This window comes from Aquila chrysaetos, chromosome 4 (assembly GCF_900496995.4).
Source record: "Aquila chrysaetos chrysaetos chromosome 4, bAquChr1.4, whole genome shotgun sequence".
Classification (NCBI taxonomy): Eukaryota; Metazoa; Chordata; class Aves; order Accipitriformes; family Accipitridae; genus Aquila; species Aquila chrysaetos.
Genome location: NC_044007.1, coordinates 19,935,936 through 19,996,883, shown reverse-complemented (window position 1 = coordinate 19,996,883; position 60,948 = coordinate 19,935,936). Strand labels below are relative to the sequence as shown.

The following is a 60,948-nucleotide window of genomic DNA, read 5'->3' as shown; positions in this document are numbered from 1 at the left end:
TTTTTTCATTTTCATTTGGTAGTATGTAGAACTAGCTGTGCTACCTACAAAAAGCTTGTGGTGAGTTTTCTGCACTTTTAAATAGTCCCCTCAAAACACCTTGCATTTACCATTATTATGTGAGATTTGGATCACTACCTTTCCAGTTGGTTCCTGCAGAAGTGGCACAAGAGCAGAACATGACAGATCCAGAAAAGAAATTTCACGACTATTCCCTTTTTAGAGCATTTTAAGCTTTATTAGCAAAACACTTTAACATTTGAATTAAGTGATGGAGCTCCTTGGCATTAGAAAACAGCTTTCAAAACCACTGTTTTGTTTCCAAGAAGAAAAAGCTTAATAACAAAAACATTTCTGTTTCCAACTATAACAGTATCTGGCATAATGGGATATTGTAACAATAATTCCTGTCTCTTGGTGTGTGTGGATGGCTTCCTCCTCCACAGTAAGAGCACAGGAAAGAAGTAGAAGGGTCAGTTTTGAGCTCGGCAGAACACGGCGTATGTGGTTTTAGGCAAGTCGTTCAAGACTGCATCCAAAAAAGGCAGCAGGCAACACTCAACAGTGCGTAACTTCAGGATCCAGTCTCCTCTTACAGTGCAGGTGGAGGGCTGCATGTCTTAGGAAGCAATCCAGCATAACCAGGGAGCTGTCTAAATCTAGCTAGGAGAGAGATCAGAGTTATCACTGTGAATGGAACTAGACTGAGCACCTGTGAGGTACCATCTCCCGCCTCCTGCTGAGACAGAAAGTTGTGGGCAGGTGCAGAAGCACAGAGGTAGATGTCCAGGGAACTTAAAAGTCCGAACCCCTCCCAAACACTTCAAACATACATTTCTCAAATTTCAGTTCCTTCAGCATTAGGTGGCAGCTGACAGGGCTTTTAAAAGGATCAAAATTTTGGATTTATATGCTTAAAAGTTCCGTCTGCGTCCCACATTAGGCATTACACCTAGCTCAGCAATCCAGCAGCACTGAACTCGGCAAGCTAATTTCGCCTTTTACCTCAGCTGTGTCAGTGTTACCCAGTAATGTGCAGAGCAGGTCTGTGCTAAATCCTTTATGGATCTGGCACACAACCATTCTGCATTCATTCCCTTACTTGTAAAACAGGAGTATTGCTCCTGTAATAGGACTTACTGTCTAAAAGTAAGGGACTAAAAGGGGACTTACTGTCCCCTACTCATAGGAATACTACAAGAATAAATAAATAAATGTTTTTGGAAGTGTTCAGATAATACAGACACTGGTATTGTAAAATTAGCTGGAAGTACAGTTGTGCTATACAAGGTCTAAACAATTCAGTGACTCAGAAGATCAAAAACCGCTTTCAAGGGAAGAAAAATTAGGCATACACAGTCTTTCTAGACCACTATTTGAATTCCAGTTGAGGCCTTTTAGCTAAGTCATTACATGTAATTACGCTGTAGATTGTATTAAGAATTAGTAGTTTATTCTAATACAGAGGAAGCAACACAATAAATGCAGACACAGTTTTCTCGATACTAGGGTACCATTTGTTGATGGATCTAGGGGATTAATTTTGAGTATGGAGCCTGAGGTGTTTCCCGGAAGAGGACTTGTCAGAGTTGAACGTCAGGCAGGTAAGTTTCTAGTGATATTTTCTGAAAACCATTTCCGTTAGCATACACGAAGTTAAAGATCCATCGCCATTTTTCTAACATCTTCAGCGGAGATACATGTATTTCTTAACAACTACACAGTATTGACATCGGGAGCCTTCTTTACTGAGAAACCCTTCATCTCCGTGACTGGTGGTCTGCAGAAGCCACGGTGTCGGAAAGTAAGTGGTGGAGAGCAGACAGAGGTGGGCACGGCCGGCAGCGGGCCCCTGGCCCTGCTCCGGGCTGTAGGCCCCCTCAGGGCTTCTCCAACTCGTAGCCAGAAATTTGTCACCGGTGGTTCGCTGCACCTGGGGCGGCCGGAGCAAAAGCAGAGGAACGGGTGGTTCATCCGTGCTGGTTCATCCCCGCCTCCAGGCGCCCGGGGGCACGAAACGCACTGGCAGTTTGCAAGCTGAAAGCAAACCAACGCGGGGGCCTCCTCACGCGGCGCGCATTCAAGGCCTAGGGCTCTGCGCCACGCGAACTGGGCACGGGGAGTTTACGTGGACGATAACACGGGAGAAATTAACCTGCAGCCCGTAGTGCCACCTCCGGTTCAGGCTCTGCGCGTTTTAATGCGGCAGCTAAGCCAGGCCTCTCCGGCGGCTTTAGGCCGTCTCCCGCCGGCGGGCCGGGAGGCGGCGGGAGCCCCGCGGCGGCCCCGGCGGGATCGCGCAGGCGGGCGGCGCGTCAGGCGGGCCCCGCCGCGGGGCGCCGCCCGCCCTGCCCGCCAATGACGGCCGGGGCCGTCACGGCGGCGCGTCACGCGGGCGGCCGCCAAGATGGCGAAGGTGTCGGAGATGTACGACGTGACTTGGGAAGGTAACGTCGCGGCCAGCCGGCGGCCTCCCGGCCGGGCCCGAGCCCGGGCCCGGACCGGCCGAACGACCGACCGACCCCTGGGCGCGGGGTAGGGACGGCGGTGGCCGCACCCGCGCGGTGCCCCCGGAGCCCCGCTGCGCGGCGGGCCCGGGGCGGGCCAGCGCCTGTGCCCCGGCAGCCGCTGCTGGGCGGTGGCGGCGCCGGCACCGGTACCGGTTCCCGGGCGGGGCCGGGGGGCGGCGGCTCTGGCAGCTGCCGGGCTCCTCGGCCGGCCGGCCGGCGCAAGCGGGGCGGCGTCGCCGGAGAAGCGGCGTCGGCGAGCGGTGCTCAGCCCCTCGGTGCCCACCGGTCCGCCGGCTGCGTAAGGTGTACATCGCCCAGCGAGGGCCCCGTGCCTGTCCCCGGTGCGCGGCGGGGTGAGCTTTCCTGCTGGGGCGCTCTCCCCCAGCGCCGGTGCGGGCGGGGCCCCTCCAGCCGCCGCCTCCGCTTTGTGGGGACGGACCCCCGTTTCCCCCGAGGACGCGGCGGGGGGTTCCTCCTACCCCTGCTTCCCGACACCCCCCCCCCCCCAAAGTGCTGACACAGCGCTTACAAGAAAAAAAGGCCTCTTGGTTGGGCCGGCAGCTTGTGTCATAGTTCACCTTTTGGAGCACCCGAAAATTACCTGATGCTTTCCTGAAACGTGATCATAAGCGTTTGTGGAGGAACTCCCAGAAGCTCTGAAGCGACATGCAGGCTTTTGGAAATCCTGCTCCCCAGATCTTTGTAGCTTTCATATCTGTTTGATCATAATGATTATTTATTTTTCATATAACAAAACTTTCTGAGGTTTACCTGACACCCTCGGTGGCTTTTCTCATAAGCAGTATGTGTTCAAATGTGAGTTCATACAGCACTCGAACCCATTACAGTCTCCTATCAGGAATAAATTAATGTTTCTCTGTAATTTGGCCATAAAGGGGTAACCTTTAGCTAGGTGGTCCCATGCATTATGAACATTATACAATAGAGAAGATAATGCGGAGAGAAGCTGTGTGATCTTTGGTTTTTTATTTATTTACTGCTAATCTGTGAAGAAATAATTGAGCAATAGAATAATTCCCCGAGCATAGACTGTTGGTTAGTTTGGTTTTGTAGTATGGGGATAAGAGGAAGAACGTTGTGTGGGATGTATTGTAGCAGATGCCAGTAACTTGCCCATCAGAAATAGTGTCCGTGCTGTCTTTTCTGCACCTTTTTCTGTAGGACTCTGAAGCAAAACAAAATGGAATTTGAAATATTCAGTCTTCAGCTCAAATTGCATTGATGTCAGAAAATACTTTAGCTGGTATTGAAGAAAATAGTGCTGTAACTGAGTGATTAAGGATGAAGAAGCGGGCTTTCTTGCCAGCGTCTCTGGTGGTCGGTTTATAGGTAGTTTTGTTCTGATACTTGGTTGCATCAGCGTGATGTCATTAGGCTAATTTAGCACTTTAGAAAAAGCTTGGTCGCCCGTTCTTTTATATCTCTTGTGAGAAGGTATAGCGGTTGTGAAGCTCAGCTTGGATAGAGAGCAGGCAGGCCACTGTATGGGAAGGGAAGTTGTATGGAGCATTACTGGTGCCATTAGGCTTTTCCAGAAGTTGCTCTAAACCAGCTTGTGTAAAGAACTTTTCTAGTTTTTATTTTGCTTGAACATACATGGTTACAAAAAGCAGAGACGTAGGGGGTGTTTTTCCTCGTCTTGTTCTCAGGTGTCAGTGATTGGGAAGAGAAATGAGATTTTTCACAGGATAGGTAACATGCACTGTGGATATGTTTCTGTACATTTAGCCCTAGATAGTTTTGGCTGACAGTATTGCAAAGTTGTGTCTTTGTCAAACTTTGTAAAGGCCAGGTACAGGATGCTAAAGCTTACTACTTTTGGACTTGGCTAATTCATACTGAGGTGAGCATTCTACTCTTAGAAATAACCTCCATATTCTATTTCCAAGAGTTTTGATTGACATCTGTGACATTGTGCTAGGTGCATGGTTTTGCATATGGGTTTGTTGAACGAGAAATTTTTGGGGACCAGCTGGGGACTTTTATCATGGGTGGGATGATCCCAGCAGCATTGTGACCTATTACCTAGCAAAGAACTTGGACGCAGTTCTAGGAATTTAATGTAGCTCATCTTGAGTTTTCATAGAAATTGAGCATTTTAGACAACCAGGTGTATGGTTGGTATTTATCTGAAAAATGTCCTTTATATACTCAGTCCTTTGTAAACAAGACGGTTTTTACTTGCATATTGCTCAAAGATGAAACTGATTGGAGGTTAGGGAAAAAGAATAACATGAGACAAATGAAATACAGTTTCTACCTTGCTTCACTTTTCACTCAGGTTCTTTGTGACAAAGGTAGGAGTTTAACCATGATTAAATTTTATGTTAGATCAATGCGTTTTACAGATGGTTAGGAAAGATAACTGAAAATAACTGTATTTTCTACTGTTGGAGCTGTCTTTATTTTTCTTTCTTTACTTTGTCTGCTGCTATGTCTCGAGCTTTAAAGTGTATTTTGAAAATACCATAAAATGCTTTATAGGATGAAATTTAACAGTCCGTATATGTGAGGCCATTTTCTTGCAAATGTATGTATTGGGGAACATGATATATAACAAAGAGAAAATCCCAAACGAATTTAAAACCTGAACACTTCTATCTTTTAACGTCTCTAGTCATTTGAGTCCATTTTAGATGACAAAGTTGCTTCCTTCCTGTGACTTAGAAACTGAATTCGTATTTAGGTTGCATAGAAAGACTCTAGGAAATGGAAGACATCTAATGTTTGATCTCTGTCATAATCTGTGTGCAATTAAGTGTTGGTGAGGTGTTTTCATTGTGTTCCATGCTGTGTTTCCTTGCTTTTAGGTATTCCTAATTTTCAGTTGTAATCAAAGGGGCAGATCACTTTACTCTGGATTTTATATATGAATTTGCGGGGTTACAACAGGCAAAGGTGAGATGCTGGGGCATTAGTTGAGGCCACTTTGAAAGCTGAGTTGTTATGGTTAGAGACAGCATCCGCAGTGCCCAGCTGAGCTGCCTTTGCCTCTGCTTGCACTTGCAAAGTACTAGTTAGGCATCCGGATAAGGCTAGGGGTCTGGAAACCCGCAGAGAGCAGTTTGCCAGGCCATTGCACACCCTGTGCGTTAGGTAAGCTTGTTGAACTGGTGGATTTGTGAGGTTTTTGGTTTGATTCCTATTTTGCAAGATGAGAGTGGGTGGAGCTGAGGTGTGGTGGAAGATCTGGTGTCTGTAACAGAAGAACGATATACAAATCAGCTCTAGAAATATAATGGTTATGGGGTCCCTGAGTGACTGCTGGTGTGGTTGTGGGGTCCCTGAGTGACTGCTGGTGGCAGCAGTTGTTATATGTCAAGGTAACATTTTGGAGTATGCAATGTATGTCTCTATTAATAGGGGTGGCTTCCTTTATTTCAGCAGGTGCTTTTAGATATCGAGGACTTGAAAACTATGATCCAACTAAACAATCAAAGTATAAGTAATTATAAGAGGATCACTTCATATCTGGTTGCTCAAGCCAAATTAACTGACGCCTTAATAGACACAAAAATAAAACACCGGTTATTTCTTTTGGCTTGCTGTAGGCTGCTTGCATGTTTTTTGGGAACAGCAAACATTGTGGCAAGTGCATCTGCTCCTTTGAACTTGTAATGTTTTGATTTATATGTGCAAAGCTTGCTAATTTAAGAGAATTTAGGACTAAAACAAATATATCAATTGCTCAGGACCAGCCTATATACGTGACAGGAGTAATTGTAGCTGAAACTAGACATGTCTAACAATTTTTTTTTTTCTAAAATCTCCAATTGCTGTTGCCCAACCTTGTATTATGTGCTGTATGTAGATTTGCCTCCAAGACTGAAATTATTATTGGCTGACTTTTGATAGCTTTCTTAGTAAACAATTCATTAAGTTTGACAACATTGTGAAAAGTCTTGTGTAAATTTTACTGCAGTTTTTTAGCATTTTCTTTCTTCTACCTTTTACTTAAAATTCATTATTTCTAAAAGTGATGAGCCTCCTGATAGATTCACATCAATGAGAACTTTTTTTTTACTTTGTTTTTTGGTCATCAGCTGATATACTGTTATACCGTTCTGCATTGACAGTTTTTTTCCATCGCTGTAAATGCTGTGCTTGGGTGATGAATGGTAGATGTGCGTTCTGTTAATACATAATTCAGACACTATTCCATTTGGAATCACACTGGAATGGAGGCATTGATAATTTCCAAGTAAATGAGTGGGTAGAAATCAGACAGCTTATTTATTTTTATGCGTTTAGCTTGTCAGCTTTTGTGAATGTTTGTGTTCTCTCACATTCTTGCTGTCTAACTTTGAATATCCAGGGACCATCATGTGTCTAGAACCGTTTAACTTTACCCATGCATATGAAATGTAACCCTGTGGTGGTTTTGGTTGAATTTCAAAATACAAAATGTAGCACAATAACAGTCTTATGAGCAATCTGAGATCACTTCAGGTAGATGGAAGAAAGCTCAGTGCTTAATTTTTATCTGTCAGTTATGTTAACTATGCATTTTGAAGAAAACCTGACAATGTTTAGATCTATTGTGTTTGTTTTTCCAGCAGTTGTAAAGTTTAAAAAAAATATTGGCAACAGTTGTCATGGTACCTTCATATTAGTAAAGCTACTATCTATTAATGAAAACTATTTTCCTTAAGTTTCCTCAAAATTTGTTTTTGTACGTGGAACGTCTACACGTATATAAATGTATGTGGGTATATAAAATCCCATTCTTAGCAATTTCCTGATCCAGAGGATAACTAAAACCTAGGCTAGGTAGTGCTCTCTAGCTGACTTTGAGTATGCCTGCTGTCTTGGAGATCTGATCCATAGTAAATGTACTCTTGAAAGAAAAATCCTAGTGCTAAAAGAAACTGTCTTTTCTATCTTACCTAGTTAGTGATAATTTTTATACCTTTGGGTACTTCTGTGGTGTAGAAAGCCTTCACTTCCATGTCTGCTTTTCTTGCGGCTCCTTTCTGTAGGAGTGTGTAGATTCTTTTGAGAGTGGAAGTTCACAGCATTTTGCTTACAATGATAAACGTGAGCAGTGGTTGAGTTCTCATAGTTTTTGTAATACTAAGAGTGAAAATTTATTCACCTGGAGCAGAAATGCAATTATAGTACTGTTTGTAAATATGAATGTGAAACTACTTGGGAGAAATCTCTCATAGCCTATTTTTCCTAACCATGGGTAATGTCCATTAAATTTATCATTTATTGGATAACTAGGTATAAGGGGTTTTTACTGCATATGTTACTAACCTGAGAGAGTGCAAACTTAGAAATTGAATCGATTATATTAAAGCATGAACATGGTTTGTGTGATATGGTTTCAGAGGTCTGGTACACCTATCTGTTCTCTAGTAGTTTCTAATATTAGTAGAAGTTACTTTTTTAGATCTATTGCTCTCTACACCCATTCTTCATGTGCATATTTTTAAGAAATAAAATTCAAATTCCATTACTATCTGGAAATCTCAATATTTTCTTATTTTTTTCTCCCCTTTGCCCCCAGATATGCGTGATAAAATGAGGAAATGGAGGGAAGAAAACTACCGAAACAGTGAACAGATCGTGGATGTTGGAGAAGAGTTAATTAATGAATATGCATCTAAACTTGGAGATGACAGTAAGTAAACAATCATTATTTTTAAAACTTCCATTCAGATTCTATTTTCTATGTCTGTGTTCCCTTTCTGTATCTGCTGATGTTGCTGAAATATATATTACTTTCTTAGTCTAATAGGCTTCCAGAATTCCTAGATTTTATTTCTTTCCCAAATATAGGCTGCAGTGAAAACAGATGGAAAAATTACCTGCTAGAACTTTTAGTTCGCTGTATTAGTAGTTAGACCATTATGTGAAAACTTAGTGTGAAACTGTTATTTAGCTGTCATTTGACTGATTTTCTGTTCTTCAACACTGTGGCAAAAATTGAGAAGTATCTTTTTATAACAGAAAGCTATTCCTCAATCAAGTCATACATACTGCAGAAATTAATATTAAGGCTGCTTTTATTACAACATTACATTTGTGATATTATAGTTGAAGGTAAGTCTAAGTTTCCACTATTCATGAAATTGTTATTTTCAGGGGATTTTAACTACCTTACACTAATTTCAGTAGACAAAAGCTTGGATATAACATTTTTTGCTGAAAGAGAATTGTTTAGAAACATGCCACAATACAATAACACTCTCTACTATAAGCATAAAGTAAAACAAAGTATAACAAAGTGCTATCAAGATTGTATAGGTTTGCATATTAATCTCACACAGGTTTTTATTTTAATGCTCATTCTTTCTTCTTTTTCCCTTTTTTATAATTCAGGTAATTTAATACAGACATTCTTTAATACATTTCTCTTGTAGTTCTTTCATTTTATTAACTTCTGTTATATAGTCATGGTGGATTTTAGCAGCCACAGCAGTGCATTGTATTTACTAATAAAAGTTACAGTATGCCATATGATTAACTTTGTTCAGCTGTAGTTAGTTAACTTTAATTTTATATACCTAACTTCGTACAGTGTTCCAGGAATTAAAATCCACATAGTCATTTCAGAAGGACACTTTGCCTCCCTTTCTTGTCAGGTGAGGAATCTTTCAGTATTGGGTTTGGGGTTCTGCAGATAGGATTCGTTTTATATAAATGCTTTGCTCTGGTTCTGTCTTGCACTTTCCAAGCTGTAATTCTGTTCTGGAGTTCCTTCTGTTGTAAGGAACTTTGCCACTGCAAATGTTGTACTCTTTTGGATATAAATACATGGATAATCTACCCAAAGTATCATGTATTGAAGATACCTCTATGCATGGCAGTGAGTCGTGAAGTGCGTTTGGAGATTCAGTGCCTGCAGAAGATACTGCACTGTGAGGGGGTCTTATACTGTAACTCTGAGGAACGTGCTTGTTTTTAGACTACATGGGTAGGCTTAATATACCCACCTGCAAGAGCATTGTGGTAGGTTCCCTCTGCTTTAGAAGAACTTTGAGAACTAACCTTGATTTTATCTTCTTCTTACCGTGTTGCTATTAATTTATGAGAATTGTATTTTAGTAAGAAATTGTTGAAAAGCTTGATATTCCTCTTGGATCTTACCAATGCCTTTCTGAAACACTGTTCTCAGTAATACAGGCTGAGACATTCCTTTGTTTTCAGTGTTGAGTTTGTCCTTCTTTTCAAGATGTATGCATTTTATTCTTTTATAGACTTGACATTCAGGATTCATTAGATAAATTACCTGCAATGTTCCTGATGGTCTTAGCCAATTCATAAACGTAGCTGAAATTAATTTACGTATTTGCATTCTGTTTATTTTTTTTAAAGTAGTATCAGAAGCAACTATATACCGTTTTAAAAACAAACAAACAAAAAACCAACAACCAAAAAACCCCACAAACATCTACAGTAGACGTAGAATTCTTTCTTGAGTAGCCATGGAAGGTGAATGAGTTGTATATGATGAATGTTAGTCTTGTTGCTTCATGTGTTTTCAGAAGACATCTGGATATCACAGTGGCTAACTTCACAATGCATATAGAAGGGACAATAATGAATGCAATGGGGTGAATTATTTGGGTATCTTGCCTCCTCAGGCAGAAGACATCCAATGTAATTGGGGAACAAAAAATTTATTATTATTAGAGTTTTTAAAATAACTTACTGTATATTCAGTCTAAGGGGCGGGGATACTATTATCCACATTGTAATTTTAATGAAAAGGGATTTTCTTATGGACAATCAGTAGTCCAAAGCTATAGAGTTGGTCTTAAAGTAGAGGAGTAAGACCTTTGGCTTTTTATGTTGGTTTTTTTTAAGCTTGAACAAGAACGCCCTAGTACAGATTAGAAAAACAGATCCCTGTGGACTGGTTACTTGATTCTCTTACAAGTGTTCTCTTACAAGTGTTCTCTTGCCTAGTATCTGACACGAACCTGTGCTAGGGTTAGAGCATCAATGTAGAAGTTTAATTGAACAGGGAGAGCCATTTCATAAACTAGAAAAGTATCTTATTCTTAGAATTTAAAAAAAAAAATATAATTTATGTCATGGATATATGTTATCTGTATTTTGTCTGCACCTATGTATGTATTTTTACGTTTGTGGAAAAAAATGTATATGTTATATAATAAAAACAGAATATATGTCTTATAGTTCCAGTGGGGAAGAGGGGTTACAGGCAGATTAATGCCTGTTTCTCTTCTTTTGTATACTTAGCAAAAAATAGTATTTTCTTTAAAAAATAGTGGAAATTCATAGCATAGAAACTATTTTTAAAAATGAGAGGGCCTTTGTTATTGTTATTTTATATTTTATTTTTATTTTATATTTTTATTTTCAAGACATTTGCTTCTGTTTCAGTTCTATGAATTATTGAGTGCACCTGATTGTATTTACATGACTTCAAAACACTTAGTACTTCTAAACTCACATTACATGTTTCCCTCTACCATAACCTCTCTTTTCTGAAGCTGGTGTAGCTACAGTGTTAAGTTCTTTACATTCAAGAACCTGGTAGGCCTAGAACAGAAATAACGTGATCTGTCATTGATTTAGAGAAATTGTTCAACGCCAGGAAGAAGACAACATTTGTAGGACTTTCAGCAGTGAAACAGTTAAGGGAAATTTATTTTCTTTCTAGCCCAAGTGTCTGTTCTTCAGGTCTGATCAGAGAGCAAGTCCTAATGGGGATCTGCTTAGAAGACTGCAGCTATAATGTTAGGAAAAGCAGAGAATTAAAGCTTTTTTTGCCTCTCAAGATGTCAAAAGGTACTTTATTACTAAAAGCAATAAAATTGCTTAAATGCGTTTTTAATTAATTCCAGCAGTTTCTTAAAATGTCCCTGTTTCAGTAGTGATCCACAGGAGTAGAAGGGGAAAAATACACAGACAAAATTCATTAATCTTATTTACATTGTAGGTGTTTCCCATTATCTTAAAAAAATAAATTATCTGCATTTCATGTCTCTTTTGTGTCCAGTTTGGATAATATATGAACAGGTGATGATTGCTGCCCTGGACTGCAGTCGAGATGATTTGGCATTGGTAAGTTTTCAAGTTGACTTTTCCCTGAAACCTTAAGTTTTCTTCCTGGGTATCTCTTCTAGATAGTTCTTTGGACAGCTATAGGATATTCTGAACTCCATAGCTTGGACTTGTAGAATATCTGTCGAGAAACACACTGCTAGGAAGAAACCGCCTCCACCCACCTTCTCTAATCTGTAACTTTTGTTTAGACAGATCATGTCTCTTCCAATAGCCATGAAAATATTTACAGCTACTCTGGTGTGGGCTAAATGTCAAGAATAATACTGAAGTTGCCATATTGTACAGAGAGTGTTTGTTTATTGAAAACTTCTCAATTTTATTGGTTTTTTGAATGTTTTGAGGTAAAACGTCCTGTCGTGCATTTCATATTATATGTCATGTTGGCTATCGTCAAAGAAAGTCATTGACATATTGGAGCAAGTCTTCAAGATGAATAAAGAGCTGGACTGCATAATGTATATGGAAAGGCTGAGAGATCTGGGTTTGCTAAGTCTTGAGAAAGCTAAGAAGATATTTTATTGCTATCTTTGAATATGTACTAATGGGAAGGTATAAAGAAGACAGAGTCAGATTTTTGTAGATGTGCAGCAAAAGACAAGTGCAAGAGACGTAAGCTGCAACAAAGGAAATTCCAATTAGATATCAGGAAAAAGTTTTTAACAAGGGGGTTAATGAACACTTTGGGACAAGTGGCACAGAGAAGTTGTGGAATCTCCTTTGGAGATGCTCAGAAATGGATTGGGATATGGTCCTGCACTCACTTGGAAGCTGGCTCTGTTTTGAGTGGGGATTTGGAGCAGGTGGCCTCCAAAGGTCCCTTGCAATCCAAATTATTCAGTGATTCTTGATAAAAATACTGCTAATGGATATTTGGGTTTAGTCAATTTGAATGCAAATGTATTTGAATTATACAAATAACGATTTAGATAAAGAGTTTATTTAGAACTGTAACACCTGTTCACTAGATTAAAAATGAAAAAACACCAAAACAAACAAAAAAACCAACGAAGCTTAGCTAATCCTTTAAAGGCAGCAACTGAAAAAGGCAAAGTGTGTTTTGCAGGCAAATTTTAATAATCTTTTCATCCCTTCTTCACAAAATGCTGGGAAAAAAACATGAGCTTGTCTAGTGCCCTGAAAGCCAGCAAGCTTGAGCTTATCCTATGTAAAAAGAGAGGTATTTTTAGGAGTCCAGGTGTGTCATGGGGATTACTCTTTCTTCCAGTGCCTTGTTCTCTGTCAGATGGCAAAATACTCCATAAAATCTTTGAGCTTCATGTGATGTCATTTGGGTGAAACTTAATGGTCTGTGATATACAAGGGGTCAGACTAGAGGATGTAGTTGGGAGAAGGGCAATTTGAAAGTAGGCAGAACTAGACAAGTTTCTCTTGCATCCCATATGTATATGGTAAAATGGAGTACACTGGAAAATACAGCATAACACGCTGAACTTGTCATGAACTCACTGAACTTCCCTTTCTTTTGTTCCTCAGAAGAAAATACTGTTGTAGTATAGCTGTTTGTTTAAACAAAACCAAATAGACTTACTGTTTAAATAAATATATTTCTGTGTTCTGATTTATATCTAAAACAGTTTTGGTCTTTATTTTCAGGGTCTTTTTAGGAAGACTTTCACAAAATTGTTGAGGGAGCCAGTGTTGAAAGATCAGTTGTGAAACACTATTTATTTTTACTAACCCTGGCAGGGATTTTAAATTGCAGTTTCTGTGCCCTCTAAGGAATATTGCTTGAGATGAGGGAGTGCAACATTTTATATGCAGCTCAGAAAGGAGGTTAAAAGCTTAGGGGGAAACTTAGTTGTTTTTTTAATTTTTTTAAACCTGACTGATTTATAATAAAGAAGTTAATTCAAACAAGTCAACATCATATGCGGCTTTTTGCTACAGCTGTAGCCCCAAAGTAGACAAAACAGCTTTGGAACTTTTGTTTTTTAGCAGTGAGCTTTTGACAGCTGTGATGCATTTTGCTTAGGGGGATAGGTCTCATCTGCTCCAAATGAGGAGGCTGAGATGGTTTTCAGAGTAATTTATCTGACTTTTTCTTTTTCTTTCCTCTTTTTATTACTGTTGTCCTCTCTGTCCTGCACAAAATGACTATGTGTAATGCATGCCGCTTCTGCAATCAGCCAATTCTTTCATGTGCATGTTTTGGTGAAATCACCTACTGTTGGCAGGTACTTGCACTACCAGTATTTTACATGCTGAAGTCCAGGTTTATATTTCTTTGCCTTTGTCAGACCTTTAAAATTAAAAACTGACATGATTAAAAAAATCAGAAAACAAATTAACTGCAAATTAAAGTTTCACATGCAAATGAGATTTGCCATTGGAATTGCGGAGTTTCTGAGAGAATCTCGAAAGTAGATTATTGACATAGTGCAGAACCAGTCCTCAATAACATAAATGATTATGGGGATTACAGGTTAATTTTAAAAGGAGGACATTCAGTGCTGCTGAGTCCAGAACATTTTGAAGATACAGGTAGTGTAGCTTATTCATGCACTTTTGTTTTCGAAAGTGTTGCAGTGAGTTGTTTGAGACCGTCTCACAACTTTTCATGTCACTTTATTGTATCTGATGTCTTAATCTACAGGAGTTTATTTTGGCCTTGTGGCTGCTGTATTCGGTTGAATAATGATCATGTAGTCAGATCTAACGTGAACGATTCTGGTCTTGTAGTACTGCTGCACTTGAGTGCTACTTCATCAGCTTTTTTTGTATTGTCAGTGGGGTTTTTCTAGATGTAAAAGTCCATCTGCAGATTGTGGAGCTTAGTATTACTGCAAATGTTACAATTTTTGACATTTAAAAATTTTATTGGAGAAAAGCAGTGCATGTTTTTATACTGAAAATCACTGTCCTTCAGGATTTGCAGATCACTGGGCCAATGGGTGGATTTATTGTCTGCAAAAGTTCTTTTTAAAATCTAGAAGTTTGTATTGTAAAAGCTGGAGTGAAACTACTTTTCTGTAGTTTTATGTAAATTTTCCTGTCTCTTAAGAACATTCACAGATTAGTTCAGACGTCATGTAACATGCTGCTAAGTACATGTTTATGACAAGTTGTTGTCCAGAGCAGCAGGAGTTCACCTAGACATCACTCTAAGTGCAAGTAAACTGTTTCTGTACTAAACCTGAGTCTTGCTATGTGAAATTGCATTTTTGAGATCTTGGTTTGTTGGAAACTAGGATGATCATGATGAAAATCTCCTGTGCTTACTTGAGGCTAAACATAACTGCTTTGATTACTGTTTCCTTTCTCTTCCTTCTCTATTTTTTTGCATATGGAGAGATGTGAATATTTCTCTCTTCTGTGCTCTAGCAACCTGTTTATCTATAGAAACAGAGAGGGAATCTATTAATTTTTACTGATTTGCTTCTGGATTTTTCCTTTGACCAGTGGATGTGATGAGATGGAACAGATTATGTAGATAGGCCTCTGCTACAACTTTAGGTCTGAAGAACAAGTTTATAAGCTGAGTTGCATAAAGAAATGCCTGGAAAAGGAGGGTTCTGTGTGAAGCTTTTAGTGTGATTCAAACTAGTGGTCTTTTTTGAGAGCCTGGGGACTGTCCTGCCTCCCACTGTAATGAGTCAGCTACAAACTTTGCAATGCTATCTAGCCACATTCATGATATGGTTAGAGTTAGTTTGCTCTGGGGAAGTTGTGACTCAATTCCTCTACCAAACATCTTTTTTCGCTAATCCGGAGAAATCTGCCTGTGATGAATTTCTTTTATCCAGCCCAGGTGTCTCATTGATTTCAGGAGTTAGAAGCTATGCCTCTTCTGCCAGCAGGCTCAACCCAAGCCAGTGACAAACATTTTCTTTGGATTTCAATTTTTATTTTAAAAATAAACACAGAGCATAGTATTAGCATAGTTTGTTCCATTGTAAGATATCCATTTATTAAAGAAGCTTCACATAAGCTCTTACCGTCTTTATTTTGTTTTTTTACTGTCTTGTGTTGTTATGAGGCAACTTCAAGTTTTAATAGTATCAGAACTGTTTTAGTAGGTTTAGTTTTCTAGACAAATAACTATTTCCAAGAAGGCCTGATGATCTAATGACCTGTATGGAAGATATTTGTTAGAATTAGTTTTCTAACAAAGTTTCAGTTTCTGAGGTCTTCTTTATCAATACATTTTATTGCTTATTTCAAAAATTGGTATTTGCTTTTATTTAGAAGTTCCATTTCATGTTGTTGAATTCATCAGCTAAGGACTTTTTTTTTTTTTTTTTTCCTTCCAGCTTCCGTGTAGATAATTATATTCACAATAGTATTTTTGGTTTTATTTTTATAGTTTTGTCTTCAGGAACTAAGGCGGCAGTTTCCTGGGAGCCACAGAGTTAAACGATTAACTGGAATGAGATTTGAAGCTATGGAAAGGTAAAACCTGAATTTAAAAAAAAATGTACTTTCTGTCCAGAAAGGTGCTTCTGATTTCTTAAAAAGGAATTCAGGCACTATATAAACATGGCAAAGCAATGCTGAGCAGTTTCTTTATTGAAGACAATGATGTACATGATCATATAATGTTTAGACATTTTTATTGCATTTTTGCATGTACTATGCAGTGTTACATTTTTGAAGTCTTCTCATCAGACTTCATAGATTAAAAAGATCTTACTCAACAACATAAGTCATTATACAGTAAAACATTAGGCGCTTTTTTGACGAAGTCTGAGAGATATACCTTTCACCTCGCAGAGCTAGAGTAGCATCTGAAAATCAGTGCCAATGTTTTTTTGTCTTCACTGTTCTCCTATGCTTCTAATTACTGCAGGATGTAGGTCTTTTCCCTTGTTTTCTGAGTGTAGATAAATCAAGTAGAACTTAATAAGGATTAAATCTATAGGGTTAGTTATAGAAACAACTCAAAAAAACATGTGGAATAGAATGGCAGAACCTAAAAGTCAGACTGACCTTTTTGAAATGACGCATGGAATGGTTATAACATACTAAGTTTAACAGGAGTTATTAAAATAATGAACAGCTTAAAACTTTACAGTTTTCTAAGAGGAATGACCTCAGGGCTTGAAGTTGACCTTTGTTGTCCACCTTTCTCCTTTGTATACATCTTTGATATCAACATTTTTTCCTGAAGCACTTGTCTTGGGTGTTGAGAAGGACTTCCAGCTTCCAGTGCCTTTGAATGCTAGCAAATCTGTTCCATGCCACATTTTACACAGAGAGTTGGTGAGATTTTTGAGCTTTTGGGCCATCTTTATACGAAGGAATTGGAACTTAGAAGTAAACCCCTAAATGCTTTTTGTTTGTGTGTGTAATTTATTTATTTAGCAGATGTTCTTCATCCATCACATCCTTGCAAAATTAACTTTTAAAATGTTACTTGATATGAGCCACCAATGAATGTCCATTGCTTGGGTCAAAAGGAGTGGATAACCAGACTCCACAACCACAGGGCCAGTCTTGGGACAACTGCATGTTCCACATTTCACAGTCACTTTATATCAAATACACATTTATGAAGAATTTCCATTAAACTTAGCTCTCTTTCTGTCTTTATTTGATGTAGTGTGGGAAGACAGTGAGAGAATGGCAGCAGATTTTGCCCCCTTCCTGAAACCTGTTCAGAAGTGCAAAAGAACATAATTCTGTGCAGGCTTATGTGACTGCATTGAAGATGTTATTGCATGGGAACAGATATTTGTGGGAGACGACTGCTGCATAAACATTATGTGTTGTTTCAGCAATGAATTGAGATTGAGCCACAGTTTTCCGAAAGTGCTCATAAAAAGTCTTGACAAAATGTCTCTGTCAGGTTAGATCCTTGAGATTGGAATGTTGGGGGAGCAGAGGCAATAACGAAAGCTGATGTTTCATCTTCATAGATTTTCTGCAGAAGTCAGAGGAGAAAGAGGCTTCAGCTCTGGGTTGTCTTGAACAGGAAACCATCTGCAGGTACTCTAAGCCATGCCCTGGAGAAGCCTGTCTCTCTCCACTGACTACAAATGAAGCCTAGCCTAGGGAGACTTAAGCTGGAGGGATCACATTTTCAATTGAAGAAGTGAGCTTCTTGTTAAATTCTAAGTGACTTCTACGAGTGGATAAGATTCTGCTTTCCCCAGCAGGAACAAAAAAGGGTAAAGAACACCCCTGTAGACTGAGACATTCCCGTAGACGCTTGCTAATCAAACGAACAGTATTCTGGAACTTCACCCTGTAAAGCTGGGATTATGGCCATCATGTTCAGTCTTATAAAATACGTTGGATAAAGTAGCAACTAACAGGGAACATGAATACAGCATTTTACAGTACATCTGCTCAAGTCCATAGCAGTCACCTTCTACTTGTTTCTGATTTTGTGCTTCCTTTGACATTTGTTCTCATACCTTACGGTAACTGGACTGGACAGCTGATCTGTGCTAAAGTCAGCAGTGCTTACGGAGCAGTGAGAGTACGTCAGTGGGTGTTCAAGGTGAGAAGGATATGTGTAGCATCAAAACCAAATCAGCAATACCTCTGAAAAACTACTTGTCAAACTATACATGAAGACACAAAGTATGCCCTAGTTATGTGGTGATAGCATAACAGCTGTGTAGTCAAATGTGGTTTGAATTGAATTATTTCATTTGTCCAGTTTGGGTCATGTACACAGCTGGCTGAACACACAGATCTATTTCCCAGAAGGTTTAAAGCATTTATAGCAGCTGGAGTAACCTGTTTTGAGCATACTTCAGATAGCAGAATTAATTAATAAAACCTATGTAGTGATGGCGGAATACATTTTCTTTCAAGATTTATGGTATAGTCTAGGGGTGGACTCTTGTGTGAATCCTCCCAGTTTACTGTATGTGGCTGCTTATACTTTATAAAATCATAACAGAAGAAACTTACATGAACTTTTAAATGACAATCATGAAATGAAAAGTCATTATTTTGGGTGGCCTTTCAAATTTGGAGGTTTCTCTTTCTTGGGAGAGGTGAAAGGTAGAGTTGGGAGGTGATGATTGGACCTGTTGGGTACAAAAAAAGAACAGGTAGGAGAGTAAGAAATTTGGGTGTAAAATATATAAGTTGCTCCTGAAACAGTATTCCATGAAGCAATTACCATGTATTTTTTTTAACTTGGTGACATAAAATACTGCTGTTCATATTTAGCTAGCACTCAAGAGAATTTTGTATAAGTATAGTTTGCTTAAATTTATTCAGTATGAAAAGTGCAGGGGGGGTATTAACTATTGGAAGGACAGTCAAAAAGTCAGGAGTTCTGTCTCAGAAATAAATAGAATGATTTCTTTGAACAGGTATGATGATGCTATCCAGTTGTATGATAGAATTTTACAAGAAGATTCAACTAACACGGTAAGTTTAAAAGATTTTTCTGAACTGCAGTGGCTTGTTGTTTGAAACTGTGATAACATTTTGTGGGTTTCACTGTGGAAAAACATGTCTATTACTGTATTTGTTTCCTTTAGTTTCCTGGTATAATAATCTATGTTGCCTTCATTAGAACAAATGAGTTTTGTTTCATGATGAGAGGGCATGATATATAATGCCTGCTTAAACACTGAATTTAGAAGATAGGATTATAACTAGCAACCTTTCCAGCAGTCTTGGTAGGGTTTAGATTGGGCCTTTCAGCTTTTCCATTTGCCCTGAATATTCAGTATTTACAGGACCAATATAGTCTGCCATGTGTCTTCTGTCTTCCTAATACTTAGACTTACTTAAAGGTTGTGTATAAATGCATTCAGATAGTGCTTGAATAGCAGTTATTTTGATGTATTGTCTGGGACATTTTACTAGCTTTTGAATCAAAATACTATAAAGCTTGCCAATTGTATAAAACAAAATCTGAGGCAGACTGTACTTTACTTTTAAGCATTTTTTGAATTCTTGTTGTGTAAGCCACCTTGAGCTATTAGATACCGAAATGAAAGTCTAGGGAAACTTGTAGCAATGTATTTTCATGCATTTTTTTCCACAAGGATAAAACTAGAAACATGAAGAAACTATGGAGTTCCAAATATTTATATCACATGATGCAGAGTCAGTTTATTAGTAGTCATCATTGTCTGTTTGAGGGTATGTGTTTGTCTATGTAACTTGGTTTTGGGGAACTGGTTCTCTTTATTGGGTAAACTTCTATGTAAAAGTAATACTTGGGCTATTGCAGATGTTTTGGCAGTCTCATGTAAAAGTTCCTTGGTGCGTTTTGAAACTCTTCCTTTCTTCAGTCAGCTTATTGGATGTGGTCTGCTATTCAGGAGGGGAAAACCCACAGAAACACAGATAACTGGGGGTAACTGGGGTATGTCAGAGCTGGATATAGATAAAGTACCATCACTTCAACTAAGTAAACCATTTTAAAAAAAACCCACAACCCAACAACCAAAAAACACCTAAAACCACCAAACCAGAAAATTATTTTCAAGGCAACACATCTGAAAACATTAATACCAAGTTAAGCACTCGAAGGACAGTGATAGGTTAAAGTCTGTGTCTTTTAGCAGTGATAGAACTCATATTTTTTGCGTGAGGGTAAAAAGAACTGTTTAAATTCTTCACTCTTATTTTTCGCTCTCCCTAGAGCAGTACTACTTGAACTATGTTCTGCGAGACAAATGCAGGTGATCTGCAGTTGTCCTTTGAATATCTATAGTGTTTTCGAGTAGAAGTTTTAGCATAAGGTGCATAGCTGTCTGCAGTAAATCTTGATGGATTTTATCAGTGTATGACCCAAAGAGTTTCAGAAATACTAAGTCTTCAGAGTTATGTTAAAACAAGATGGAACACATCTACAGTGAAGCCACAAGAATAGGTCACCTAGGTGCACATTTTATGACCTTTTGCTGAAGCCAGTGGAAAATGGAGCACCATATTACAATGACTTCTGTGGACCACAGATCTTTGAAGTGTGTATTTTTGGCAGTTCTACTCTTCAGCCATCTCAACCTGGCTAACGTCATCTGAGTGGTTTGCTGGATAGTTTTATAGAACAAAGTGATATATTTACATAAGTAATATGCATGACTATTATCTAATTTGGATTTCTTCCTTAACAAAATCATAAAGATCCATAAAATGGTAATATTTAGAAGCATAAAGTGTAAATATTAAAACAGCTGCATGATCTATTGGATTTCTTAAGATCTGAGAACAGAAGTGGAGTGTTAAATGCAAAGCAAAGGTTCCTTGCTATATAACTACGGAATAGGTTGGCTAAGCCTTGCATGTGAAGAGTGAAAGTTAAATAGGAAGTTTTGATAAATTGTCATGTGAAGATTTCTTTGTGTCTTTTACCTGTTAATTATTTCCATGCACACATGTGGCTGCTGTAGGAAAATAAATATTTCGAGATTTTAAAAAAGAAACTGTTGCTGAGTTTGTCTTGGCACTCACCTTACCTTATAGCAATTTCTTCTGGTTCGCTGACACATGGAGTTGCTTATATACATTAAATGTTTTGGCAAGTGCTGTAGGTGAAACATAGACATTTGTTCACCCAAATCATGTAAAAATCATACTTTGCATCGACTGACAGTTTCAAATAGAAGCATGGAAAAAACTTTTTCAAAAAAATACTTATTTTAGACACCTGGCAGACTTTTCCATTATGAAAAGTGAACTTTGAACTCAAATAGTGTAATGGACATTTACACTTTCAGGTGAGGTTTTGTTGCATGCAAAGCTCTGAAATCAAGATAACAGTAATTATTTTATTTCATTTCTTAGGATAGAATTCAAAGTACTCTTTGTTTTTAAAAGGTGATCATCTCAATGGTTTATCTCACTGTGAGCTTTCTTGCTGAAAAAGATGACTCATTTGACAATGGAGCAATGTTAAATGTTGTCACTTCAGAGATCGTGTTTCATTTTTCAAAGCGTGTAGGCGTTCAGTAAGTCTATCCCTTCTCTAAAGAGTTTAATGAATGAAATGTGACTCCTGTGAAAAGCAAAACTTGTGTGCATTTTAATAGGATAAGAATGTGAACCTTTTCCATTCTTGTCCATTTTGGTTGAAATGAAGGCTTATTAGAGCTGTAGCTGGCAGATTACTCTGTTATTAAGGCTGCATAACATTTTCCATTGTAGGGACTTTTTATTAATTGAAATTTAATGTAGTATGCAATTGAAAATCTTTATACTGGTGCCGAACAGTGGCTGAGTTGTTTGTAGATCTTCAGATAAAATGCTTAGTCTGTTTCTCAGAACAAAAAAAGGGGGACATCGTTTTTTTAGTAGGGTTGGTAGAAAGGACTTTTTTGTTTGTTTTCGCTGTTAATGTATTTCATTGAGAAATCCTCATCCTCCTCTGCTTTGGAGGGAAGCCTTGGATACCAACAGGAAAAGAGCTCTTGGTAGAATGTAGCTTTTATTATACTATGAGAAAAACACCCAAACTGGCTAAGTTACAGGCATTTGAAAATCTTTGCTTCATGTTCTCAGTAGAGACTGCTGGAATTTTTATTAAATACATCTTCTTAAAATCCCTTTTGTATTGAGTGTGATCTATCCCAGGCTACAGAGACTAAGCAGGACTTCTTGCATTTGCTCCTCATGGCTGTAGGGCTGTGGGAAAGGGGCAGAAAGTAGGGAGACTCCTTTATTTTCTGAGTTGCACCCAAGTGATGAGCAGGAGAAGGGAAAAAAAAAACATCCAGAAGAAAATGAGTAAAAAGAGAAGGAAGCAGAACTGTGAGGACCAAAAGATAAAGGTAATGGAATGTTAGGTGGTTAGTTAACAGGAGAGGTCAGGTCAGATGTAGGGGAACAGATGGCTTGAAGGGTGAGTAGGAGATCAGAACAGAGGGATTTGTATTAACATTTAAGTCTTGCGTGCCTTTTTTTTTCTTCCCTAAAAAAAAAAAAAAATTAAAAAATCACATTTTGCCTTGAGGCACTGTATTTTCTGCTGTCAGTAAATAGCTTTGAGACCTACTGGTGAAATGTCTCTTATTCCCTGTAGTACCTGGTGTGTATTAGTTCTGTTAGTAACTGTTTTAGCTCTAATAGTGAAGGCATATACCATTTGAATGCTGCAAGTAACCAAACTTGTGGTTCTGCAACATGGGATTTCTGTTCTTTCACTAAAGAAAGCCCAGGTACACTTCATACCGTCTGGAGATAAGGCTAAATGCTCAAGCATGCTAGTTAAAAAATGCTAGAATCTGCCTGCCCTTAAAATGACTGGACATCTTTTGAAGTAAGTAGTTATTGTTTAGCTGTATCCTTTGTAAACTGAGGTAAGACAATGGCTAAACTTTGATATAATATTGCAATATGAAATGTAATGCCACATTCAAACTTAGGCATTTTTAAATTGCAAGTTGATCTTCACAGTGTTCTCAGTATCCTTATTAGTGGTCTGGATACTACATTAAGGTTTGTGTTTTGGATGGATTGCTTGTGTTAAGTTCAGTAGGCAATTTGCATGGAATTGATAATATCTGTATTTTCTATTTGATATGTAAGTCCTCATTTCTGTGAATGGGGCTCATACATAAGAACCTCACAAATGGAAGTAGCATCTTGGATGCTTTTTTTCTCTCATTTGTTCCAGAGCCATGTGAGATGAAATAGTACTGACATCTTACATATGGAGAGCAGATGAAAGCCCAGCTCTGCAAAATTATTTAGGATTCAGTTCCTAAGCAGGCAGTTAGCTCTCTGATTTTGCTATTGATTTCAATTCTGTAATGAATATTAAATGAAGAATTTTTAAACTATGTATATATGTCTGTGTCAGATTAAGTTGAATGCCTTTTTGCATTATTTTACCCTGGCAAAGATTCTGCTTTTGGGGAGCAATTTGAATATAGACCCATGTATTTTAATTAGATAGCTAAATATTTTTGTCAGCCAGGCCCTTCTCGAGGTGGCTGTCCAGGAGAGCAAAGAAGATTGATGATGATGATGTTCAGCACTTACGTTGGTGTCTAACCCACTCCACTGTCATCCTAGTGCATCTGCGGTTTCTCCTGATTATTCAGCTCAAGCATCAAGAAGATTGCAGAGCACTTGGTCAACACCAGGGGACAGTGAGATGAGGCACAAAGTTCTGCCTTAATTCTAATCCACAGAAAATCTGATGTCTTTATTGGGGTGATAATTTTGCTGTTTTTCTTGCTGCTTTTTCAACTAAGCTTTTAATACAACAAGACACTGTATATGCTTGCTTAGCTTAGAGCGTGTGGATAATCTCATTAACTTCATGGGTCTAGTAATATAGTTGTGTGAACAAAGAATTAAAAATTAGAATTCTCAGAACAAGATAGTGTTCTGGGTGAAGCTGTTGTCTTCCGGGGTTCATAAAATACTTCACTAATAACTCTGGTTTTTATGGGAGTGGGCAGGAGCAAGTGTATGCGTATGCTCACGTAAAGTTACACTTTCCCATATTATTTTGAGATTCTTTTTCTAGCCAAGCTGGACATGTTTCAAAAGAGGCACAGGAGGTGGCTAAGACATGTGGGAATCCAGATACTAGAAAGATTCAGAGCAAAATCCTAGTACTTAGTATCATATAAATAGGCAGCAATTGTATATCACGAATATCTGAGTTCATTCTTCCTAGCATCTCTTTGTGTCATTGTGCATTACTACCCTCTTGACTGTATAGGTAACTTCCCCCCACCCAGTTCCTTGTCTACTAAATAATGTGAGAATAATGAGCACTTAAGTCTAAGCGTTGGATATCTATTTATCATCTGAACAGTAATAATTCTTTAAAACTCCTGCAGTAGCTGTGCATTCGTTTTGAACAGAGACCTCCTGTGAAGTTCTTGCAGCTTTGTACATTTGTCTAAAGGGCGCTTTAAGTTGCAAGAAGGACGATTGGTCACCACATGAAGTACCTACTAATAGGGGGAATTTTCTGAGGTGATGTGTGTATGTTTCATTAAATATATTGCTAGCATTGCCGGGAAAGACACAGCTAGCCCTAAACTTAAATATGTGTAATGGTAGTTCTAAAGGGAATCAAAAAAGATAGTTTGGTACTGTGGCTGATGCAGGATGGAGTTGGTGAGAGGTATGAAGAGCTGCAGCTGCTGCTTCAGATAGTCCCCAAGGAGGACTGATGGCTAAGCTGGGGATGCACTATGTGGATCCTAAAGAAATGTTTTCTTCTTTTGACAGTTAGAGCATCACTTACCTTTGTGAGATTTTGTTTTTTGCTTCTTGTTCAATCATGATCGGTGAAGTAAGAGAGCAGAGTGCATTCCAGCTTTTTTCCTATGTTTTGTTTTCGTGAGTGTAGCACTTCTAAGTGTTGGTGGAGATTTTGTCCCTTGAAATTAAGTATTTGAGAATGTAAGAACAGCTATACTGGAGTCATGCCGAAAGTCCATTTTACTTGTCCTGTTTCTGACAGTGACCCATAGCAGATAGCAGAAGTGTACAAGAACGGGACAATCACAGTATGCTCTGGTCTGTTCTGCGAGTTTCTATTCATTTTCATGTTATGGTTTTCCTGTGTCAGAAGTGGTAACTCTGTTTTTAATAGCGCTTCATGAAATTTCTGCATTGATTTTTTTTTTTAAACTTTTTTGAACTTGTATAAATTTGGTGTACTTGAGTCTACAACATCATTCAGAAATGAAATTTCATTATTCATGGATTAGGCAAATCTTCCCCCCCCCCCCAACCTTCAATCTAACTATTTTACTTGATACCACTAATTTGCCTGTTATGGTCAACAGTTGTTTTCTGTTTTCTTTATTCATGCCCATTATTTTAGGGATCTTTTGCATTTTATTTCCTCTAAGCTGAGAAGTCCTCCTCTGTCCAGCAGTTCTTGTTGCTATTCTGTGCCCTGTGAAACTCTGCTGGTGTTCTGAGTGTCCTTTCTGGGTTTTTTTTTTTTCTATATTTGGATGAGGAAGGAGAGGACAGAACTGCAGTCAGTATTAAAAATGCAAGAGCATTATGGAATTATACAATGGCAAAATGATGCCACTGATGTGTTCTCTTCTGTCTTCTTTTATGGTAATTCCAGTATCATAGTGTTGCGGATTGGGGGTTTTAGGGTGTTTATTTTGTTTGGTTTTTAAGACCTCTTCTGAACATTGAACTGATGTTTTATAGAACAGTTTGTTGCAACTCCAGGTTCTCCTTCCTAACTGGGCAAATTCAGACAGCTTTTCTGTGTATATTAAGTTAGTATTGTTTTACTCTATCTGCAGCCCTTTATCTAGATTAAATTTCAGGGGCTGTTTTATCATGCTGACATTCACTGTTGTGAATGCTGTTCTTTGCAACTGACTTTTGTTCTTTATGCTTACATAACTCATTATCATCAATTAACTTCAGCACATCACTGTTAATTCCCTTGTTAGATCACTTATGAAGATGCTGAGCAGTAGTTTTTAGTACAGGCAACTCTGGGATTCTCAGTGCAGAGAACTGGCTGGTGATAGACAAGAGCTCTTTTCTCCTCTATTTTATATCTTTTGACTAATTTATTTATCCATGTGAAGACCTTCCCCTCTTACACTGTGGCAGCTTAGTTTCCTTCAGAGCTTTCAGCTTCAGAGTGAGAGATCTGAAATTATTTTTGAAGTCAAAGTTGACTTTTAAATGGATCTTTATTCATCCACACTCTTAGTGACTCCTTTAAAGAACTCCAGTAGATCAGGGAAGCCTTACTTTCCTCTGTGTAAACTGTTCCTACTCTTCTTTGGTATATAACATTTTTCATGTTTTCCAATTCCAGTCAACTTTGAAAAAACTTTAAGTCTGCTAAGAGTACATTCGTTATGGTGGTTGTATTCAGATTATGTGGTATTTTTTGACGCCTGTGTAATCCCTTCCCTTTATCTTTGTTGTAGTTGTTTACGCTTCTGTTTTGATTTGCATATTGCAATTTGAGGGAAATCATTCTAATGTATCAAACTCTCAGACCAAATGCACGTTTTCTAAAATAGTAAGTCCTTGATAAAAACAAATCTAAAAATTAGAATTTCTAAATTTCTTTTTAAGATGCAAAATACAATTTGTTTAATGCTGCAGCAGTTATACAGATATGAAATAGTTCCTTTCTTAGAAGTGTCAGTCCCTGAAAATTCTCCTACTAATACTTTCTTTGCAGCCATGAAATTTAGAACAATCTTAGACTCTCTCTTGTTATGTTTTACTAATCAAATGCAGAAGTTGATAAATGTTCAACTCCTCACTTCACTTTGAGTCTACCTAATGCTAATTAAAAAGAATCATGACAAATGCAGGATTAGTTCTTGTGCCAGATTGGGGATTATTAGTCTTTAAAAGAAATAGCTTAGAAAGGTTCACTATTTAATAAATATGTGAAATACTGAAGTACCTTAGTCCATATGATACTGATTACGGTATAAGTGTTTCTTTAAGATGGCATATATCTTTCGATTAAGAATGCTGGATTTACAGAATTGGCCAATAACCATTCTAGTGGTTTTTTTTTAACTGGAAAATTGATAGGGGGATTTCCATGTCATGGATTCTGGATGGTCAAACACTGCAGATCTTGTTGCAGCACTGAAAGTTTTGTCTTTTCCTTTTGATTTAAGGTGGAAGGAGAAAGGAGATTGATTTCATTTTTGTATCAGGCTTGTTCTTACAAATCTTACGGTCATGATGCGAAGAACCGAAATGTAACTCTTGAACATTATTTTTTTATCTTTATTAACGTAATTGTTACGACTATTTTAGTATGCTTTGTAGATTTCAAAATAATTTCAGATCTTGTAGTTAAAAATAAGTTTCTCATGGATATTCTTAGTGGACTTGAAATTAATGATTGAACAGATTTGTACTCTGCATGTTGCTGGTTTTTAGTATCTTGCAATAGGTCCCCTAAAAATGAGCTTATATTTTGAAATGTGAGATTTTTACTAAAAAAAGGCCTGAAACATAATAAAATTGCCTATATGAAATGGCCTGATTTTCTTATATCAGCTGATACTTAGGTTGGTAATAAATCGGGATATATGAAATAAATGCTAGGTAAAGCTTCTGTAGAATTGGGGGGGGGGCTGCCTTTCCTTATCAAATAACTATTTTTTTTGCCGGGTAAAAGGGTTATTAGTGTTGGCAGTGGTTCTGCACAGTAAAACATTTTGTTTAACTTGATGGAAATAAAAATTGGTGCTATGTGTATAAATTGTCTTTAGTTATGCCGCTTTCCTCAGGATGCTCAGTAAGCATATTGAGTATGAGCGCCAGCTCACTGAGGAGGAAGCTGATACACGCAGGAAGCTAGATAGGGACTCAGAGGCAATATAAATCAGAATGAGAATTAGAAGTTTACAGCACACTAAATGCCCCATGTTTTGGTTTTAGGGCAGGCCTTTTCATGTATGTTTTTCTTAAAGCATTGACAACTGGAGTCATTGAATTTCAGTTTTTATTTAAAAAAACTCTGGATAGTCTTTATGTTTCAAACAAAAACTAGAAAGTCAGATGGGAGAGGGTCTGTGAATACAGGTAAAAGCAATAGTGGTTTGTTTTCATGTCTATTTTTTAGCCTGTCTTACCACTCCTAGGAGTCACAGGTCTGAATACTTCAGATCTACTGAACACCTATGTGTATGTCTCTTGGCAATGTGTTCAGAATATTTGTGTTATTTATGTGATGGAAAAATGTTAATAATTGCTTTAAAAAAACCCTATATCCTCATTGACTTCTTCCCAGTGGTTTTAAAGAGACTTTGAAAAATTCTATGCTACTATACAACATTTTGTTCATCCTCTGAATGTCAACACTGTTTGAAGTGGCTGAGTCTCTTTTTTGTAAACTAAGAGTTCTCTGTAAATAAACTTACCGCAGCATTTCTGAAGGTTTATTTGAGGGTAAAGAGAGTGCAGATTTCAAGCCTAGATGCTGCTTTATTTTTGGTGATAAGGAAGGTGGATAAAAAAGGAAGTTTTAAATACTATTTTTCCTCAAATAAGAAACAAAAAGTGTAATTTTGAAGAAATGTTGTGGGATTTGGTGCAGTTTAGAAGCAGATAAATTCTGTCAAATGTATATGTAATTCATTTAACTCCTAAATGCTACTATCAGAACATGTTAATTATGTCTAATCCTTCTGTCCTCATTATTTGATTGCATTAGATGACATGCTTGTTATAGGCAAACATCAGTTTATATTTGTGACTAGAAATAGTTGTAGCTTTTCATAAATTAATGTCTTGAGATTCCAGTGATTTATGTTACTTGGGAGTGCTGTGGTTAAGAAATAAAGCAGCCATGGAGAAAATCTGTTTCCAGACTCTTTTGGAGGACTGAGTTGCATGCAATTGAAGGAGTTGCATTAGAAACAAAAAAGGAGGGTGGCTTATGTATACTATTCCTGTTTGCCATTGCAAATTAAGTTGTCAGATGCACTGATTGATTTTATATATTAAAGAGATTATTTCGGTTCCCAAGCAGTTTAGTTTTGATCAGTTTCTTGATTGTTTTTTCTTTAGATTTTGAAAATAACAACTGAATTTTTAATCGAAAAGCTATATTTTAAAGTAGATAGCCCGTTACCTGCAAAAAAACCTTCTGTCTTTGTAAGCTGTAATTGCGTGATACGCCTCTCCGGCTGTGCATGCTGTTATCCCCACTTTCCCTTCTTTCATGTTTCGGGCTCAGTGGGCAGGCCGCTGGGCTGTGTATAATATCAGCCTTGGGTAGTGAGTTTAACACTACCCTGGTGTTCCCACCATAGCAAGGGTAGTGACCTGTTTTACAAAATGCTTTGAGACCTCTTCATAAAATGTGATAGAGAACAATGGTTTTGGTTTGGTTTGGGTTTTGTTTAGTAATAGTAGCAATATGATAAGAATGTGGGATTATTCTTTTTATAGTAAAAAAAAGTTTAATTACACTTTTATATTTATTTTAAAAACTCAAAAATAAAATAACAAGTGTGTGTTATTGTTATAGTGATAAATGTGGTCAGCAGTTCGAATTTCCACAGTCAGTTATGGCTTTTAGCCGAATGTCTCCCAATAGAAGCAGAATGATGAATGTAACTTCATAGGTTGCAGTTTGACAAAGAAGCAGTGGAAAACAAAATGACTGTGGGTAAACCTACCACATTGCCTGTGTCCTAATTTGTCTCCTGATTGTTCTGATGAATTTTCACTCTGCCTGTGCCTTGTGTTTAAGAAGAAGAGTGAAATATTTTTTCCTCACTTGAGTAATTTTCACTGAATTTTCATCAAATATATGTTTGTGGGGGAGGTAAAGGGGAAGAACTCAAAGGAAAGAATTAATCTACAGTTAGTGTTAAAAGCATTTCTAGTTGTGCTGTTTTGGTAGGTTGAACTAGTTTACTCTAAATGCTACAGTCTCTTCTTCTGGAAGCAATTAATTTGTTCGGATGATGATCAAAGGATAAGAAATTATTTAAGAGAACAGTTATGTTTTAAATACTGTAAAAGTATAAGAACTCTTTTGGGGTGTATGTGACTGTGATCTTGGGAAGATACATCATGAAGAAACTAATTTGAGAGCTATCTTAAATTCAAAGATTAAAATTGTTTAAGGTTTTGTTGAAGACTTGTCTGTTCCTGTGCTGTCAAGGCTTCTGTAAGGTGATACCCAACTGTATATCCTCTTTATAAGATACAAAATGGGATGAGAGCTATGAGGGGAATAAACAATGGGACTTCATTCCCAGATAAAATGTGCTTTTTTTTTTTTTTTTTTTTTTTTAATTAATACTATCTCATGGACAAATGGCATATAAGTGTGTGTGTATATGCAGACACATCATGCACACCAGACTGTCTGTCCTCTTGTCTGACTACAGCGGTTGTGATCACCCGGGAGAACAGCGGTTATAGGCGAGACAGGAGGCTGATGGTGCCCATTCTTTGAGGCATGTTATGCTGGAATTTGGTTTTACTTTCATTCTGTCAGATTCCCGATCTGATGACTTTCAGGCTGGCTGAGGTGTAGTGCTGTTTGCTCCAACTCTGTCAGACTGCTGGGAAGACATCCATTGTTTTGAATTACACCTCAAGTGTATCTTGATTCACAGCTCCTACAGGTCTGAAAACTGCTTTTAGAGAACTGTAACCAATGTATTTCAGAAACTGGAATATTGGATTGAAGTACAGAATAATCAACTATTAAAATTCTGTGTATCTTTTCTCTTGGTGGTCTGTAACAACTTTTATAGTGTTCAACATTTAAATGCATTATAATTCTTATAACTTGTTTTTATATTGTTTATTGTTTCCACCCACATATTAAAGTACTGCTCAGTTTTGCCATTGAAATGGCTATTTTATATTCCCTTTACGTTGAAGAGCCTTCTTTGTGCTCCAAGAATGGTAAGAAACTGGTTTATGAAATTGGTGTGTATTCACCATTAATGAAAGATAGCATTCAGCACTACAGCAAGAATCTTTATAAATGGCTGAAAGCCATATTTATACAGTGGCAACCAAGATGCATCTGTGGGATTCTCTAAGACTCAGTCACCATCTTTCCTCTTCAGTCATGGATCTTGTGAATGACAAGGTGGGGGTCTTTGGAACGGCTGAAGATTAGTGTCCCCTGCTGTTTTGTAATTATCAGAATCTGGACAGTCATTTATTTGAATGAAATAATGCATACAGTTTGTGTCTCCAAAGAAAAGCATACATAATGTGATTGTAAGAAGAGGTTTTCAGTCTCTCAGTGGGATGTCATAGGGTATGTTTATAAACTTCAACCTAGCAGTTGCTCTGCGGTGGAATTCCACTGGTATTGAGATAATAATTTGCACAGTCAAATTGCTTTCTTTACAAAAACCCAGGGAATTATGAGACCCTAATCCTTTATTAATGTCAATCCATAGGCAGCAAGAAAGCGTAAGATTGCCATTCGAAAAGCCCAGGGGAAAAATCTTGAGGCCATCCGAGAGCTGAATGAGTATCTGGAACAGTGAGTGTCTTATAAGACTACAGATTGTGTTTTGCTATTCTGATAAATCTTTTTAATTAAAATGGAATTTGCATTTGATTTACGCTTTTGCTTCCATGCTGGTCATTTACAGAATCCCTTGCACATTCTTTCTATTTTTCCTTTTTTCCTCTCTTGTCTTCTCTATACAGATTTGTTGGAGACCAAGAAGCTTGGCATGAACTTGCAGAACTTTACATCAATGAACATGAGTAAGTTGTTTGCTAAGTCCGCATAAAAACAGCTAAATTGAAACCTACTCTGTGTAAGTCAAAGACCTCAGTGATTTTTTTTGAAGGACTAGTGTTAGAAAGTATGCTGTCACATTTCCAATATAACAAGCATCAATAGAAAATAATTACCAACCTTATCTGACTACCAAATGCTTTAAGAAGGCATTTGATTTTAAAACAGAAAGAGTTTACTTAATTAGCTGCATGTTTCAGTCATTTTTTTAAATCCAGTATTTTAAAAGAAGTGGTTTAAGTGTAGCAGGGAACAGCACTTATTTCCCATAATTTTTCATTCAAGTGATGTTTTTTACTAGTTATAGACTTTAAATTCTTTACTTTTAAAATCAGTTGATCACAGCAACTGGTATTCTGATTTTCTTTTAGCCTACGTCTGCAAGAACTTTTAGTAACCTTTATTAAAAAACCCAAACAAAACATGGATCCAGATTTAGAGGCATCTGGTCGCCTGGGTACAAAACCCAATGCAATCAAGAATGCCGAATGTTGTAGTAACATGCTTATTGGATATTTAATGTTTTTGTTAGCTTTTTTTTATTGCTGTAGTGACAGGAGGAAATCCCAGTGTGAGAGGATTAGCTCAAAGCCTTAGTGCAAGTTTTCTAATATCACAGCATTAATTCTAACCTCCACCCAAAGGCGTATCTTTTTTTTCCCCTTTCTTTAGTTCTTCAGCCCAGCCTGAATTATATCACATTGTTTCCTTCCTTCCTTTCCAGAGAGTAGTAAAAGAATCAAATTCTAAAGAAAGAAATAGCCATTCTCACTGTGATGAAAAAATTGTTCCCCCATCACCTCTCCTTCCACCCCATTCTCAAAGAAAACAGTTATTAAGCTCTTTCAAATGCTGACTTAAGGAATAATCTAGAATTTTGATATCCAGATTTCCATTTGTTTTGGGAAATTCACCAGCCAGTTTTCCAAGAAAATAGCTATTTTTTTTTAAAAAAAAAAAGGTTAGAAAGATATTTAAGCTTGTCAAATCTGTCGGTACAAAAGTGAATGATAGAGTGGTGCAAACATACATATTCTGTTACTGGGTTTGGGGTTTTTTTGGCTATAATCGTTACTACAAAATTGTGTAATAAAACCTGAGAAATTGCTTTTGCTTATATTTGTCTTGGTCTGTAATTCCAATTATAAATAATATGTAGAACTTTCTCCAGTTCATTGAAAGAATTGACTGTGCTCACTGTACTTTTATGAACATTATTATTATTATTTTAATGATTAAATGGGGAGAAAATTGGGATCTTGGCTAAAAAGCAACTAAAAGATAATTTTTTAAAAAAGAGACAATTCGTCAGCTTACTTATTTTATCAGTGTCACAAATTTAGTCTTGCTTGTGAAATCACCATGCTGTTACCATTGTTCATAAACACACTTAGATGTACAGGGTTTATATACGCTCTGTTCCGTTACGAGAACTGTGGCTTCTGCTTTTGGAGAATGAGATGGCTATCCTTTTATCTTCAAATTAATATTTGAAATACATACGTGACTATCATAATGTGCACAGGAGAAAACCACAATGTATTAGTTTTAAGAAGTAAGATTTTACAGATTATATGGTTTAATATTGTCTCATAATTGCTAAATTGCTTTTAGTCTGATATTAAATATCTACCCACACTGTCATTATAAACATTGCAGCCCTGAATTTTGGAATCCTATCATGTAAACTCTGTGCAACAGTGCTATCACATATCTGTAGAAGATGTAAATTCTGCAGGGAGCTGTATTGGTTGAAAGACTATGAAGCTAAGATTTTTATAAATAAACCTACATTTTGAGCTTGACTTCTTAATTCTTTCTGAAAGCTTTCATTTAAAGAACAAGTACTAGCCTTTTCTTTATTCAATGATAAGTTGTTGCCCATTTGGACTGGTACGATGCTATTTTCATATATACATTTGAACTGTTTGATTTTTAGAACTGCTTTTAGTATGGTTTTTCGATCTCACTTCTGTGGTTGACTGTGAGCAGGTAAAGTTAACTGATAGTGTAAGCGCTCTGGTCTGTAGCTTGGTTTGTGAATCCTCTTGTAGCTGAAGTTACTTGTAGAAAAAAATGAACTCTTTTGTAGTCTGAGTTCAGTGTCTTAAGTACCTAATGCCTGTTTCTACTCATCACTCTTGTTGATAAGAAATAGAACTTATTAATAGGAAGTGAGTATATTAAATGCTTTCCATGAGCTGTTCCATATATACCTAGACTGTTAAATTTTGTACATTTTTCACTATGATGTAAAAATAGTAACTTGAGGTTTCAAACATCATTTTAAAAGAAAATATTTTTCTTAATTGTGAATCACGTGAAGTTATGGGGGAAAAGTAAGACTTCTTTTATTGTGCTGTAAAGAAACTGAAGTAAAGAACTGTATACGCTGTTTCATTTTGTCACTGTTTTTATATTCCTCAGCTATGCAAAGGCAGCATTCTGCTTAGAGGAGCTTATGATGACTAATCCACACAACCACTTATATTGTCAGCAGTATGCTGAAGTAGGTATTTTTGGAAAAATCAATTATGTTTGAATACATATTCTGTTTTTATGTTACTGAAGTGGTGAAAATGGAATACAAATGGTTTCTTTAATTTTTCCCTAGGAGATTTAAGAGAGTACACAGAGAATGTTAACATCTTGTAGAACTTAACATGTTAAGAAAACTGTATTTTCTTACTCGGTGTGACTAAGCTAAATATAAGAGTAAGGACAGGAATTATTGAAGATAAAAATTCATTTTAAATGAGCTATTCTTGTTGAAGTGTTTATGCATTTTTCAAATCAAGTGCATGAGAAGTTAAACTTTTCCACAACAATGCTGCCTAGGAGGTTATGATATATTGCCTGTTACTGTGGAGCCAGATCTCGGGCTCCACATAGGAAATTTTGCCTGAAAGAGAGCTGGAGGGAGAGAGGGCCCTTAGAAGTTTTAGCTCAAGGTTTTTAGCCATTAGCATTCTTTTTTCAGATGTATATTATTTTTTTTCCTCAATTGTACTGTTAACTGCTTAGAATGGATTTGTTTTGTTAATGTGGATAGAATTGGATTAACATTAAAACTTGAAAGTCTAAATAGCTTTCTGGTAGAAAGACTGAAGCATGTCTTCTAGTATTTATCCCTCTTTTTGTTGATCTAATAACAGGCAAAATGAATAGAAAAACAAGGGAGTAATATTCTAAACTTTGTACACTGTTGCAGTTGAATAGATAATGAAAGGCATTGTGTTGTTTTGTGTACTGGTGTAATGCATGCTGAAGGAATATAGAGTTAGTATGGATTTATAGTAGTCAAAATTTTGCTTCAGATTTGAAGTTTGTGTTACTTTTCATAAGAGACTATGCCAAGGTTGTAAGTATGTGTAGGTGTAAAATAATCACTTTTTATTCTTGTAGCAATAAATTAATTAAATTAATGCTGGCTTTTTTTCCTCCTATAGTTAAATATTTAAAAATTTGTATATTGAAAAGAGCTTGGATTTCTCCCAAGCCAGTATTTGGCCTTTAGTAGCACTCACCTGATTTGAAATACCACGCGAAACAAACCTGAAGTGAGGTGTCGTAGTATCTTTGCTTCAAGAGTGAATGTCTGAGATATGGATGATGTGCAAGTTTCAGGAGCTTATAATTTTTACAGGTTAAATACACTCAAGGGGGGCTTGAAAACCTTGAGCTATCAAGAAAGTATTTCGCACAAGCACTGAAGCTTAACAACAGAAATATGAGAGCTTTGTTTGGACTTTACATGGTAAGCACAATTATAGATTTTCCATGTTATCATTTTGAATATGTTTTTATGCATGTATATTATCCTTTACCATTTGCTGGGGTTTTTTGGTTTTTTGTTTTTTTTTTCTGTTGGTTTGACTTAATAGCTCAGGTTATTAACTGTTTTTAAATAGTGAGTATGGAGAAATTTATGCCAGTAGGTACTCCTTACTTCAAGTGCTTTTAAGTTTTAAGTCTTGCCTGTGTTTTCCAAGAATTATCATTATTGGCACACGAAGGTAACTTCTTGAAAAAGGATTTAAAGTCATATTCCTCTCTACAAGAAGGTGAACTGCTGAAGAGTACCAGCACAGTATGATGGCTGCCTTTTTTTTTTTTCTCTTTAACCAGCCTGGGGTTTTTTTTCTTTGCTTTTTCTCACTCCAATTTCTAAATACAACTTTCTACTTTCAGTTTCAAAATGAGTCTTCAGCTTGCACAGCATTGTTGGCTTGAGTGTGACCATGACTACAGTAACTATGGGTAACACGTACTGGCACCAGCTCTTCAGTTTCTCCAAAGATACTGAGGCCTCTATTGAAGATCTTCCTTTAGATTGTAGATCTTTTAAAAGATCTTTTTAGGGACAAAACCAGACAGTTTCCTTTTTTTTTTTCTTTTTTTTTTTTTTAAATCTAGGCCACCCTTTTATCTCTTGGGAGGGGGGCAGCCTACAGAGACACACCAGGCAGGTAACTTTGAGACTTCCTGCTAATACCAGGCAATAGCAGCTTCCTTTCAAAGACTTGTTAGGCATCACCATTAAGACTCCAAGAGACTTAGACCTAATCTTCTTAGTCCATCTGCAGAGATTCTTGGGTTGGTGATTGTATGTTCAAGAAGGAGAAGAGCCTGCCTCCTTGCTGTTCCTTAGGTCATTTAGCTTTTTAGGAGTAAGTTTTGTACCAAATCTGTTTATTGGCCTAAACTGATTTTTAAGGTGCGTGTACATATAGACTTCTGCATTGATTCTAGAACAGCCCTGGGATTTATTATGGCCAATCTTGGCTTGTCCTCTGTCAGATCTTACGTTCTGCCTGTTATTTTCAGTCTGTAAAGTAGATTTAGAGCCCGTTATCTGTAAAGATCTGGCTGGCAACCTTGAGCAAACATGACCCAAGCATTTGGGAAACTTGTTTTGGCAGTGCCTGAAAGTCATACACATAAACCCTGATTTGCATAATGCAAGTTCATTACTCCAAAAAATGTGTGTATGCTCTGTTTCAGTTCTTCAGTTTTGCTCAGCTGGTTGCTGTCACATTTTTACTAGGTGGTTTTTGCAAGCACAATTTGCCATCACTGCTTCAGTATCTACCCTTTGGTTCCTGATTTCTTTGTAATGCTGTTTCCAGGCTTTAGGATCTGGTTTTGCTGTGGCTGCGGCTTTTGTACTTGACAGACGTGCCCAGTGTTTGTAGTCCCCCAAAGAATGTCCATAACTGGTAAATTTTCCACAAAGGCTTTCAGCTGTATCTACTGAGGAAACTGGTCAGTACTTCACGGAATTCAGGAAACCAGAGAGAATTATGCCTCATCTTAGGGCCCTGACCTTGTACTAGATCACAAATTCAATTCATGTGGGCACAGCTTCAGAGGATGCATTCCTGAGTTTGTGGAGGCTGCTGCTTTGACAGTCCCACTCCTCTCCTATTTCTAGAGGTAGTTTCAGGGAGATAACTGTAAGGAAACATTCTTTAAGTTTGAAATGTGTTATTCATGTAGACATTTGCTTCTATGCTCCTTTTTAAAATGTTCTCTGGAGGTTCTTCATTGATGGGTGAGAGTAGGGTTCTGTGGTTCTTTGCATTCAAGTACTTTTGCACTCAGAAGGATGTTCTGGGAGGGAGTAACAGTGATTCCTTGCAAAGTGGATTTATTTATATACGTGGAAAAGTCTCTGAGATGAGTTTAGTTCTTAAGAAGTCTTTTTCATTTTTTCAGGGGAAGATGGGCATAGTTTATGTACAGAGTCTTACCTGCATTTAAAATCTGCTTTCTGATGCCACGGGGAAAAATGTCATGTTTTTAATGGCAGTTTGGACACACAAGTGATGTATTTTATACCATCTCTGGTAATAAATTGAATCTGAAAAACTAATTCATAATTCTCACTTTAGGAAAAGCAAATTGGATTAGCTGATCATGTCCAGGTTTGGTTCTTAACTTGGAACACAACTGAGCTGAAGCCTAGTTTAGCTTTAATTAATAAAGCAATTCTTTAAAGGTTTAGCTGGTTCTTATTTGGATGCATTTACCAGTAACTGTTTTTATTTTTTCTCTTTTTCTGCTATCTGTGCAGAAATATCTATATAGAATATATCTATATTTTTCTGTGCATGGGACTCTGAATGCAAAGCTGCTGAATGCTCTTAATTTTTTTTCATGCGCATACATCTTACAATTACACTGTTCTTATTTTTGTATTCCTAGTCTGCCAGCCATATTGCTTCCAATCCAAAAGCAAGTGCAAAAATGAAAAAAGATAATATGAAATACGCCAGCTGGGCAGCTAACCAAATAAATAGAGCATACCAGGTTAGTACGTCATAGTTTTATGATACTCTTGACATGCTCTGTAGTTCTTTTCTGCACTTGTATCAACTGCTATTCAAGAGGTTAGATATGACATGTACATCAGCATAATTTGCTTGGATTTTTTGCATTCTGCTTCTGTTAGATTTCCTGGAAGCCAGCCAATTAATATAAGGCTGATGTTTTACAGTTATTAATTAGTATTATTTACTTATTAGCTTTAAACAGATTATTTTCTACTAACATTACCTGAATGTACACTAGTGTAACGTTGACCTCCAAGACTCAGTTCTACAGCTGAGTATTTTAATAAAACCTTATATCTTAATTCTTAGAGTGATATGGTCATCTACTTCTATTTTACTAGAAAACAAATGAAAATTCTAGAATTTTATTTTCCTTCAGTTTATTCTGACCTTTCAAAATCATATTTAATGGTGTTCCTAATAATTACCTTAGTAATTGTGACTGAAGTTGGTTTTGCATAGTTTTATAGAAGAATGCCCATTGAATTGTGAAAATGTAGACTTTGTAGGCCACAGTCAAAGCTTACTGAAGTCATTAGGAGTCTTTTCAGCTATTTGAAAGGTTATACATAAACATTTAGATTTGCTTTTGTATTACGAACCTCTATATTTTTTAATAACTACGAATGAAAACAGGGTTTAGCTCAGGTTCTGCTGTCTGTGCATCCCAAAAATTGTACATCTGTTTGACTCCCTTACAGCTATTCTTAATGATCTGCCAATGAAAGTTTATGTGTAAGTAATCCTGAACATCAGGATCATACTGTCCAGTTCTCCCTTGAACTTTTTCTGAGCAAAAATGTTGGTATTAAATGCAAAGATGTTATACGTGTAATGCTTCTTTCTCACTGTAATATTTCAGTATCAGAACCCAACGTTTAATTTTTCTCTTGCTGCTACTGTTTCACAGTTAATACTACCGAATGGCCTTTTGACCAGCTCCATCTATTATGGAATTAAATTAGGATTTTCTTTTATGGCCAGTGCAGTTTTCTTAATACACTGTATGTCAATTCATTGCCAAGAGTGCAGCTTCTTGTGGCTGATGTGTTTTTGATGTATTACAACTTTGAAGTATTTTCCATTTACCCTGATTGGCCCTGTAGCTTCTGACTGTACTTTACAGTGAAGAATATTATATCCCTGAGGACATAATTAACCATTTTATACTTGTGTGCATAAAGTTTATTTCTCTGTTTTGCTCTTTAAATGAGTCCCTGCTTTTCATTATAAATCATTTACCTGCTCATGACAGTAAGGTGTGTATGAATTACCAACTTTGTCTGATGTCCCATAAATAAGCAGGACTTCTTTTGACTGCGGTATGTCTGGCATTCCTGTAAGCACAGTATTGATGGAAAACTCAAGTATTGCAGGATTTAAAAACAAACAAAAGAAACCCCCAAAACCCCATGAAGAACAGAATACACAGTGGATTCACCACTGATAGAACAAAAGAGGTTTTAAAAGATGTGTGAATTTTAAGTGAAAACTATTACTCCATGCTTTACATCTTAATAAAATGAACTGCTTAGATTAGAGTGGTTTTGAACAGAAGTTTTAAGTGAATATTGCAGCTGAAGTTTCCAGTTCAAAGCAGCAGTAGAGACCTGTTAGCACTTCTGGGAAACAGCCCCTTTCAGGGTGCATCAGGATGTGTTGGCTGTGGAATGGTGGCATACCAAGGTTAAGACCTAGAAATACGCATCTCCTCGTTCTGAATATAATGAAAGCTTAATTATGATGGTTTGTAGTTACTTGACTCACAGCCAGATAAGCATGCCTTTTTTTTTTTTTTTTTTCCCCTTTTTTTTCTTCTCTCCACGGGGCTTTCTGTTAACATCACAATATCTCAAACAAAATATGACTAGTAAGGGGGGGGGGGGGGGGGGTGGGTCTGGGTGTGGGGTGGGTTTTTTGTTCTTTGGTTTTTGTTTTTGTTTTTTTCACTGGAAAGTGCAATTCCACTGTTTCTGTGAAACTCTTTTGGGTCCTACATTAAGCATTTTTGGTTTAGGCTTACCAGAACAGATCATGTTAACACAACTAACATATATCTAAAACACATGTCATAACTTCTTTGTGACTTCATACTTTTGTGATACGTTGGATACTTCTGCTGCTCTTTTTAGCTGTTTGGGACATTAAAATGACGAACACCGTATCTGGAATCATAGGGGGAATTTAGCCGTACAGAAAATATAAGTGCTCAAGCTAGTATTTGGCAAGCAAATGGCGTGAACACCCCCTTCCTCTTAACAGAAGTACCACAAGAAGTTCTAGTGACTACAGCTCGACAGGACTGCCCCAGCCCAACCCTACTGAGCTTGTTACATGACTGCAGAAGGGTTTGGCCACTCCAGTCTGTATGTCGGAGACGTACAACATCCAACATCTACAGCAAATGGTGTTTGGTGATGTAGTAGGTGGCAGTTTCCCCTATGAGTCAGTATTGATTTGTTGCTCCCTTAACATGTTGAATGGTTGGAAATTGTCATCTTTTGGACCTAGGGATGAAACCGTGGTCGCTTGTGCCAGTGGAAGCCCTTACTGCATTCCTCCATTAGTGGAGGGTTGTCTAGCCAGGTTTGAAGCTAGATACTTATATTATCTGTATAAATCCTCCTCACTTTCCTTGCATTATCCAAAGCACTTTGTAATAAGAGCCTTAAGAGCTTGTTGAGTTTGGCATTGACTTGTTTTATTAGTTGGACCTTCTTATACTGTTAAATGCAATTTTTCTGGTAGTCATGTTCTAGAGAATAAGATGCATTTAGAACCTTGGCTTGGGTGCCTAGACAAATTATATGAATTTGTGACTTTAAAATATGAAGTTATTAATTCAGAAAGTTATTTTCAAGCAATTGTCTTACAGTGAGATCTTTCCCCATTTTCAGCCTGGATTTGAACTTGAATTACCAACAGTTTGCTCAGTAATTTTGGAAAACTGCCTTTATTTTTTCAAATTCAGCACTGGCTATAGTTGCATTTTTTTTATTTTATATGCAATTTACTTGAAATATTTTTACTGGTCCCCTTCTTTCAATTTATTCTCTCATTCAGGCAGTTTGCTTTGGCACTTGATTTTTGCTTTTCCTATGCATTCCTGTATGAAATCAGAGGAACCTTTTAGTTTATTATCATTTAAAGAAAACAGTCTTTGGGTGTGAAAAGAAAACCTTGTTTTCACCAATGTTGGTTAGACTGTACAGCAGTTTCTTTACAGGAAAACATAGTGATAAAGAATAGTTGAATTAAATAATTTTCTGAAAAGCACAGATATTTGATGCTCCATCTGGTTAATATACTTATTTTGATGTTAAATATGTAACCCTCCATGCTTAGTACTTCTCACTTGTGCCTAATCTAGGAGAAATGTAAACTTTTGCAGGAAGACAGAAAGGTTTTGTAGCTAGGGCTGCTGTATGGAGCTGGAATTCCTGGCTGCTAACATATGCTCTGAAAAAAATGGTCATTATTCTCTGGGCCACTTAAATTTAATTGACTGGGTGGAAAAAAAAGAAAAAAAATTTTTAGTTTTAATCTTTAATTTCAGATGTTAGCGAAGTACTATTTATTCAAAGAATTATTTTAAATTTATTATTATTACAAGCTTGGTTTTGCTGTATCACTGGGAAACTGAATTATTCTCTCTGTGCAAACCCTGTGAAGAATGTGTATCTGTTCTGACTGAGGACATAAGTCACAGTTACTTTAACATCGAAACAAAATATGGCTACCTAGTGCTCTTCAATTAGGTAATTGGTTTAGCATGTCCTCTGGTAGAAGCGTTTCAGCAGAGGCAGGCAAGTTTGATTAATGCTCACAAAAATCTTTAATGTGATCCTACTCATAGTAATTTTCCAGATACATGCTTCTTGGGTACATTGCTAAATTCTTCTGTGTTAAGCAGTCTACATGTTATTTATGGTTGGAGAGGTGATTTTGTTACAAACCATTTGGGAAACAGAAAATTAAATCATGATTTTAAGAAATGGATTCCGGCTCAATCAGTCAAATTGCTGTGTAATGGCAGAATAGACAAAATAATTGTTCGTCAGGGCAAATTTGAAGTGATTACATTTCCAAGTATACTTCTGTTTGTTATGACGCAGAGTTTGGTTTTATTTGTTCAGCTTAAAGTACATGTCAGTATCATGAAGGCAACCAGTCTTGAAATTAGCAAGTAACATTTTTTAAACTAATGTCTTATGTCGGTTTTGCTTTCAGTGTCCCTGAAGAGAAGTAAAATAAGTAAAATTCATCTTATTTTGAAGCTTTCCTCTGCGTCCTTTCTGTGTGTCTTGCCAAGCGTGCTTTTTCACCACAGTATATTCAGGCTTCTGTGCTTTTTATTGAAATCTTTGAATGCTTTCAATTTGAAACAATTTTTCAGTCGAGGATTTTGAGTTCTGTTTTTTTCATTTGCTTGTTATTGTGAAAAGATTTGGACTCCCCAGGTATCTGCTTAGGACTATTCTTGTTTAGTGTGAACAAAAAGAGGATATTCTGTTAAGTCAGATCTAAGCAAGTTACTTCTCTCACCTGGGAGAGCGTTAAGAAATCTTTGATTTTCCTCTGAAGTTGACTGTTGCAAGTCACTATGGAAACTGCTCAACCTGAAGAATGGTTTATACATACTATTAGAGCCAAACATGGCACATCAGTTCATCATCTGGAAATATGAAAATACATCATTTTCAGTATGTCTCTTATTTATAAAATGTTGTCACAATAACAGCATTTCATTCTCCTAACTATTTAGTTTGAAATAGCTTTTCATTTACTGTGCCAAAACTATTTTTTTAAGAACTCAGTACTGATTGGGAATCCCAACATTAGATTGTAGCCTAGGGGTCAAAAGCAGGTTAACAGGTCCTGCAGCTTGTTGCTGGTGTGATATTACCTGGGTTTGATGACTTAATCTTTCTTAACAGGTCATGAAGAGTTTGCTAAATTAAGTTAATTACAAGAGAGAAGGGACACATTATAAATCAAGGACTAACTATGCAAGACACCAGTGGTATTTGAAATAAAAAACATTAAATTGAAAATTTATTGAGTGTTTAGTTGTTAACATTTAGGTAGAGAATAGGCTATTTTACTAGCAGCAAGTTACAGTTACTGCTTCTGTAATTTCTTTACCACCCCTCCCAACTCCAAATGCAAAACTCTTTAATGCAGGTGTATTAAAAATGATTGAGAGTTTCATTTGACTGAAGACCAACCTAGTCAATAAATCCACTCTGTTAGATATGGCTGATGAGTGATGGGAATTGTCAATACAGTTAGAAAAACCCTTTTGAGGTCTGCATGGGGTGATCAACATCTCCTACCCTTTTACCCCTTTCTTTGCTTTCCCAAACTTGGCTGCATGTGTCTTAGGGAATCTAAAGCCATAAGTAGTATTTATTGAGCTGTATCTTTCTTTGTTATCAAGACAGACTTTATTTCAAATGCTCCCTGAAATTGCTGTTGTAATAGTAGGTTATGATCAAATACAAGGTCATTACTCATAGTTACTTTGACCTGTGAAATATAATTACATGATGACTGGATTATTTTGTAGTAGGTTTTGATAAACAGAACTTTCTCTGTCTCACTATAACAAAAATAAATAATAGATTAGCTTCAACTACAGGTCCAAGTCTTGCTACTATTTAAACTACAAATATAATCTAATTTGGATCACATAAAAAAATAAAGTCTGAAATAAAAATTATATTAAAGTTTGCAAAGCAAACAAACAGCAGGAAGATCTCTATTCAGATAAATGTTAAATTTCAAAGTGGAGTATTTATTAGTGCTGAATATTGACATTCGGAGCAAATGAGTGAAATTAAGGAGTTCTGTTGCATTTGCATTACTTGTTAGAAGAAGAGTGATATAGCTTGTATTCTAGTAAAAATGCGGGGTTTTAGTGAAATAATAAAGAGGCTGTGCTTTTAAGTTTGTAGTAAATAGAGTTAATTTTTGGTACTTAATGTTTAGAACTGTTATTTGCACAGGATCTATGCACAGAATTTCCGATATGACAAATAACGATCCTTTTTTGTTGTTGATTAGTTTGCAGGTCGCAGTAAGAAGGAAACTAAATACTCTTTGAAGGCAGTGGAAGACATGTTGGAGACCCTGCAAATCACTCAGTCTTAGGTTCGCACAGAGATCGAATATTAAATTTTCCAATTCCACGATCAACCTGTAATGACCTATGGGTTATGTTACTCTAGTGCTGTTAAAAGTTAATTTTGTATTGATTAACATGCTATCTAAAATAATGTTTTATGAAAAGTAAAATGCCTATTTATTGCTGCTACAAGAAATGTGATAAATACCCACTGAAACGAGTAACTTATCCACATAGGCAACATAAAGAAATGACATGTGCTGCACATCAGTCTCTTCAGATTTTTGTATCTACAATACCTGCTTTTAAGCCACAATTTGTAGAAATAAACTTGTTAAATGATTAAAAAAAATTACAGTGATTTTTTGGACTTGCTAATGGCAATTATGAATCTGTGTATGTAGATGAATAACATGTTAGAAATTTTTATCTTATTTGCCTATTTAAGAGTAAAAGCATGCTACAGATATACACTTTCTGGTAAATGTTTACCATACAGCAAGGAATGATTATGAATACACTTTATTAGAGAAAAAAGATGATGTTAATGGTTTCATTAATGAGTTGATATCCAGTACTGTAGAAATGGAGAAAAGTTATTCGTCTACTTTGCTTCAGAGCTGCTCTTGTACTGGCTTAAGGCCAAAGACATTCTTCTCTGTGGCTTTGTGGGCAAATGCTTCCACGTTCACGTAGTTCTCCGATTGGTATATGCAAATGCACTTTTTTTATTCCTTCTGTGTGTCCTTTCTTGTACATACGTTCCACATGAATTTCAAAACCATCTGAATGCAGGGCTGCATGCTGGTCTGTACTAATTTTGTACCTGTGCTATGGGTACCCCTTCACTGTGGTGTAAGCTGTGGTATATTAGCTTCTCCACAGTAAGCAAGTGTTACTGCACTGTAAGGGTGAGATAGCATGTTCAACTGCCTTCTGCTTAGCGGAGGATAAAAGTATTTTTACACCATTACCATGAAGCATCTAGCACACTGTAAATCCATCTTGTATTTGTCTTTAGGCACTTGTTTATTTACTCAGATGATGAGTCAAAACCCCTAATTCAGGCATTTTGCAGTTCTGATCATTCTGGATGTTGTTCAGATGTATACTGTGGCCATTCAGTTGCACAGCTATCATTTCATTTATTGTGGCTTCAGTAAGATTGCATAACAGCAGCAACATACCCTTGACAAATTCTAATAAAAATATTGCGATGTCATTTTCATGACTGTTGCCACCATCCAAGCTGATTGGAGTTTCAAATTTTATATTGTCTACTCTATATAGATGGGTAAGTTAAAGGCTATGTATTGAAATGTCCTTTTTATGACCCTGGACTTGATGTAATGAAATAAAGCTGAGCTTCTGCTTAAAAACAAAGCAGCAACAAAAACTTCCCCTGTGAGTTCAAAGCTTGAAAATGTATGTAACTGAAGTGGTCGTTGCACAAGACTGTGCTTTTAAGAAACACTTAAGATCTCATTCCCATTATCCATGAAGTAGGTTGGAGTATCGTAGTGTGAAAGGATGGGTGCTATGCCATGGGAATGAATTGTATGTGGAATCTTAAATTAACTTAATTCAGTACTGTTGAAATACAAAACTGCAAATACTGCATAGTCTTATATTAAATCACCCAATTCTACCTTGGGGAAATAGTGCAGATCCTTTTATAATAGTAATTCACAAACTGGCCTCAGAACAGTATTTGCAAGTAGATTATGTATGTTTCAGGTGGAAAACCAAGAAAATACCATAGGTGAACCTATGTACTTCTGTTCAGATTTATAGTCTTTTACTGTATGAGTGTGCCATCTAGAGTTTTAAACCCTTGTTAGTCTTTTTTTTATTTTACCTGCATCTCAAATAACTTGATTGCATTCTAAAATTAAAAATGGTGGGAAGCTGTACTGTAGGCTAGAATTACTTAGCGGTGCATAACATATTACCTCCAAGGTATTAAAAAACAGCGGTGCAGTATTGTGCAGCAGGCATCTACGCTGCTGGAAAGTGTTGTATATAACGTTTTATGCAGAGGCAACTTTTAACATAACAATGTCAGACTTGGGCATATAGTGTATCAGTTTCTCTGTAAGGAGGTTTGTTCTGTTTCTTGTCTTCAGTGTTTTGATGACAAATTTCATCTTATTTGGCTGCTTAGAAGCTTCTAGTTTTCGCTACTGCTTAGCATCTTTTTGAAAGTACTTTTTAGCACTCTGATTTGTGCTTCTATTTTGGCATAATTCCCACATAGTAGAGCTTACAATTTGACCTAGGAAATATTTCTGACAAATTTGTATTTACTTCAAAGATAAAATAAATTACTCCCATGAAAATGCATGGGCAGTCTTTGATAGAACTATTGAATTGCAGCACTGGAAATTTGGGGTTTTTTTCCGTATTCAAATAATAAAAAAAAAAATTTTAAAAAATCCTGTGTGTGCAGGGGAAGTAACTGTATGAAATGCCCTGCACTCTCAGCAAGCAAAGGGTACAGAAGAGAAGCTGTGATATAATGTGATCTTTATAAAAGTAATTTTCCAGTTCTAGTAAATGATTTTGTAATATGTCACTGACGCTGTCTTGCATTAAAGAATAGGTTTTCAAAGAATGGGTTACTTAGTTAACAAATGAACTTGATTATGTTCTGTATTGTGCTCTGACAGTGACAAATGCTACACAAAAATATTATCAAGCACGCAGTCTCCTTTTTGCAAAATAAAAGGCTATGTTTTCATATTGTTTCAGTTGACAGCAAAAACTTGAGACCTTTGCAATGCCAAACTGTGTAGCGATGACTTCTGTCTTTATTTTTTTGCAGCCATATTTTGATAATAGGCTTGATAGGGAGAGCTTAGTGTTACCTGTTGAAGTAAAGGTCATTGAAGAGCCAGCAAAACCTCCGATTCTACCTTTGTAATCCTAGTTACTGGTGACTTCTTAGAAACCTTTTGTCCAAATGTTATACAGTTCATATTCTGTAGCTGCAAAAAGCACATCTTGTTTAGAATATATCCCTAAATCTCTTCAGTTCAGTGCCCAGAATATCTTGCTGTTGCTATTGGAAACTCTGTTATTAGTCAACGGAGGACTTCCTCTTGGCAGGGCTGTATTTGTGATGGCATCCATGTTTGCTAGTCACTGCATTTACAGTGGAACTTGTATTTCAGCCAGCTTTAGAAGGGAGGGGAAAAGGAAAGCAAATTAAACTTGACTTACTGGCATGAATTTGTTAGCTTCTTGTTACTTGCACCCTCATCTTCCAAGAACACCAACTGTAGCTGTAGTCAGGTTTGCAATAATAATTCTTCTTCATGTAACTCAAGCGCTTCCATATATTCAGCTCTAAAACCAACACTCCATTAAAATCTAAACCATACGGATTCCAGTGAAGCAGTGCTATGCGATGTACATGTATCCTGGTATGCAGGGAAAGGGCAGTTCTCCCACCCTCCCTTGAGTTGGTGTCAAGAGTGGAAGAGTGTTAGAACAGTTCTTGAATGTGTTTTTGTCCTGAAAACTAATACTGCTTAATATGTCTTGAAATATTGCTTATTACTTGCATTGCTCAGTGCATGAATAGAATTTTAGGACTAACTATTGCTTAACTACACATACATGAATCTACATGGAGAATAAAGTACTTGAAATTAGTCATTAGCCTTATCTGGAATGACTCTGTACCCGTATAGATCTGTATCCTCTTGGTAGGCACCAGCTAGAAGTTTGATTCAACGCAGAGACTAGTTTTCAGAAATAAATGGTCATTAATCTACCTGCCTCTTAAAAAACCCAGCCAAACAAACAAACAAAAAAGAAACAACCACCCCCCCAAACAAAACCAAACAAAAAACCCCACCCCAAAAAAACCCAAGCACCACCCCACAAAAACACTCTCCAAAACAATAAAAAAACCCCAAACAAACAAACACCACCACCACCCCCACCACCCCCCCCCCCAAACCACCTCTGGTAGAGGAAGTTGTTTTTCAGCTGCTGGATATGAAATGGAAAACCTTTATCAGTGGACTTCATAGGTGAATTTATTTTGTTCTGTGATGAGGAAATCCACTGTATAAAGCAGTGCAATCCTTTTAATGCTTGTCTGGAAGGAAGAAAGGCTGGAGAGAGCACAAAGGCCTGTTCAATCCCTATGCCATGGTAGGACTTCTATGGCAAGTTGCTAAGAAAATGCCATTCATCTGCACTTAGGATCCCAGAGGTTAGCATTCCTGGTGAGCAGGCACCATTGCAACTGAAAAGGGCTAAGACTGGACCAGCACAGCCCAGAGCCTACAGAGTCGGTGCTCAGATACGTGTGCTTAGAGACTCAACACAGCACGTGAGTCTCCACCCAGTTGTTGGCAGGGCTGCACGTTGGCATGAAGCTGCCTGCAGGTTTTTGCCCCTGCTAGGGACTGTCCACTGTATTTTACTTTTCTCCCCTTGGCCTGTGCACAGCAGGAATCTTGCAGAAGATTCATGCTGATGTGGTACCCTACCATCACGGGAGCTGGCTGTGGAGGTGAGGGTACAGATGGATCAGTTTGCTGGATTGATCCTGGATCTGTGCAGGTTTTGCACATTCTTGGCTTCAGTGCGCTCAATTACCAGTGCACACCTAAAGGTCAGTGTATGAGCCTTTGCCTTGGACTGAAAGGACATCAGACAACAGACCTGTCCTGTTAAACATCTGCAGTCTGCTTAGCTCCTTTGTGGGTGCTTGACAAAGAATGTAAGAGGGTGGACTTTATCCATGCTGAGCGACGTGCAAATGTGTAGAAAGATCTATTACTGATGGTGTCATGGTGACTGCAGTTCAGTTCTTGCAGTCAGTGGGCCTTTTTTTGTGTGCGTGTGTAAGAGCATGGAGTGAATCACTTAGGGAAAACACTTCCAGATGGGAGGCCCTTAATCCAAGGTCAAAGGGAGGGCTGGAGGGAGGAAGAGCCATCTTTTCAGCTTGTATGAGTCAGCATAGGTCCAGTAGTTCTCTTCCCTGCAGAAGGTGACAAAATACACTGTGCTTTTGCATTGCATAAATAACGAGAAGTGTAAGGCTCTCTTTAAAAAAAAACCTGTAGTGCAAAAATGTTTTTCTCCTCGTCCCTATGTGTTTTAACTGCTTTCAATGTGACTTTGTTGATGTTAGGGTTCCTCATGCTGTTCAGCTAGCATGGAGGCATCTGCCTCAGGGCTACCAGTAGAGAAAGACACGTTTAGAGTGACTGCTCACTTGGGAAAAGTCCCTGATGGGCTTCCATCATGGCAGGTCACGACCTATTTGCATCGTCAGTAGAAGTGCTACTTGTCCCACAGACAGGGCTTGCATGAGTAAGATTCCTCTTGGGATCAAGGCTAGTTTTCCCCAAAGAATGAAGGATCTTTTCCCAAATTTATACAGTTTTTCTGTAGCAAGCTTCTAGGTTTTGGACATGATGTTTGGAAGTGAAACTTTAAACCAGGCAGATGTAATCCTCCTGGGAAGAGACTGCAAAAATCAACACTGAGGCAGTTTCAAAAAAGTGAGCAGCAAGTAAAATTAGCCATTACCTCTGTTTATGTAGGTAATTGAGCTTGACACAGTGGTGTGTCTGACAAGTTGGTTTGTGTTTTTTATTGCACTAAATACAGATATGACACTCAAAGCTGTCACTGGCCGTCTGAGAATATTTGTTTCAGTTCAGGCTTTGGAAATTGAGTAAATGTGGATAGATCACGATGTGGGCAGCAGCGTAAGAAAACTACCCAGTAGAACAGTATCTCTTTCCCTGGACAGCTGCTGCAGTTTATTCTGTTTAAGTTAGAATCAAGAATGAAAACCATGAAAAATTATTAACAGGTCTATTAAAAGTCAATAGCTGCTGCATCCTTTTAATTTGGTAGTCAACCTTGTTATTCCTTTTTTTTATTGAATGATTATTGTGCAGGCTGCTTGGGCATTATTAGCAGGCTTTATTGTAAGCTGGAAATATGTTTGAAAGATTCAAAGGGAGGATGAAAATTCTGAAAAACCTACAAAAACCTTGGTCTTGCTGACTGCAATTGAGATAAATTGTGTATAAAATGAACAGGGAATTTCTGTTTTAAACGTATCAATAATATTTAGTGACTTGTAACAATATTGTAATTGTAGCCATGCCAAGCTTTTTGATCAAAACTTCCCAGAAATGTGATGTCAGTATGGAGCCAAAAGCTCTAATAAGCTTTTAAGTAAACTTTGATTAAGTTAAGTGTAGGCACCGCCCAGACTGAGAAAGGAGCCTTTGCTAATACAGATAATTTTCTCCTCTTGGGAAGCTCCCATACTCAGGTAATTTTGAGCCTGATTAGCCATATGAAAGAAACAGCTACACCTATTATCAGAGTAGTTTCAAGGAATATCAAGGCTTTTCCACGTACAAACCATCTTCTCAGTAAAGCAGAGATGTAGATGCAGTCATTTGGGAGCAACTTTGAGAGCAAATCGATAAGTGATACCGTCACTTTGGGAGGGAATTGGATGAAGAAGCCTAGCAAGAGATTTATGTCTGTTTTTCCTTAGGCCCTTTTTTTAATGTAAAGTTTGCTGAAGAAAAAGCCCTCTGCGAAGAAAGTTCATTTAGGCTGGCTGATATCTGTGTTTCAGCTGTATAACTACGTAACAGAAAGTGAATTTTTAGGGGTAGGAGCCTGGCAGGCTGGTGGGTGGCTGAGGTTAGTGCAAGGAGCAGTGTCTTATGCAGGTTCCAGGTTGAGAGCACCTGGGCCTTCTGTGCCAAGGCGGCAGGGCCTGTTACCCAGCTCTAGCATCTGTCTTTAGGACAAGAACAACCTTTCTCGTGTCCTTTCAATGCCCAGCTGTCATATTCTGTCTGCTGAAGGCCTGTATAATACGAATAGTGCTTTTTAAAAAATTCCAATGATTTGCCGTTTCAGAGTGGATCAATGATCCAATTTATTCCTTCCAGCTCTAGCCAGCGTTCATACAAATATTTTGTTTAAAATGAGATCCTGGACCCTATTCCTGGATTGCTATTTAGGCAACAAAATAAGGAATGGAATTCTCCAAGTCATCGGCTCCCATTTGGCCTTGCTGGCACTTTTTTGATTCCAAATTTTTTTTGAAAATCAAACCACATATTTAAGTGCTTAAGTGCTTAGACATGGATTCGATTCTTAAATTTAGGCACTTACTTTTTTTCTTTTCTTTTGTGTCCTTCATTTGCCAGACTCCTAAGTGGAAGCAGAATAGATAGTTTTCTCAATCGCCCTGGCTATGTATTTGTAAGTGATTGAGAAGTGCCTTTTCATATATGGCCATCTATGTGTAAAATCATAGGAAGAAAGCAACAAAAGAGACTGCTGACTAATACAGAAAGAACAATATTTTAAACAGAATTAATGCAAGAAAGGCTGCAGAGGCTGGAAATGGTAGAAGTTAGTAAGGTAAAAGGTCTACTTGAAATAGAGAGCATGTAACAAAGCCTGTGCTCTGCTGGGCTCTGGAGCCACGTGGTCTTTCTTCCTTCATGCTCCATCCATTCCTGCAGTCTCTTGCCTGTTACCTCCCACCAGTTACATCTTTTGTGGTGGTTCTTTGGGGCAGGGTTTCTGTCCGTATGCTGTGGCCGACCATGACACGCATGAGAACTGAGGGATGACGTCTGGTCACGCCAGGGTGGTGGTTTTTCTGTTGTTTTGTCCCGTTTCCTTTTCAATGGTTGTTGAGAACTGCGGTTGTGTTCTTTGGCAGTGAACAAAAAATACCAGAAGGCTGCCAGATATTGGGTACATTCACTTATCTCTGATCACTCCAGGTAAATGAAGCAGAGGAATTACAGGTGTCAGGAGGATGTCCGTCTGCTGTCAGGTCCCCAGTGATCTGAAGACAGCTGTGGGAGCAACAATTCAGTGCCACCATGGGGATGGGAGGGAGGGGAGCATAAACACCCTGAATGAAGACAACTATTTAAATGGGAAGCGATATTACTGGGGACTGGCCAGAATGCAAGAATTTAGTTTTACAATAAAATTGAGTTTGACTTCTGGTTTTGTTCCATGTTAGAAAAAAGCAGAATCCTTTTCACTGCTGAAAAAGCCATACCCACAAGGTTGACTCCACATTGGATTACCAGTAACCTAACGACTGAGTCATTTCCCTGGGTTGTAGGAGATGGAGGTTTCTGTTGTCTACCTGATTAAGAGAGAGACTTTGAACTTGAGTTTCTCATATTCCCAGCAAGTGACCTAACCATCATGTTGCTGAGTCAGTCTCTGGCCCATGGACGGTTGGAAAAATGGGAGAACTCCATAGGAGAGATTGGCCAATTAGCTTTGATAGGTTGGGTTTCTCGCTTACTAAAATTCCCTAAAATAAACCCAACCCTGAGAAAGCTCCAGTGAAACAAATGCTTTTTGGTGGAAAGCATCTGGCTTTTATGGGTCCTAATGACTACACTATTACTTGCAATCTTTCACAACCGGGACATGGACTTTACCAATTATTTAATATACAGTGGCTCAGAGGCATTAAAAATAATCAAGTAACTTGCATCTTTTTCGCTAACAAATCTGGAACTTTACAGGGAAAGGAAAACATGAATCTGCTTTTGGTGCTTGCTTCCTTTCTTTGCTTGCTAATGTGCTTTGTGTTGTATGGATGTGAATGGTTTCTCTGAGCTTTGAGGTAGCTCAGGACAGCAGGCAATGCAGGCAGCTGCACAGAATAGGCAATTTTATGGAGCTTTGCCTGTGTCTGAAAAGGTGAAGGTGGGCTGTTTGAGCAGCCTGTCTGCCTTCTCTGTGCCCAGCTTTCTGTTCCAACAGATTCTAGCGAGGGAAAGGTCAGGGTTCACATGTGGGTTTGGGCAGCTCTGTTCCCTATAGCCTTCTCCCTTCTCCTTTCTGGGGAGTGAAGGAGAGAGCCCCAGGTGAAAATCTGAGAGAAGGCAGTACAGACTCAGCTACCTACAGGGACCAAATTCAGCCGAGGCTCCTCAAGTGCAGATAAACCAGGAGAAGAAACTTCTGAAATCCTTGCTGTCTCTGCAGAGCCCGGGTCCCAGCTTTATCCACTGATGGTTGTCCAAGAAAGTCATTACACATGTGGACATTTGCAGGGGCAGGCTGCAGCTCAGGGAACGGCTGTGAAAAAGGAGAAGCCAGGCAGTAAGTTAGCCTGGCAAAGATTTCTTTTTAAGGAGGAACATAGAGAAAAAACTTAACAAAACTATTTTGGTGCTTCTGATAACTTAAGTTCTGTATTGTGTAAACAATATATGGAAAATAACTTCTAAGAAATGTAAAGGAAGAGAAAGGTGAGAAGAGAGATGGGCCAACCTAGATAGTCTTGCTTCTCTTGGCAGTTTGAAAGGAGAAGAAACCTTGCTTAGACACTTCACCTTTCTTTCATGGAGAGCTTCATATATCAGCAAACTACTGAAGTGATAACTGAGCTTGAATAAAGTGGATTATCTTTCAGACATACAGATGCATCTTCATTTCTTTACAATCAATTAACTTACCATGTTGCTTGGTTCAGAGGACAAATGATGTAACTTGTGCTGGTAAGGAAGACACATGCCATTTCAGCAAAGACAGATCTTAAAACATTAGTTTATTTTTCTTACCTGCCTAAGGTCGGTGGGTTTTGGTTTTTTTATATGATTTTAGCGGGGTTTAGTAGATAGGGTTCCTTATTATGCTGATCTTTCTGTAAAAGACACCTGTAAATACTGATCTTTGTGTTGTTAGTAGCATGTCTTATCTCCGGAGTCACTCAGTCTGTGGGGTTATTCCTCCCCCCGCTTAAGTATATGTGTAAAATCTCTATGATGAAATCTGTATGCAGAAAATAGGTAAGTTTGCTGGAAATTATCTTTGATTAATTATTTTTCTCCTTGTAGAGTGGAAGGGGAGTTAATCTGTTACAATGAGAGAAAGCTTGCTAAAATATGGGCTATGGTATAGTTTTGTGACTAGCATGAAGCAGCCTGCCACTTTGTGAGTATTGTTATTGACTTGGCTCTGCAACATGATGCAATTCAGTAATTTAGGATTTTTCTGCTTCAGATTTCTCAAAAGTAAAATAGGATCAATGGAATCTGTTGTACCCAAAAAATCACTGCTTGTAGGTGTCGCATTAAATTGATACAGTGCTTATGAGTTTATCTTGCTTAACTTCATAAATATCACATTACTAGTTGGCTGATCAACCAGCTACACCTGTCTGGTGAAAGAAGTAATTTCTGTGTCCAGTCATTTCTTACAGGTAACAAGAAATTTATGTCATGTGGGTCACCCCAGTCAGTGCTTCGTGTCACAGGGAAGTGTAGGGTAAATTTGGCAGAATTCATGTACATTTTATACGGGCTCCAGATGTTTTAAGCATTCTATGCATTCATTTTAAAAAATGGTCTTCTAATATTTGAGGTGGTTATTAATTTTTTTGCTCAAAGGGAACTTTAGTATGAATAGTTGATGGATATAAGATAGCATGTCTTGCTAACCTAAAATGTTCATTAATTATTTGTGGTTTATTTTCTATACGTGTCAAGAGCTTTTGATCCTGTAGTCTTCATTGAGCTTATAAAGGATAATCTGCCATTTAGAGTAGCGAAAGAAATGTAATCAAAATACTTTGTATGCAGAATTTTTACATGATCAACTGCAAATTGATAGATCACACAGTAAAGGAATTTGGAATAAAGTATAAAAAGTGCTTGAAGGAAAAAAGGAGAAGTGGTTCTGAATGTTAGAGTGGTCACAGCTAATCCCGAGATGAATTATTCTGTATACTGAGAGTTGGATTCAGCTCTGATTTAACTCAGCAGGAGGTTTTATTTTGATCTAAACGTGACCTTGGTGTTGTGAATTTTAGGTCAATGATTATATTCCATTAAAATACTAATTTGTATTTTATAAATCAATTTTAGACCTTTTTCATTTATAACCATAGTTTTTCTATATATTGAAAGTGCTGTATTGCCCAGTACCTTGCAATGAATCAGAAACATAACAATTCAAGTATTCGAAGTGCATGACAAAATAAGAAACTGATTTAAAATTTTCTCTTATTTTTAAACTATTTTTCCATCACAAGTCTGGAAAGTAAGTGACTGAATTTTTTTAATTATCATTAGGCAGCTCTGGCATAATTTATGTTAAGAGGTTTTGGCCTGTTTATGTGTGCTGGAATTTGCCAAAATTAGTAATGTGATATTCCATCTTTAGCAAGCCTATAGAGCAATAAATAATGACACATGACTGTATGTGAGTGTTGTTAGTTTAATTTTTTTTGTGGTGTTCATGAAATGCAACGATCTTCCAACCCAAATTCTGCAGTATTAGGCAGCAAGTTGTACTCTGAACTAAACCAGATGCTGATCAGCTCTGTTCCTATTATCGACTTGGGGCAGAGATGGTAACCAGACCTTATTTGCAATGTTAACATTTGGAACAGATTAACAGCAGTTAGGCTGAAATGAGAAACCTCCACTTTACTGAAAAGGTTCAAAACATGTAATGCTGTAAAAATCAGGACGTCTGTAGTATGTTAGATAGGAATAAATAAGTTAACTGTAGGCCACACTTTCCCCTTTGCAGGATGTGTTGTTTCCAGTTTATGAGTGGCTCTTTGAAAGGACATGTTTATGAGGTATAGTCAGGTTTAAGTCCTGATAAACCATCTACTTGATGAGGTATAGTATATCCAAACTTGCTGTGCTTGTTCATTGTGAGAGAGCCCTCCCCAGAGCCAAGCTGTACAGAAGATTTTTGTCTGGGGGACAAAACCCACACGCGCTTGTGAGGCTCGGAGACCCAGGATGCTTTTGAATGCCAGCCTTCTGCTACATTCAAAAGCAAACCCAATGAGGAACACGCCCCAAAGGTGCCCAGCAGAGTACGTGGAACACATGGTTCCGTATGCTGCACGCTGGCCTGGAGATGTTTTTCTGTGCCTGCTCACGGTGTCTCAGAGGATTCTCTGGGAGCTGGAGGGGTTTCACAGGAGTGTAGCGAAGGACCAGTGCTTCTTTGGCTAAAACTGGGCTAAGCCTCATTGCCTATTTGTGAAGGTTGTACAGTTACGGCTGCAACTATAAACTTCTACAATGCATTATTTCTGGTGCTGCATTACCTTCCTCCTCCTATCCTGTGCTTTTTTATTGGGAATATTGCTTTAGCAGGAATTTAATAGCAGGCTTCAGGTCTAAGGAGAGTCTTTCTCCAAAAGTCAGTCAGAGATGTTGCTGGGTTCTCATTGTGTCACCCGCTGCATGGTCTTTCCATGTGACTAGTTTGAAAACATGGTATTCAAGTTTGCAGAGAGTAAAAGCCCTTTGAAAACTTACATGCAAGGCTTCTCTTTAAATGTAGTTATTAACCACTGTAAGTACAGATGTTGAGAGAGATGAAGCTAGGACATTAATTACCCTGGTCATCTGGTCAAATTGTTCATAGAGTAGCCAGGTCAGCCAGCGAAATCGCCAACCACAGCTGTGCACACGCAGAAGTACGCTGGGAAAAGAGCCAGCAGCGAGGTGCTTCGGTCATGGGTGGGGGCTGTAGTGGCGATGCTGAGCGCTCGCCACGGTAAACTAAACGAGAAATTAAACCTAATCCACTGTAATTACATTGGGTAAACTACCGCATGGATTTCAGTTCAGTCTATGTTGACTTGAAACAGGTTTTGGTTAAGCGCATTGTGTGGCTGGAGGTATGCACTGGAGCAGTAGCTGTGGTTCAGCTATGGCTTGAGTTGTGAGTTTAAGTTTCTACAGGTGAAAGTTACAATCCTTCTTACAGGGAGTAGCAAAAGCCACTCCTGTCTTTTGGGAAGGAGCAAATTTGTAATGACAGGGACCCTCCCCTGTACTGCTCTGGCCAGGTGACCAGCCAGGAGGGACGGGTTTGGCCTTCTGTGTAGGACGGTGAGAGGAGCCAAGGTGTGGCTAGGCAGAGCGAGGACAGCACTGGGATGAGAAGCACTGTCAGGAAGGTAGCTAGAAAAACACCAAGAAATGGAAACAATTACTCCATGCAAGCTGGTTAGAGATATGATCTGAATTGTCTCTAACCATGGACAGCAAATGAAGGGATCCTGGAAGCATGGGATGACTGCCAGTCTGTAACGCTATGTCCACATGCGGCAGGTACACGCTGGTGTACGCTTTGACCCACGCTACCGAGAGCCCAGGGTTTTGCTCCTGACATTCAGTCACAAAAAAGCATTGCCTCCTGTCTTGGGCTTGCTTGTGTCCACCCAGCGCGGATGTGAGGCAAGTTCAGGTTTGTGAGTGGGTTCAGTCATGCCTTGGATGTATGCTGTAAAGGTATGCTGGGTTTCCCTCCAGTAGCCCACAGCTGCATCTTACAGCTCCTGAGTGAAGCCACTTACAGGTCACCCGGGGATGTGGTTTTATGTCATTATTTTTACTCTTTCCAAAATTTATTATAGAAACTATGATTGCCTTTTTCTTGACCTTCTAGGTATTTGGGCCTTATGAAAACTGATCAAGATTTTCTTGAATTACAGGTCAGTGTGAAGCCGCCCCTGGCCGTGGTGTTACTTAGAAGCTGGTCTGAATTTCAGGTTGTAGCTGGACCTCTTCCATGCTCCCTATATTTCAAATCAGGAAGAATATTTTCAGATGGAGAAGAAAAGCTGTGAATACTTTGCAAGTAATAGTATTTTCCATGTAAAAGTGAAAAAGTAGTGAAATAATAATAAGCTGTCAGTATTTTAAAGCATGACCTTCTTTTAGCTGGTGTATATGGGGAGCTCAAAGGAGGGATGAATTTTCGCCCCCAGGTAAGATGCCACCGCAGAGGAAGATTGGAGGGAAGCAGCTTACGGCACTGGCACTGCAGAAACAGGCAGGCGGGCAGCTCTGAGGTACGGTAGACGTAGCCATCTCTGCTTAAAGAAGATTTTGACCTGAGACTGAATTTAGAGTATCCAGCCTAAGTGCATAGTGTAAGATGGGGAAGCAAGAACATAATGTTAGCAAATAACCTGCGGCTCAGCATGCCACTGTGATGTGGCTGTGGTGTTAATATCTCCTACACTGAAATGGCTGCAACCATTTCATAAAGCAGGAGCATTGCTTCAAGCGAGTGAGGCAGTGTTTTGAAGAGAAAGCTTGAAGTGACACTGTTGCACAAGTTTTGTTTTCCTGGTCTTTCACCTTACCAGTCCTTCACCTCTCTACATTTCTTTATCTCTTAGACAGACAGTGGGTATAAGGTGGTGCTGCTCAGCTGTCATTTCAGCATCTGCTGGACCAGTTACCGAGTCTCATTCCTTGATAGTGAAACTTTTGCTCATCCTTTACCCTGGTCACTTGAAAAGTTTTGCTGGGCAGTGGCATATTTCCATAGGCAATCTTCTGCTCTGAAGACAAAATCATACTATTTCTAAGCTCTTGCATTTTAATTTCTCCCTGCTTTACCTTTGCAATGAGCATTCCTATTGTAAAGAGTTACTTAACCCTTTTTAAGCCCCTTTTTAATAGAAACCATTGCCGTTAAAGGTCCATTTTGCCTATTGTAAGAAATCTGTCATATTGGAATTAGTGACTGAGTTTTAAATATGGAGTTGATACACTGTAAAAATCTCAGTCACAGTTTGCAATAGATTTAGATTTAAAATGAGCAAAAATGTAATTGCGGGATAAAAATTGGCAATGTTCGCAGCCTAGGAATTATGTTTCAGACTTTGGAAGGAAAATGGCTTGGCTTATTTTTTTCCACTTTCAGGAACACTATTATTTGCTGACTTAATGGTTTCAGATGCTGTTAAATGAAAAAAATATTTCTGGAATAAGTGTATTTTGCAGGTGCTTTGTCCTGGAGTGTCTCTCGAAGTTTTACAGTATGACTATTTGTGAAAGCAACAGGTCACAAACCTTCATAAAGTGGCTTCCAGCCAGCCAGGAGCGAGGAGCCGTGGTTGCTGGTGTGCATGTGTACAGCTGCCCTCATGGGGTGTCACCGGCCAGCCCAGCCCAGCATTTAGCCTTGCTGGGTGGGTGGCTGCAGCAGGTGACAGCATACAGTGATTCCTTTGGAAAAAATGTGTTGTATTGCATGCAAAGAAGAAGAAAAAGGATTCAGCTCTTATAGTCTCAAGGGCTACTAATGACTCGGCGCGTTGCACGTATGCAGCCCAGTCATAACAGAAGTATTGAATGGACTTGTTTACCACAACTGGAACTTAGCTGGGCGCCCAAACCAGTGGTTAGCTGTGAGAGGTTTGCTCTCAGCAGGAGGAGCCCATGGGCCTCTCAGGTGATAAGACAGAATGTTTTACATATCACAGGATTTATTAAAAAAAAAAAAGTTGTTATTTTATGTATATATAACAATATATTATCCTTCCTGTCTCAGGCACGCATTTGGGTCAGCTATGAGCTTCATTAAAAAGAAAAAGCATCTTTTTCATTGTGATTCTAATGAGGCATTTCCTATTAATTAGATTAATTAATTAAATTAATCTTTTTTCCTCTCCCTCCAAATGAAGAGGCAGAGCCCTCAGTGTGAGCCACGCTGCCCTATCTCCACCTCCCCGAGAGCCCACTCTCCACGCTGTGCTTGCACATTGACTCACGGCAATGAAATGTCTGAAATGCTGAAATTCAGTGGAGTGAGAGCTCCTCCGTCAGAGAGCACCAGCGGTTTTCCTGTCACTCCAAAATGGCCAGCGTCGCAGTCCTGGTACAGACAAGGCAAATCTGATCAATAGACATTTCAACTGCTTCTGTTAAAAAAACCCCAACCTACCACTTCGTTGCGTGCTCTGTGGTTTCGGTGCATGTAGCTGCGAGGTGGAAGTTACCTTGGAAAGCTGAGGTCTAGGCTATCCCTTACCACAGCATACGTCCTGTAGTTGCTCCCAGGAACAACCAGCTCTCCTTGAGGAATGGTAAAACTGACTGTACATACTTCTGAAATGACCCAAATACATAACTTATTTTATAAACAGTCTGTGATTTTAGTGACATGATTGCTTTTCTGCCTTTTACTTGTGTCGGCAAAAATAAATTACATTTTTTTCTGCCCAAATATTTTTTTCTTGACAAAAATTTGCATTTCAAATGACAGAAAATTGTTTTTGATGTTTTTGTTGAAATCATGAAAATGTCATTTGCTTGGGTTTTTTTTAAAAAAAGTTCTGACTTGTGCTCAAACACATTAGTTCTTCAGTTTCTTAGATGCACCTCTTTTCTTCCCTCCACCTCTTTCCAAATGGAGAAGCCTTTTTAGGCAATTTTCCTTATGCCCAGTAAGATGCTCTTTCCTGCCTACACAGTATCATTGCGGTAAAGCTCAGGGGCACTGAATCGCTAACGTGCTCTGTGGACATATGTCATGATACATGACCTGTCCCAGGGGCATTTCTATTTAAGACAGCATTCAACAGGGAAATGCCACAAAGATTTGGAGAGAGGAAAGGAGAGCAGACTGACGGTGCTAAACACACAAGTGGGCATTGGCCGTTGTTTCCAAGAGTGATTATAATCACTTGGGAGCTGTTTTGCTTTTGTTTTTAGAAAATGCACAAATATGAATTTTGGCACTGGAGTTGGCCAGAAACAGACAGTGATAAACTTTAGCCTCCGCTGCCTTCCTTCCACCATTGACAGCCTTCCCCACCATACCATACATCCCCAGGGCAGGGGTTGGGAGAGCATCTCTTTTCCCCTGACTTTTGCTCTAATCTATGGGAAGGTGATTTTATGGATTCACAGGAGAAAGCACTGTCATGTT

General features: G+C 38.0%; 1 protein-coding gene and 1 long non-coding RNA gene across 3 annotated transcripts; one reads left to right on the top strand and one right to left on the bottom strand.

The window, feature by feature from the left end:
- Window positions 1-211: 211 nt before the first annotated feature.
- On the bottom strand, window positions 212-2,191 carry LOC115340150. The gene is made up of 2 exons (XR_003922942.1): window positions 1,515-2,191; window positions 212-659 (listed from the first exon to the last, which is right to left on the bottom strand). It is a non-coding gene; the product is annotated as an uncharacterized LOC115340150 (long non-coding RNA).
- A 129-nt stretch (window positions 2,192-2,320) lies between these two features.
- EMC2 (ER membrane protein complex subunit 2) lies at window positions 2,321-47,849 on the top strand. Of its 2 annotated transcripts, XM_030011213.2 has the most exons (11): window positions 2,321-2,447; window positions 8,044-8,157; window positions 11,509-11,573; window positions 15,901-15,986; window positions 18,869-18,926; window positions 31,382-31,467; window positions 31,638-31,697; window positions 34,159-34,240; window positions 35,378-35,488; window positions 37,939-38,043; window positions 44,133-47,849. In XM_030011213.2, the coding sequence occupies exons 1-11, from the start codon at window positions 2,408-2,410 to the stop codon at window positions 44,217-44,219; spliced, it is 894 nt and encodes a 297-aa protein (XP_029867073.1). In that variant the 5' UTR covers window positions 2,321-2,407; the 3' UTR covers window positions 44,220-47,849. The 2 variants fall into 2 exon arrangements, with proteins under 2 accessions (XP_029867073.1, XP_029867074.1); XM_030011214.1 differs by lacking the exon at window positions 37,939-38,043.
- The last annotated feature ends 13,099 nt before the right edge of the window (window positions 47,850-60,948 follow it).

Excerpts from the sequence above, each read along its gene's own strand:
- EMC2 (XM_030011213.2), top strand. The coding sequence starts at position 2,408 with ATGGCGAAGGTGTCGGAGATGTACGACGTGACTTGGGAAG. Across the intron at positions 31,698-34,158 it reads CTTTACATCAATGAACATGA|CTATGCAAAGGCAGCATTCT; the intron begins GTAAGTTGTTTG and ends TATATTCCTCAG. Across the intron at positions 35,489-37,938 it reads CTTTGTTTGGACTTTACATG|TCTGCCAGCCATATTGCTTC; the intron begins GTAAGCACAATT and ends TTGTATTCCTAG.